A 72,089-nucleotide genomic window follows, 5' to 3' on the forward strand; every position below is an offset into this window, starting at 1 on the left:
TGAGGATTTCTGCTCTCATTATTTTCCAGTTTTCCTGTTTACCCCAGCAGTGTCGTTGAGTAATCTGCGCCTCTCGGCACCACTGCATCACGTTTCCTCCACACCCTGACGCAATTCATCAACCCGCCACAGGCGTGAGAAAGATGTCTCGTTAAGTACCATGCAGTTGTGAGAAGTCCATTGTATGGTCTTTGGTATCTTTGGTATTAGCAGAAGCCCACAACACTAATTCATACGACTGCGTCGTTCTGTGATTGTTATCCCACTGTGACACTTTAATACAATACTTGTGTTCCAACACTGGTAGCGCTATCAGTCTATAAGTGATGAGACCACATTACATTCGTAGCTAACACGAGCATTTTCATCTTAAATCAGTGAGTCAAGTCCATTTAAAATATTCTCCTGATCCTTCCTGCCTTTGCAATCCCACACTCTGCCGTTCCAAAAGGAATCTTGAGCTATTCTGTTTCGTACAGCACTGTACGTGGCCCTCCTTTAATTTCCTCGAATGTAAGTACATTCCTTAGACCCTTGTGTTACCTAACAAATGCTTTATCTTCTACAGTTAAACAGAACCTGGTCATCTACAATATCTGCTCATTCGTCTAGAAACCCAGCCTTGCGGATGTCACTGGTTCATCTATAAATGACAACACGTCCTCCAATGACTTGCCCAACGGGGCGGTAACCAAATTGGCACCAGCTGAATCTAACGGAGGAGTGGTTCAAACTGGATGAGGTTCTATCCTCTCTCATGGCGACTAGATGCCTTTTTATAGTTTTAATGATGTCCAGTTTAATTTTTAATGTGTAAGTTAAATCTGTATCCAAATCATCTGATTCTTTTTCCAGCGAGTAATTTAATAAATACAAAGGAGATATATTCTCTAATTGTAATTCATGCAGGATTTCCATGTACAGCTCACATTTAACGAAATGTATGCCAATTAAACGTAGTTATTCATCAGTTTTAAACTCCGCTAATGGCTGTTCTGTTGCTAGTTGCACAATGTGCACCACCTTTAGATACGCTGTAACCATCCTTCTAAGTAGATCCAAATGGGAATTAATTTTTATAAACAGAAATTTGCTGCATCCTTCATTTTATTTATTAATTAGAATAATCCTTTCCAAGGGTAGAATAAATCCACTTTGGTTTTGCTTCTTTGTGTTTAATTTTCCTTGCTGCCAGACTTCCTTCAATCCTTTTCTTGCTGGGTACACTTCCTTCCATTTGTCGACTTTTTCTTTCCTAAAATCCTGCCATTTGTGTTGCTTCTATAAGATTTATTCTGTTATCTATCATGTCCATCATTATGCCCGGTTTTTCATATCTTTTCCAGTTTCAGTGAACCATATGAGTTTGGATTTTGTAAGCTGAAGCTCTACTTCGTTAGCCCATTACTATCCATCTGTTTTATTTTCCTTAGAATTCTTCTTCCAACCTTTCCCAGTTTTTCACGACCACCAATTTTTTTTAGTGTAAGTGATCCTGCAGCATATAGTGTTTCGGGCCTTACGACTGCTTTATACTGCCTTAGTTTTGTATTAGAGAACAAATTTTTTGTTTTGTTTTTTGAAAGGCAGTAATCATTTTATATATTCCGCTTCCTATTGCTATATTTTCTCTCGTATTGTTTGTTATCCATTCTCTTGGTATTTAAAACAGCTTGTTTAAGATATTGTGGTGTTACAACTGTTAAGATTTTGGTGGTATAATTGATATTTGCTGTGAACTGTAGTTTCTCCGTAGTTGAACATTCTTAGTGTTGATAGATTTCCTCCATTCTCTCACTACATTCTCCACTGCGTAGCGGTGACAAACCATCCCACTGTCTTACCCCTGACTTTTTTTTATAAAAGGTTTTGACAGTTCCTCCCTAAATGTTCTGTTTGTTCAAGTTTCTTTATTTCTGTTGTTTTATTATCCGGTCTAAATTCCTTTATAATGTTGTTTATCAGGTGAGTCAATGTCTTTTCAAAACCTCAAAAGTTTTCATATATTTAAAAGTTCTGATTTTCACAATTTTGAGTATGTTCTTTAGATTTAGTATGTGCTTAACACAAGACCTTTCCTTCCTAAACCTCGCTTGATATTCTTGTAGATGTAGGTCATATATTCCTATAGCTCTCTTCAAAAATGCTATGAGAAGTTCCTTAGCAAGAAGGAGAGCCCTTTATTAGTGCTAGGATCCGTTTTTTTCTTTTTTAAGTAGTGAATTTATTAATGCCAGGTCCATTATGATGATAAGCTGTTTGCTGTCCAAATTTAAGTAATTATTTCTGTCATTCAGAATAATGTCACTGGAGTGTTTCCATAATTTAGCAAATATACTGTCCTCTCCTGATGGTTCGTTATTTTCAAGTATTTTAATGATTTCTCTGATTTCCTCTATTGTTGGTGGCTTTGATAATGGTTGTATTTCGATTATGTTATCAAATTTAAATGGTTCTTTGGGTGGATCGCAGTTGTGTAGGTCTTTGAAGAAGTTCACAAGTATTGTGCAGTTTTCAGTGTTATTGTACGCATCCTTCTGTGTTTTTGAGTTTATAAACTATAATCTTGGTGATGTGCGCTTTCGTAAAGTATTTTGAATGTTTTATAAACGTTGTTTTGCTTCAAACATGTCTCAGTTGAAGTCAGTAGACATTCTATATGTTGTATTCTGATCTTTTTGAGATCTCTTGATGCAAGTTTCCTGGCTTGTGTAAAGTTTTCTCTGTTCTTATCATTTTTATTTGCACTCCAAATATCCAAAGCTCATAGTGTCTTCACAACTGACTCATCACATTCATCATTCCACCAGTAAGTTCACAATTTTATTTTTAAGAGTAGTAGTTTCCTATGCAGTCTGAGTAATGTCATTTTTTAAAGTTGTTTCTAATTTGTTATAAATAATTCACTGCAGTTCAAAAGGAGCAATGACGTACGTAATTACAGTACTGGAAGCAGAAATGGAGTTTATTACTCCACATTAAGTTTGTTTTTAGAAGAAAAAATGGTTCACAATGCCGTAATTAAAATTTTTGATAACTTATCCAGTGACATGTAATCTCTCACAGACAGCATACTAAAATTTGAAAACTAACTGTAAAAGTTTCTCGAAACAAAACTAATTTCAACAACTGACAGATATCGACAGAAAATTCGTTGACTTCAATACAAAACTGACTCAATTCTACATAAAATTTGTTGATTCCACGAGAACATCGAAATAGCAGTGATGAGTGTATATATATATATATATGAATTGTCGACATCCATTCCCATTTTGATTTGCTTATAGAAAGGATGAATATACTGTATCAATATATGGTGGACTGTACGGCGCCTTGTTCTTCCACATGTCTTAAGAAAAATATGCCCTTAAGTATTACTACTGCTACAAATAATGTTATTCCAGAGGCCTTAAAAAAGTATCATCTTCTTTCAAATAGAATTAAGCCACTCCTTATTAAAGAAATTACTCCTTTAAGGACAGTTCTTGTGGAAAAATGGGAATCGAAGAGATCAAGGTCAAAAAACGAAAACTCTTGAATATCTCAATACTCTGAAACAAAATTTGCACAGAAGTGCAGAAAAGTGAGAACTTAGATATATATTCGTATTTTTCCAACATAATGACCCGGAGGACTCCTCATATCTTGTGAAACAATGGCCTCTTTATAAATTTCAGAATGTTTTTAGGACGCCGCCTTCACCATCGGACCTCACTCCATAGAAAATTTATGGGAGGTACTCGTTGGAATAGGCAAGAGGACTACAACCAACTAGAAAGAAGATCTGAAAAAATTAGCTAAATGAAGAATAGGAACTAGTGGGGCGTGTGTACACTGTAAAAATAGCTGATTAGAAGTAAAAACGACTGAATGCGATTGTAAAACAGAGGGAATACCAAACGGAGAATTTAGCGCCAATATTATTCCTCTATTCAGGAACCTTTATATTGTTACCCAACATTAAAGACCCTATATTGACATTCTTTGTAATATTATTTAAGAAAATAATTGATTGTTATGTTACCTAAGAAACTATGTCTCACATTCTATACTTATTAAGAAGTTATATAATGTATTTTTAATTGCATCTTTCACTTATTGAGATTTCATTTCTTTGGCAAGTATATGTGTAGAAACACATACTACTACAAATAGTGACGTAAGCGACTATTGTTGATAGGCTCTCAATATAAATCATGAGCTAGGACTGGAAAATACTACTGGAAAAACAGATCCGACTCTACTGACTCCTGCCGGCCAGTGTACCCGAGCGGTTCTAGGCGCTTCAGTCTGAAACCGCGCGGCCGCTACCGTTGCAGGTTCCAATCCTGCCTCGGGCATGGATGTGTGTGTGATGTCCTTAGGTTATTTAGGTTTAAGTAGTTCTAAGTTCTAGAGGACTGATGTCCTGAGATGTTAAGTCCTATGGTGCTCAGAGCCATTTGAACCATTTCTACTGACTCCAATCTTGGAGACGAAGGGTAAAGTGGGCTTTACTGTTGTCAACAATAAGTTCTGTCAGTGGATGAAATATTCCATGAACTGTGTACAAAGCCAGACCAACAGGCATTACATACATTGACCGAAAAACGATAGTGCATTGAGAGTGGCTAGTTGCTAGCCGAAATCTAGATATGCCAATAAAAATTCCAAAGGACGACTGATTGCTGAAATCTATTATTGTAAAACATTAAATTTTATACAAGAAAACTGAAACAACGCAAATATAAAACGCCCACAGATGTCGTAATATTATGGGAAACTAATAATATCTCAGAATGAGAATTAACATTAATAATATTTTATTCTTTACATTTCTCATTGCAAAAGTACTAACTGTTATATAAATGGCTCTGAGCACTATGGGACTTAACATCTGAGGTCATCCAGATTCTGAAAGAAAATCCATTCAAACTCATTATACAATAAAACATCCGATAGAAACAGCTTCTGTGCATGATAGCGGACTTATAACTAAAACGCAAAACTATTCAACAAATGTTGTTGTAACGGATGTAGAATGTAATACAACACGTATAACATTCAACTACATATTGTAATAAAAATTAAAATAATATGAATAGTTGTCGTGTAATGGAAGCCATACATGGTCCAAAGTATACTAACGCAAAGGATACATAGTACAAGCTGTACAAATGCTGTCCATATTCCATTACACTACATTATTATTTTTCAGTTCAACGTTAGGTCAAGAGTCTTGATTTTACATAGCAACTATTTACACCTAGAGTAACTCTGCAGTTTTTCAATTCGTAGATGTTATTTAGCGAAAGTTATGCATCTTGTATGAAGCTAATGTTAACATTTGTGCATTTCTTTATAACTGGCCTGCAGTGGCTATCTAAGACTACCGCACTTGAGGGTGGTTTGCATTATTCTTAGATTTTTATTTGCTTCTAAGTATAAGAACATAGACAAATCCTACATAAAATTAAATCAGGACAACCAGAATGTATCTTGAACATAAGTATATGTTGGGGCATTCATCACTCCCACTAACCGCTAATTATTCATGTTATTTTATTTTTTACTACAGTGTGTGGTTGAATTTTATATGTATTGTAATACATTTCTAACCCATACAACAACATTTCTTGAATAGTTCTACCTTACATTTATATGGACGCTATCGTACTTGGAGGTTGTTTCTCCTAGCTTTTGCACTGTACAGTGAGGTACAGCAGTTTCCATTCAGCATCTCGATATGTAATAGTTAGTATTTTTGGAATGAGGAACGTAAAGGATAAAATATTGTTAATGTTAATTCTCTCTCTGTGATATTATTAGTTTTCCATAATATTACGCCACCTGTAGGCGTCTTCTGTCTGTGCTGTTTCAGTTTTATTATACAAAATTTCATGTCTTTATAGTTAAAACCGTTAGTTACATCAGATATTTTTAAATTATTATTTTAGTATTTCAACCTTTTTTGATTATTGCATTACATTATATTCGAATTCATTATACTGTTCTGCCACCTTTTGGCATTTTCGCTGACCTGTAAGTCAATGTATACAGCGCCAGTGAGTCTCTTTGCTACGTTGGTCTAGTTAAGCTTTACTGGGCGTTACGACTTTATCTTACGTCGTATTCAAATTATTACAAAGATGTTTGCGCAATAGGCTTCACATACGTATACTGTAAATACGACTGTAAGGTATTTTCTCACTGTAATTCTGCTGCACATATCCTTGTTTCACTGACTCTGCGTCATATCCCAGTAATTTTATTCTATGTTGTTTTACAGCTGACATTTCCTTAAGAATGTTAACACTATAATGACAAAGTGTCTTACCTATTCTCTTGACTTGAGACCACATGTTTGTATCCTGGTGTGTAGCCCTACGTCTTTCCCAGATCTGAAGATGACAGTTTAAGTGGGTGAAACTAGTAGAGACTGTTTTTTACGTTGCAATCTCGGTCGAATAAAGTTTATAGTAAAATCCACAACATTAAAAAATCATATTTCCATAGACAACACACTCAGAAAAGACAGATCTATTCTTCTTACGTGAATTATTGTTTTACTATTTTTGTTACAATTTATTCGGATCGATGAGAATACAAAAAAGGCAGTAAATCTCCTAATGGAAACAGTAATAGTAGCATCTATCGTTTACTTTATTTGCGTGTTGTTTGTAGGAAGGTATATTGAAGTGTCCGATTTCAGAAATGAGACTGTCATTGAACTCGATGGTTCGTATCATTCGGCTCACTCTAGGTACAAGCGCGTCCTACATCTGTCCGTTGTAGCTCAGACGGGCAGACGAGGACTAAAGCGTTACTTCAGGCGGAATTCGTCGGCGGTCGAGTCGCTCTGCGCGTCCTGATCGTGGCGGCCGGACAGCTCGCGCTGGATCTGCTCCAGAGTCTTCCCCTTGGTCTCGATGACGAAGAAGAAGATCCAGACGGCGCCGGCGAAGCAAATGACGCCGTATATCCAGAAGGTGACGGCGACGCCGAAAGCCTCCACGAGGTTGGCGTACGACTTGGCTACGACGAAGACGAGGATGAGGTTGGTGGCGCCCACGATGGCCGTGGCGACGGGCTTCACCTCGTCGGGGAAGACCTCGCCGAGGATGGCCCAGGGCAGCGGCCCGGAGCCGATGGAGAAGAAGAAGAGGAAGGCGCACGTGGAGGTGACGGGCAGCCAGCCCAGCGCCGCCGCCGAGCCCGTGTCGCGCACGTGGAAGAAGGCGCCCACGCCCGCCATGCTGGCCGCCATGCCCACGTGGGACACCAGCAGCAGCGGACGGCGCCCCGCGCGGTCCACCACCAGTGCCGACGCCAGCGTCGACAGCACCTGTCAGCCGTACACAGACCGCATCACCACTGGAGCCTGCACCACCATTTCAAGTATTGCCAGCATCAGGGAAGTGGCGGTAGCGGATTTACGCTACTAGCCATTAAAATTGCTACACCACGAAGATGACGAGCTACAGACGCAAAATTTAATCGACAAGAAGAAGATGCTGTGATATGCAAATGATTAGCTTTTCAGAGCATTCACACAAGGTTGGTGCCGGTGGCGACACCTACGACGTGCTGACATCAGGAAAGTTTCACACAAACAGCAGTTGACGGGCGTTGCCTGGTGAAACGTTGTTGTGATGCCCCGTCTACGGAGCTGAAATGCGTACCATCACGTTTCCGACTTTGATAAAGTTGGGATTGTAGCCTATCGCTACTGCGGTTTACCGTATCGGGAAATTGCTGCTCGCGTTGGTCGAGATCCAATGACTGGTAGCAGGATATGGAATCGGTGGGTTCAGGAGGGTAATACGGAACACCGTGCTGGATCCCAACGGCCTCGTATCACTAGCAGACGCGATGACAGGCATTTTATCCGCATGGCTGTAACGGATCGTGCAGCCACGTCTCAATCCCTGAGTCAACAGCTGGGGACGTTCGCAAGACAACAACCATCTGCACGAACAGTTCATAAATGGTTCAAATGACTCTGAGCACTATGAGACTTAACATCTGAGGTCATCAGTCCCCTAGAACTTAGAACTACTTAAGTCTAACTAACCTAAGGACACCACACACATAGGATTCGAACCTGCGACCGTAGCGGTTGCGCGGTTCCAGACTGACGCACCTAGAACCGCTCGGCCACTCCGGCCGGCACGAACAATTCAACGACATTTGCAGCAGCATGGACTATCATCTAGGAGACTATGTCTGCGGTCACCCTTGACGCTGAATCGCAGACAGGAACGCCTGTGATGGTGTATTCAACGACGAACCTGGGTGCACGAATGGCAAAACTTCATTTTTTCGGATGAACCCAGGTTCTGTTTACAGCATCACGATAGTCGCATCCGTGTTTGCCGACATCGCGGTGAACGCACATTGGAAGCGTGTATTCGTCAACTCCATACTGGCGTATCACCCGGCGTGATGGTATGAGGTGCCATTGGTTACACATACACCTGTTGTTCGCATTGACGGCACTTTGAACACTGGACGTTACATTTCAGATATGTTACGACCCGTGGCTCTACCCTTCATTCGATCCCTGCAAAATCCTACATTTCAGCAAGATAATGCACGACCGCATCTTGCAGGTCCTGTTCAGGCCTTTTTGGAAACAGAAAATGTTCGACTGCTGCCCTGGCCAGCACATTCTCCAGATCTCTCACCAATTTAAAACGTCTGGTCAATGGTGACCGAGCAACTGGCTCGTCACAATACGCCGTCACTACTCTTGATGAACTGTGGTATCGTGTTGAAGTTGCATGGGCAGCTGTTCCTGTACACGCCATCCAAGCTCTGTTTGACTCAATGCCCAGGCGTATCAAGGCCGTTATTACGGCCAGAGGTGGTTGTTCTGGGTACTGATTTCTCAGGATCTATGCACCCAAACTGCGTGAAAATGTAATCACATATCAGTTCTAGTATAATATATTTGTCCAATGAATAGCCTTTTATCGTCTGCATTTCTTCTTGTTGTAGCAATGTTAATGGCCAGTAGTGTATTAGAACTGACGTCGGAGACGGATGCTATCGAAATGATTGGCCAACATCGAAATCAAATTCATACTTGGAAGAGATATTTACGTAATCATCATTTCTACCTAACAACATCAACTGTAAGGTTCATAAGAGGGGTGTGCAACGGGCGTTCAATAAGCAAAGCAACCCTTTTTTTACTCCGCCAATTTTGGTTGAAAACATGCATAATTTGTCATGCGACATCGTGGAACATTACCGTTTTATGAAGGTCCTATAGGTAACAGTGTTATATACTGACCTTCCGACCCAGCAGTATTAGTGGCAGAACAACTGAGATAAAATTTGGAATACATTTCACATAAATTTTCTCAGCATGTTATAGTCTTAGGTGGAGATTTCAATTTACCAGATATAGACTGGGACACACAGATGTTTAGGACGGGTGGTAGGGACAGAGCATCGAGTGACATTATATTGAGTGCACTATCCGAAAATTACCTCGAGCAATTAAACAGAGAACCGACTCGTGGAGATAACATCTTGGACCTACTGATAACAAACAGACCCGAACTTTTCGACTCTGTATGTGCAGAACAGGGAATCAGTGATCATAAGGCCGTTGCTGCATCCCTGAATATGGAGGTTAATAGGAATATAAAAAAGGGAGGAAGGTTTATCTGTTTAGCAAGAGTAATAGAAGGCAGATTTAAGACTACCTAACAGATCAAAACGAAAATTTCTGTTCCGACACTGACAATGTTGAGTGTTTATGGAAAAAGTTCAAGGCAATCGTAAAATGCGTTTTAGACAGGTATGTGCCGAGTAAAACTGTGAGGGACGGGAAAAACCCACCGTGGTACAACAACAAAGTTAGGAAACTACTGCGAAAGCAAAGAGAGCTTCACTCCAAGTTTAAAAGCAGGCAAAACCTCTCAGACAAACAGAAGCTAAACGATGTCAAAGTCAGCGTAAGGAGGGCATTGCGTGAAGCGTTCAGTGAATTCGAAAGTAAAATTCTATGTACCGACTTGACAGAAAATCCTAGGAAGTTCTGGTCTTACGTTAAATCAATAAGTGGCTCGAAACAGCATATCCAGACACTCCGGGATGATGAAGGCATTGAAACAGAGGATGACACGCGTAAAGCTGAAATACTAAACACCTTTTTCCAAAGCTGTTGCACAGAGGAAGACCGCACAGCAGTTCCTTTTCTAAATCCTCGCACAAACGCAAAAATGGCTGACATGGAAATAAGTGTCCAAGGAATAGAAAAGCAACTGGAATCACTCAACAGAGGAAAGTCCACTGGACCTGACGGGATACCAATTCGATTCTACACAGAGTACGCGAAAGAACTTGCCCCCCTTCTAACAGCCGTGTACCGCAAGTCTCTAGAGGAACGGAAGGTTCCAAATGATTGGAAAAGAGCACAGGTAGTACCAGTCTTCAAGAAGGGTCGTCGAGCAGATGCGCAAAACTATAGACCTGTATCTCTGACGTCGATCTGTTGTAGAATTTTAGAACATGTTTTTTGCTCGAGTATCATGTCGTTTTTTGAAACCCAGAATCTGCTATGTAGGAATCAACATGGATTCCGGAAACAGCGATCGTGTGAGACCCAACTCGCTTTATTTGTTCATGAGACCCAGAAAATATTAGATACAGGCTCCCAGGTAGATGCTATTTTCCTTGACTTCCGGAAGGCGTTCGATACAGTTCCGCGCTGTCGCCTGATAAACAAAGTAAGAGCCTACGGAATATCAGACCAGCTGTGTGGCTGGATTGAAGAGTTTTTAGCAAACAGAACACAGCATGTTGTTATCAATGGAGAGACGTCTACAGACGTTAAAGTAACCTCTGGCGTGCCACAGGGGAGTATTATGGGACCATTGCTTTTCACAATATATATAAATGACCTAGTAGATAGTGTCGGAAGTTCCATGCGGCTTTTCGCGGATGATGCTGTAGTATACAGAGAAGTTGCAGCATTAGAAAATTGTAGCGAAATGCAGGAAGATCTGCAGCGGAGAGGCACTTGGTGCAGGGAGTGGCAACTGACCCTTAACATAGACAAATGTAATGTATTGCGAATACATAGAAAGAAGGATCCTTTATTGTATCATATCGTGGTACTCAAGGGCTCCATGGGTATTCTCCAAGATCGTATTACTGCCAAGGAATGTGTGACCTTTTTTGCTGGCCAGGTCTATCCCATGGTGTAATGTTTCTTCCCCAATGGTGACGCGGTGTTGCAAGACGATAGGGACCCTGTTCACACAACTCGCACAGTCAACAACTGGTTTCGAGAGCACGAGGGCGAATTGTCGAATCCCTCCTGGCTACCACAGTCACCATATCTCAATAACATTGAGCCTTTGTGGTCTGCTTTGGAGAGAAGGGTCTGTGATAGCTCTCTACCTCCATCATCGTTACCTTGCCATTATTTTTGCAGGAAGAATGCTATAAGATTCCCATGACACACATTCAGGACCTGTCTTCAGTTATCCAGTTCTACTGAAGCTGTACGTGGTGCATCAGTATTTATCCATTATGAGATGATTGGAATCTGTTTTGAATACCAACGAGTTTCGTACACTGTATTAGGCACTGTAATATGTTGCATGTTTGGTGTTTCCATATTTTTGACCATTCCCTGCATGTCAATACTCTGCAAGCCACATAAAGGTGCTTCGAGAAGGGTACTTAGTGTACCACTGCCACTTCCTCCTCATTCCTGTTGAGTCGTGGATGATGCCGAGGAAGCCGACGCATGACCCAAATTAGGGCATTGCATCGCTGCCCCGTAGGGCCTCGGCTACGGAGGGGCACTCATCATCTCGCTTGCGGGCAGAAGTAGCTTGGATAGGCTACTCGCCAGGTGGCTAGCCATATTCTCGCCATCTGCTCATGCTCCAGCCACTTGACCATTCCTGTCCACAGTCACCAGCAGTATTGCCAAATCAGCTTTTTAGAGCTACCTCTGGCTTCTTTTTACCTTTTCGCTGACAAATGAGTGACATAGCTGGGGTCCGGAAGTATGGCCTTTTTCACAATCACTTGGCCTTTTCTTGCTTTCTTTATAGGAAAGCATTAAAATGCACGTCGCTACTAAGATTTCAAAACACACTTTAATTTCCAAGGAAAATTCAGTATTAGACTGAAAAATCACAACAAAGCAAATTAAAACTACATTGCTGTATGTTGTGGGCTCGTCAGAATACACAAACACAAGAACAAAACAAAACAAAAAAACTGCGAAATATAAACAGTTGATAGTGTTACTGGAGACACTATTGCAGCATAGTTGACAGCAGAAGAGTATCACAACTTCACACTAATGAAGGTGTTCCAAGCAACGCTAACTTTGATTTATGCGAGTTGACTCAGAAGTCATACGCTTCACTGTTGCTGTCAACGATATGCTAGCGACTGAACTGAGGAGAGAAACAGCGAACTCCTATTCAGGCAGTAGTATGCTAAGGTGTCAACCTCACTGCAATGCACTGATGATTTGAATGAAGCAGACTAAATATTCTTTTCATGGGTACAAATTAATGTTTAAATTAACACGTATAGTGATGCGTATCATCCGTTTTGAACTTTTAAAATGCAGGTTCTATTGTTTCCGTACCATCAAGGATATAAAGTTCAAATAATTTTATATATTCACAGTTAATTGTTTGTATTGCTATAATGTCCAGCAGATTCCAAATTAATAAAATAAATAATAATTCATGCTAGTCCGTTACACATTATAATTATCGTAAAAATAAGACTACGGGTATTTTATTTCAGATTTTTCTGGCTTGTTTATGTAGACACATTTAGCTTATTTCGCTTTGGAGAGTTTGCAACACTGGGCACTCGGCCGCTATAAAAACTATGATCGTGTACGCATGGCCCGTCTACAAGACTTTTGCGCATCAGCTGTTTGTCCACCTCTACCGACAAGTGCCAGTGTATACCAGGCTATCCGCCAGTGGACACGTGACCTGGAGTGGCATAAACTAGATTCTCTCTAATTTTGCCTTCTTGATCCATCAGTAAAAAATTCGTAGGATGGGGCAAACAAAACCTAGGCTCAGTAAACGACGTCATAAAGCATAACATTACTCTTGTAGCATCTGCCACTGTAGTTGGGTGAGCATCTCTGTGTCACTTTCGTGCCCTCCAACCGAACCTGTGTCGTAACAGGCTGCACTCCAAGAATCTTTCATATTTTAACTGTCAATCCTCTCTGGTATGGGTCCCAAAGTCACAAGCGATACTAAAGTACCAGTCCAACGCAGTTTTTGTAAGCTATTATAACTACTTCTTCCAAATACGAAGGCCACGTTCAGAGATTATTTGTAGTATCTGTCACTTAAATTTTGAAGATTCAACGGTTGATTAAGAACAGAAAGACTGTGATACAACTAGATTTGCTATATTGATTAATGCTTTTTCGTCACACAGTTTCGTATCGTGTGCCAGTAAACAACTGGTTAATAGCAAAGCAACTTTCCTACGAATATTTATACTGGATACGCTACAGATAGTGATTCAGAGATTAAAACAAGAGCATACAAGGCCAAGAGTCCGCGAAAGAGTTCGAGTAGAAGTGCCGCTAGCACACAGCACACCAGCATTTTCCTACATTTTTGATAAAAATGCATGTACTCTCCTGTGCAGTAATATTATTATAGAGATCAAGCTATGCATACCTTTGTTGTTGTCGTTGTTGTGGTCTTCAGTCCAGAGACTGTTTTGATGCAGCTCTCATGCTCCTGTATCCTCTGCAATGTTCTTCATCTCCCAGTACCTATTGCAACCTACATCCTTCTGAATCTGTTTCGTGTATTCATCTCTTGATCTCCCTCTACAATTTTTACCCTCCACGCTGCCCTCCAATACTAAATTCGTGATCCCTTAATGCCTCAGAATATGCCCTATCAACCGATCCCTTCTTCTAGTCAAGTTGTGCCACAACTATCTCTTCTCTCCAGTTCTATTCAATACCTACTCATTAGTTATATGATCTACCCATCTACTCTTCAGCATTCTTCTGTAGCACCACATTTCGAACACTTCTATTCTCTTCTTGTCCAAACTATTTATCGTCCACGTTTCACTTCCATACATGGCTACACTCCATACAAATACTTTCAGAAATGACTTCCTGACACTTAAAGCTATACTCGATGTTAACAAATTTCTCTTCTTCAGAAACGCTTTCCTTGCCATTGCCAGTCTACATTTTATATCCTCTCTACTTCGACCATCATCAGTTATTTGCTCCCTAAATAGCAACACTTCTTTACTATTTTAAGTGTCTCATTTCCTAATCTAATTCCCCCAGCATCACCCTACTTAATTCGACTACATTCCATTATCCTCGTTTTGCTTTTGTTGATGTTCACCTTATATTCTCCTTTCAAGACACTGTCCATTCCGTTCAACTGCTCTTCCAGGTCCTTTGCTGTCTCTGACAGAACTACAATGTCATCGGTGAACCTCAAAGTTTTTATTTCTTCTCCATGGATTTTAATTCCTACTCCGAATTTTTCTCTTGTTTCCTTCACTGCTTGCTCAATATACCGATTGAATAACATAGGGGAGAGGCTACAACCCTGTGTCACTCCCTTCCCAACCACTGCTTCCCTTTCATGCCCCTTGACTCTGATAACTGCCGTCTGGTTTCCGTACAAATTGTAAATAGCCTTTCGCTCCCTGTATTTTACCCCTGCCACCTTCAGAATTTGAAAGAAAGTATTGCAGTCAATATTGTCAAAAGCTTTGTCTAAGTCTACAAGTGCTAGAAATGTAGGTTTTCCTTTATTTAATCTATCTTCTAAGATAAGTCGTAGGGTCAGTATTGCCTCACGTGTTCCAACAATCCAAACTGATCTTCCCCGAGTTCGGCTTCTACCAGTTCTTCCATTCGTCTGTAAAGAATTCGCGTTAGCATTTTGCAGCTGTGACTTATTAAACTGATAGTTCGGTAATTTTCACATCTGTCAACACCTGCTTTCTTTGGGATTGGAATTATTATATTCTTCTTGAAGTCTGAGGGTATTTCGCCTGTCTCATACATCTTGCTCACCAGATGGTAGAGTTTTGTCAGGACTGGCTCTCCCAAGGCTATCAGTAGTTCTAATGGAATGTTGTCTACTCCCGGGACCTTGTTTCGACTTACGTCTTTCAGTGCTCTGTCGAAGTCTTCACGCAGTATCGTATCTCTCATTTCATCTTCATCTACATCCCCTTCCATTTCCATAATATTTACCTCAAGTACATCGCCCTTGTATTGACCCTTTATATACACCTTCCACCTTTCTGCTTTCCCTTCTTTGCTTAGAACTGGGTTTCCATCTGAGCTCTTGATGTTCATACAAGTGGTTCTCTTATCTCCAAAGGTCTCTTTAATTTTCCTGTAGGCAATATCTATCTTACCCCTAGTGAAATAAGCCTCTACATCCTTACATTTGTCCTCTAGCCATCGCTGCTTAGCCATTTTGCACTTACTTTCATTTTTGAGACTTTTGTATTCCTTTTCGCCTGCTTCATTTTATAATGCTTCATTTTATAATGTAATATAATATATAATGCATGTATATAATACATAATGTATATCTTACATGTTCGCAAAGTACTAAATTTATTTTTAATAGTTCGTCGGTATAAAGATACTTTAAAAATTATATGGAACGACGATCTACAAGTAATGCAACACATTTTTTTTACCAGTTTCGGTTGAAAAAACACAGAATTTGTTGTGAAACATCGTCGATATTTCCGTTTCAGCACCATAGTCCTATGGAATTTCTATAGGTCGCGGCGCTACACGTAGCCTTCAAAATGGCCTCTGTAACGGAGGTGCGTTCCGAGCAGAGAGCTACCATTGAGTTTCTTTTGGCGGAAAACCTAAGCATAGCTGGTATTCATAGGTGCCTGCAGAACGTCTATAGGGACCTGGCTGTGAAAAAAAGCACTGTGAGTCGTTGGGCGAGGCATCTGTCATTGTCGCAACAAGGTCGCCCAAACGTGTCCGTTGCCATGCGTGCCGACCAGCCGCCCACAGCTGTGACTTTTGAAATACTGGAACGTGCGGACACTCTCATTTGAGAATCTCAACCCAACACCACGCTGCACAACTGGACAACTGGACGTCGTTGTTGGAAGTGCTGTGGTAATCAAAGGTGTTTGCCAGTTGGCTTCCTCGCCGCCTAACAAAAGACCGTAAAAGAACATTAAGGACCATCTGTGATGAGTTCCATGGGTTTGGCGCAATGAAGGGTTCATTTCGCGGGAAGTATTACGTGAATGATGGGGACGTAATTCATGCAGCAGGATGTTGGCTCCGACATCGCCAAGTAGAGTGATACCACGCGGCCTTCTCAGTACGGTGGCATAAGGCCATTGCATTGAACCGAGATTATTTTTGACAAATAGGGTTTTGTAGCCAAAAGAGTAGGTAATAATATTGTGTATTTTAATCCGAATAAAACAAGCTTGCTTTCAGAAAAAAAATTATGTTGCCTTACTTATTGAACACCCCCTTGTACATATTAGACAACGTCCTTCGTGGATGGACTACAGTTCCTGAAGAGTCTTCCAATGTACGTGTCTGGCAACTGCGTTTCCCGCGGTTAGTTTTATGTGTCACCGCACGGGATTAGCGGAGCGGTCTGAGGCGCTGCAGTCATGGACTGTGCGGCTGATACCGGCGGAGGTTCGAGTCCTCCCTCGGGCATGGGTGTGTGTGTTTGTCCTTAGGATAATTTAGGTTAAGTAGTGTGTAAGCTTAGGGACTGACGACCTTAGCAGTTAGGTCCCATAATATTTCACACACATATGAACATAGATTATGTAGTCGTTCAGCTTGAAACTGCTCCATACGCGTACTCTCAGATATTTAAAGAATGCGACTGTTTCCAATTATCTATAGGCTATTATTTAACAACGCAATAACAGTTCTTTCTGCTTGTTTATGCAAAATATGTTAGATTTGTTTATGTTATACCTCAGGAGATCTTGCTTCATTCCGTTCAAGCGCTGCGACTTCTCTACATATGACAGCGTCATCAGCCAGTAGCCTCTTGGAGCTTTCAACGCCATCCACTACATCATTTAATATTGTAAAAAGTATGGTCCTATAAAACATCCTTGGGATACGCCCGAAATTATTTTTATGTCGTTTTGGAAAGAAAGGCGCACGTTTTTCCCGTTTTCAACAAGGGTCGTCTAACAATACTTCTTATAACTACATGTCTATGTCGCTGACGTCAGTCTTACCTGCAATTAGGGAACACTTTGGGTGCATGCAGTATGACCTTCTTGAAATTAATTCTCGAGGGAAAACCAATAAACGAAAGAAAGCTTTCTATATTGATAGATGCTGACACTGACGAAAGCCAGAACTCACGTTACAAATGGTTCAAATGGCTCTGAGCACTATGGGACTTAACATCTGAGGTCATCAGTCCCCTATACTTAGAACTACTTAAACGTGACTAACCTAAGGACATCACACACATCCATGCCCGAGGCAGGATTCGAGCCTGCGACCGGAGCAGCGTTGCGGTTCCGGACTGAAGGGCCTAGAACCGCTCGGCCACAGCAGCCGGCACTCACGTTACAGATCATTTCTAGACCTGAGCACTGCAACTTCTGCATTACGCATAATAATAGACTTTGAAGATAAAAATGTCCTAAACCTTCGTTATTTTTCCTATTTTCATTCCATAATGTCTTACGGCATCACATTCTCGGGCAACTCTTTGTTTAGGACAGAAGTGTTTCTTGCACAGAAGCATGCAACAAGACTAAATAATATGAGGTTACCATATTAGAACTTCCTGTGTACAGTTTCCCACTACGTTTATTCACTTATAAGCTTCGTTGTCAACAATCAATCGTAGTTCGAAAACAACAGTAACACCCTTTGAAATAATTGCGAGCGGTGAATGACTGAACACTGTTCATCACTAGCGATACTGTGGTGCGGAACGCAGGTAGGTGTGTCTTCATAAAGAGCATTGACCACTTACAAAGTAGTGCCAATTATATTATATTTGACGAAAATGACTTAGAACCCAAGCTGAAGTCATACCTTCATAACAATACCTACTCCACAGAAGAATTCTTGAATATATAATAATGTAATGTACACTGAAGCGCCAAATAAACTGGTACAGGCATGTGTATTCAAATACAGAGATACGTAAACAGGCAAAATACGGCGATGTGATCGGCAACGCCTATATAAGACAAGTTTCTGATGCAGTTCTTAGATCGGTTACTGCTGCTACAATGGCAGGTTATCAATATTTAAGTGAGTTTGAACGTAATGTTATACTCGGCGCACGAGCAATGGGACACAGCATCTCCGAGGTGGCGATGAAGTGGCGATTCTTCCATACGACCATTTCACGAGTGTAGCTTGAATGTCAGGAATCCGGTAAAATATCATATCTCTGACATCGCTGCGGCCGGGAAAAGATCCTGTTAGAAGGGGACCAACGACGACGGAAGAGAATCGTTCACCGTGACGGAAGTGCAACCATTCCGCAAATTGCTGCGTATTTCAATGCTGGGCCATCAACAAGTGTCAGCGTGCGAACCATTCAACGAACCATCATCGATATAGGCTTTCGGAGCTGAAGGCCTACTCGTGTACCCTTGTTGACTGCACAACACAAAGCTTTACGCCTCGCCTGGACCCGTCAGTACCGACATTGGACTGTTGATGACTGGAAACATATTGCCTGATCGGAAGAGTCTCGTTTCAAAGTCTGTCGAACGGATGGACGCGTACAGGTATGGAGACAATCTCGTGAATCCACGGTACCTGCATTTCAGCAGGGGAATATTCAAACTGGTGGAGGTTCTGTAACGGTGTGGGGCGTGTGCAGTTGGAGTGATATGGGTGGGGCGTGTGCAGTTGGAGTGATATGGGACCCTTGATACGTCTAGACACGACTCTGACTGGCGACACGTACGTAAGTAACCTGACTGATTCATGTCCATTATGCATTCCGACGTACTTGGGCAATTAGAGCTGGACAATGCGACACCCCACATGTCGAGAACTGCTATAGAGTGGCTCCAAGAACACTATTCTGTATTTAAATACTTCCTCTGGCCATCGAACTGCCCAGACATGAACATTATTTAGCATATCTGGGATTCCTTGCAAAGTGATGTTCAGAAGAGACCTCAAACCCTCCCGTACCCTTGCGGATTGTGGACAGCCCTGCAGGATTCATTGTGTCAAATCCCTCCAGCACTACTTCAGACATTAGTCGTGTCCATGCCACGTCGTGTTGTGGCACTTCTGCGTTCTCGCGGGGGGGGGGGGGGGGGGGCTACACAATATTAGGCAGGTGTACCAGTTTCCTTTGCTTTTCAACGTATGTACTGGGAGACAACAGAGCTCATGAGAAGGTGGCGGTTGGAGCTGTCGGACCGGCGGGCGACATACCAAGCTCTGCTATGTGCAGAATATGCGGGGCACAAAACAGGCGGTTTGTTGTAAGGACAGTAGGTAGTCTGGACTATAGTGAGTAGGTTTCATCGGGCGAGTGCCCGTTGCTGTCCCATGCGCTGTGTGACAGTGCCGTCACAGAGTAGACTCAGAATTCGGAAATCATTATACGACTGCTACATAACTAAAATCCATATTAATGAAAACATATATTAGAAATTGGCACCACGTGAAAGAGAGAAATGAGGCTGGGAAAAACGTCAAAGCATCCACTCTGTAGATATAATAGTACACTGTTTGTACTAATGGATGAAAAGTCATAGCGTAAAATAGAAGTAATATCTGGCGTTCCCCAAGTAGTGTTGTAGGCCCTCTGCTTTTCCTGATCTACATAAACAGTTTAGGAGACAACCCGAGGAAACCTCTCTGATTGCTTCCGGATGATACGTCATTTACCGACTAGTAAAGTCATCGGATGATCAAAACGAACTGCAAAACTATTTAGGCCAGAGATCCGTATGCAGCGCAGAGTTGCAATTGACTCTCAATAATGAAAAGTGTGAAATCATTCACATGCGTACTATACAGAAACCCCTAAATTTCGGGGATATTTATGCCAGATATCCTTATGCTGCGCAAAGTGGCAATTGACTCTCAATAATGAAAAGTGTGAAGTCATTCACATGAGTACTATAAGGAATCCCCTAAATTTCGGTTACAGAATAAAACGCACAAATATAAACGCTGCAAATTCAACTAAATACTTAGGGATTGTACCTACGAGTAACGTAATTGTACGATCACATGGATAATTTTGTGGGGAAAGCAAACCAAAGATTGCGATTTATTGGTAAAACACTTATAAAGTGCAACAGGCCTACTAAAGAGACTTCTTACACTATGCTTGTCCGCCCTCTTCTGAACTATTGCTGTGCTGTGTGAGACCCGCATGAGGTAGGATTGACGGCGGACATCGAAAAAGTCCAAGAAGGGTAAGTCTTTTTTTATTATCACGAAACAGAGGAGAAAGTGCCAGAGATAAGTTATGCGAGTTGGCGTGGCAGTCATTAAAACGAAGGCATTTTTCCTTGCGGCAGTATCTAGTCATGAAACTCCGGTCACCAACTTCTTCCTCAGAGTGTGAAAATTTTTTGTTGGCGCCTACCTACAAAGGAGGAATGATCATCAAAATGAAATAAGAGAAATCGTAGTTCTCACGGAAAGGTATGAGTGTTCGATTTTTCCGCGCCGTGTTAGAGAGTGGAACAAAAGAGAAACAGACTGAAGGTGGCTCGATGTAATCTCTGCCAGGAACTCAGTTACGAACTGCAGAGTAATCATGTAGATGTAGATGTAGTTTAAATGTTGACTTTGAATTACTCATTACTTTAAAAATTAGTAAATTCGTAACACTTTAAACGAACTTAACGAACCAAGCGTCAACTGATGGCGCTTGAACAGCCCTTTTAGAAAATAGCTTCGGAATTTCTATTACAGCAGTACAGTCGGAGTTATAATCTGGAACATTGATTCTGAGAGTTAAAAAGGATTTTTGTATAAAATAGACTGCAAAACAATAATTGTAGCGACAATATTCTCGTTAGCTTTAATAAGGATAACAGCAAATAATGCTAGCTAATATTCATAGTTCATTGAATAAGATGGAAAAACCCAAAATCTATGGTCTCAGCAATAACCTAACGTCATCACCGAAAATCTTTTGCAATTCTCGACCCAGTTCATGTACAATACTTACGCTAGCGGTAATGTTTGTGTAGTTTCATTCGTTCCAAGTTTTATGTGCAACCAAAGGTAGATTTCCTGAAGGCAATGAAAGTGGTATTTTTTACAGCGCGAAGGAATCAGTGGAAAAGCGCGAATCATGTAGAGTGTTCATACCTATTGTTTTTGTAGCATTATGTAAATACGTGTAGTATTGTGGGTTTTGCCGGGCGAGCGGTGTGTCAGTCACAACTATAGTGTTCAAAATTTTTCTGGCGACAAATCCAGAAGCTTGTAGACTTGTCATTTATCAACAATGAGAATCCATCGAATAGATCAAGAGAATATCTTCTTTTGTAGCTGCATTATTTCGATAGGATCATCCACAAAAGCTTCTAATTGAGTTCTGCCGATACGTAACATCTCTAATCGTCGTACTGTGTCTGACTGGCAAGTTACTTAATACGAATGCAAATCTATAATTTGAAGCTTAAAGCCGGCCGGAGTGGTCGAGCGATTCTAGGCGCTACAGTCTGAAACCGCGAGACCGCTACGGTCGCAGGTTCGAATCCTGCCTCGGGCATGGATGTGTGTGATGTCCTTAGGTTAGTTAGGTTTAAGTAGTTCTAAGTTCTAGGGGACTGATGACCTCAAAAGTTGAGTCCCATAGGCCTCAGAGCCATTTGAACAATTTTTTTTTAAGTTTAAATTTCTCCCGACGTACAAAATGTTTAAATAACTTATGGGACTGCAGTATGGTGACGATTTCAACAACTGCTAACATTTAGAATGGTGCAAACCCTGTCATTTTCAAGGCAGAAATTCAAGCAGGGAGCACTATGCCTGGAAAGTGGAAACATCGGTACGCAGACCATATGCCGGAAAATAACAAAGCACAATCAAATGTCAGCAACGTCAAGAGTTATCGATACTCATCGATAGCTGAATTTTGTTTCGAAGGAATTATTTCAGCTTCATTTAATGACTGATTCGAAAATTTCGGCATTACCCAGGGATCGGCTGGACAGTGTTTTCTGGTCGCAGTCTGACAAGGAATTTCGTTCTGCAACTGCCCAGCTTTCGACGAAGTTTGAACGTTTCCGTGGCTTGAAGTCTAATTTTACGTCTCAACGCTCTGTGATCAGTCTCGGGGAGAAAGCTTTGCACGAAGAATTGTTTAAATTTTGAACCTACGCCAAAGTATTTACTTGTTATTTATTTTATAAGTTCTCAAGAAAAGTCTGTTTTTAAACTACAAAGTTAGGAGAGACGCATGTTAAGTGTTGACTGGACTATGTTCGCCCAAAAGTAATATACGTTAATAATAGCTCAGACGGCTGCCCTGCTTTCACTGAGGGTGGATCCAGATATTTATTGTTCTCTCACTCGCGGACATGGGCTCTGTGACAGTTGTATTAAGCAAGCATAACTACGTTCAAAAGATTCAGTGTTTACTACCTGATTCAACGTATCGTAACATCGGTGTTGACCCAGCGAAAAGTGTTGAGAGAAAGGATAACACACTCCCGAAGAAGAGTTTCTTATCGCAAGATATTACATCAAGTGTTTTATTTCTTGTTGTTCTGTGGCGTCTAGATTAAATGGCCTTCCGAAGATTCACAAAGAAAGAGGTCATATTTTATCTACTGTAACATTAGTACTCTGACATACCGTACACCAAACATGTCGCTATTCCGTTGAGCTCATTAGGACTCGGAGGATTTCTTACGTCGACAAGGGGGGTTGCGTTTGAATGAGTCTGATCTCAGCCACTCGCTTTTCTTTGATTCATTAAGGTTGATTGACGTTTGGTTTGGTGTTCAATTAACGAATCTACTTCACATGTGCTGACTACCACATGCTTTTTCTTCAGTGACCAGTTCTGTGAGCAGGCAAATGGAGATGCGATAGGGGGTCAGATGTCATCTGTTATAGGCAGCCTGTTTGTGGAAGATTTCGAGGAAAGTTCCCTGAAGTCGGCTACTTTGAAACCTGAGTGGTTTTTTTTCTTCTCAAATATGTATTAGGAACTTTTATTGTGTGGCCTGATAGGACATCTGAATTGAATCCATCCGAATATTCACTTCACGATGGAGGTGGAGAAGAATGGCTGCGTCCCCTTCTTTGGTGTATTACGATGTTGCACTTGTAAATGGACGTACTGCTGCCAGCAAAAAGCCAGTGAAAAGAGACTACTGACCTGAACGCAGCCGAGTATGATGGAGCAAGTGTTGGCGTCGAGGGCGATGCCGGCGCTGGCGAAGATGCTGACGGAGAAGAAGATGATGACGTTGACGCCGGACAGCTGCTCGCAGATCATGAGCCCCACCCCTGTGGCCAGGCCCTTCACCGCAGCGCGGGACCTCACCAGGGACAACACGCCGTCCTTCCGCTGCTTCGCCGACGTTATCACCTGCCAAAGATCCAAGCAGCACCTCGTAACTAGAAGCGACCGTAGAATAACTAAGCGCACCAGACGAAAAAGAATTAGTCACCCATAGAGGAATCTTTACAATTATCTTTTAATATGGTGTAATTCCAAACCTTGGATTTGATAACCGCCTGGATTCGACTAGGAAATGAGTCCACAAGGTGGTGCAGATACGTCACGTCCAGGTTAAATCACTCGCTGAGGATTTGATCGCGCAATTCCACCAAATTGCGGGGACGCGGGTGTCCGCCTTTTTCCACTGTTCCATGTTCCTCTGAGTTCCTAAGGGTTCAAGTCAGGAGACTTTGCAGGCCAGTCGAGATGTAATAGGGTGAGCGAGTATTCAGAAAAGTTCCCGATAATCTTTGCTGTTGTCGTCATGAAAAACAGGAATGAGCATAGTTGTAAAACTACCGTAGGCTATCATAGCTAAGGGTAGACTACAGAAGTTTTCCAAGTAGGTTTGGTCTGTTAGATCATAACCGCGTTACCTGCGAGTTAGGCGTATTGTAAACCTATTGCACCTTGCTCATTTCGATCGCTTTGTTTGCGTTTGTGATCAGTGTCTTACTAGTTTCCCCTATAAACCGGAAGCGGTGGACTGTCTCGATACCGACTGAGTATACACAAAGGGCCGTGTAATCCAGGGAACGTTTCTGCTCTAAATACTTATCCTCCAATCTGTTACGTAGCAATAAACACTATTTATTGCAAAAATGAAATCGTGAATATTTGCTTCATGTTTTATTCGAAAATTGTTGATTTGTAACGCGGAACGGTGAAATTTTGTAGCAAAAGTAAAAGAAAGTGATAATACCTTACCATTTGGCGCTGGAAAATGCAATTTCCTCAAAAATAAGGTAAAATAAAAAACGAAAAAAACATGGCTTGAATACTTCGAGCTTATATAAAACATGTTTCTGTTATTCATAAACAGCTTTCACGTTTATTAATAATAACAGGGAAGTCTTGTCTTTGATCGTGTTGAAGAATGTTCGCCGCGCGGAGTGGCCACGCGGTTTGAGGCGCCATGTCACGGATTGTGCGGCCCCTCCCGCTGGAGGTTTGAGTCCTCCCTCGGGCATGGATGTGTGTGTTGTTCTTAGCATAAGATAGTTTAAGTAGCGTGTAAGTCTATGGACCGATGACCTCTGCAGTTTGGTCTCTTAGGAATTCACACACGCATTTGAACATATTTTTTAAGAATGTTCCATTGAGTACAAAATAACATTAATTACATGCATTTTTTATGTTTGCGCATGCGAAGTCTACTTGCACGAAACTTAATTGCTTCAATCACAAGAAAGCGCGGAAGTTACGCTATCTACTAACTTTTCTTACTTACAAAATGTAATTTATATTTTGAAAGGACACATAATAGGCAATGGACTAACACTAAACGATGTACAATTCTAATTACGTCTTAAACAAACAAACAAAAAACAAAGAGAAGTCGTCGGCTCCCAGTTGCTTCTTTCTCAGGCATTCATTTATGATTGTTTCCCTACCAATGCTACCGACACTACCTGTAATCCTACACTTACATCACTTACGTAGTGTACCAAAACTATCGAGCGGTAGTTTTGGCAGAGCGCAAATTCAGGTGTGAGCAGTGGTCTCTTACGCAGTGACTAGCTCCGAATGTTGATTGTGTACAAATCCAGTAGCAATATTCTCTCGATAGCAGGTTGGGATAAACCCTCACTGACTGCCTGCAGTAATTCTCGTCGGGTGTGGCAGCGATTTTGATTCAAAAGCCGTGGAACGTCTCTCCGGACGCTCTCAGTCAGGTTCTTTTCTGACCATAATTCTGACGCCTTGTTACACCACTGCTTGTAGACACAATGAATAGTCCGCCACGAAACACCAAAGAAAGCAGCAACTTCACACACCACCTGGCCTTGGGCCCGACCAAACTAGATTCCTCCCTTTTTGCAGCTCTGTCACGTCCTTACATTTACCCATATCTACGTACAACGACCACTTCAAACATTGTCTCAGTGATCGCTATTTCCTTATGCAGTGCACGTAGAGTTGAGCACGTCACTCGATCGCTGTGCCATCTGTAAAGTCTTAACGATTCATCTGTACATGCCCGCTGAAGTGACTAATTTTTTGTCTGGTGAGCTCACTAAATACTTCTAAACAGCGGTTAACTACTCTGTTAACTTAGGATTTTTCACAATATTCGATAAATACTTTCCTATATTTAGAACGCCACACAGCGCAAAGCTCTTGCCCCGCTGTAGATCTGCTCCCTATAAAAACTGGAAATAATTGCTCATTCGCAATATCAGTTTCCTAAGTAAAGAAATAACACAACTGCTATTTCATCTACAGTGAATAACACACTGCCTGACGAAAAATGTTAAGTACTCAGAAGACAAGGCAATGGAACTGTAGCTAAACACCATCGGCAGATAGGTGAGTCACTAAAATTCCTATTCCACCGATCTTGGTGGCGCAGTGGTTAGCACACTGATCGGGAGGACAATGGTTCAGACCTGCATCAGGCCATCATGACTTAGGTTTTCCGTGATTTCCCTAAATCGCTTCAGGCAATTGCCGGAATGCTTTCTTTGAAAGGGCACGGCCGACTTCCTTCCCCATCCTTCCCTATCCCGACGGAACCGACGACCTCGCTGTTTGGTCCCTTCCCCCAAACCAACCAACCAACCAACCAATTCTCTGTGGCAGATAGAACGACCAGCAGAGTGCACTGGTGTTGTTTGTGTTATCACGAGTTACAGTGGCGTTGGCAGCGTCACATGTTGAGCAATCACTACAAAGAACACGGAGATGCCGCGTACTCGTCTGAGACAACCTTATCAGCATCTGAAAGTACGAAAAGGGCCTGACTGTGGATCTCAATTTGGGTGGCTGATCGAATCGTGCCTCATCCAGATTTGTGGAGCACTAGGACGTCACAGTGGCCCGAACTGGACTGCACGGGAACGTCAGGGCCGGCATATTCGTCGTCACCACAAGGGAGGTTCGCCGTATTGTGCTCCAAGCACGTCGTAGCCCCTTCTAATCTACGCCTGTCGTCGGAGAACAAGTAATGAACTGCCAGCAACATTCTGTGTCATCACGTACCACTGGTTGGAGAGTTGCAACAGCCGTACTGTGAAATTACCGTCCCATGTGTAGGCTGCCGTTAGCATCACAACACAAACAACAACGTTTGGAGTGGTGCCGTCAGCGTAAAGTATGCACTGCTGATGAACGTCATCGCATTCCGTTCCGCGATGAATATTAGCTCTGCACTGAGAGGCATAGCGGTGTTTCTCCTGCTGTCATGTGGTGTTACTTGTCATCACGGTTGGTAGTGATTGAGGGAATTCTGACAGCACAACGGTACGCCACGGACATCTTGCGTTTCGCCTGTTACCTCTAATGCGCAGCGTTGTAGAGCTATTTTTCTACAGAACAATGCTCGCCTGCACATAGCCCATCTCTCCATGAACTGTCCGCAGCTCGTGGTCTTGCGGTAGCGTTCTCGCTTCCCGTGCACGGGGTCCCGGGTTCGATTCCCCGCGAGTCAGAGATTTTTCCTGCCTCGACATGACTGGGTGTCGTCTTCATGATCATCAATCATTACGACATTACGATCGGAGGAAAGCAATGGCAAACCACCTCCACTAGGACCTTGCCTAGTACAGCGGTGCGGGTCTCCCGCTTCGTCCCCTCTGCTCCTCAGAGTATGGGACCTCATCAACACCATGAACTGTTTGAGCGATATTGAGGTACTCCCGGGGACAGCAAGCTCCCAAATCTGTCCCCGACAGAAAACGTCTGTAATCAACTCGGACATCTGTCCGAGTGCCAACATCCAGTACACTAAGGACCAGTTTCAGCAGTTGTGGACCAACTTGCCTCTGGAGAGGATACAACGGTTTAATGACACCCTTCGCAAACCAATCAGTGCGTGCATCCAGGTCAGAGGAGCCTGACACACAATAATGATAAGTGTGTTCATACTGCGAAGTTCTTCGTAAATTTGCACGATTTTGTAATCGCGGAAATAACATCAAATGGCCTCTCAGCCTGTCAAGTTTCATATCATTTCCTCCTCCCCTCCTGGATACTTCTCTTTTTTCGTCATACGTTGTATTTTACACCAGAGTTTGTATCATAGCATGTTTTGACATTCTGTCCCATAACATTGTAAGGATGTTTGCCTTTTCTATGTCATTTAACAACTCAATGACATCTCTGCTTTGGATGTCTGCCTCTCCACCGAGACAACCTGTGCATATACGGGGCGATCTCTCATTAGTCAAGTGAACACTTCCTTTCAACGAGGTCACATTCGGCGTTCGATCATATCTCTACCTCACGTTAGAATTGTGAGAATTTCATATCTCTGTTAATTTTCAATCTCTCTTGTATGTTCCATACTCTGAAGTTTCTCAATGTCTGAAGTTTTATATCTCCCTACTGTCTAAACATACGCTCCTGGATGCAGTCTGTGCGAGAAGTTACGCTACAAATTTCGAACCAGTTATCGATTTCACCAGCTTACACAAAATAATACTCAAAAACGAATTAGTCTTCATATTTTGGTCTGGAATCTATTGTCCCAGGAATACATTAATAACAGATGTAATTTCCAGTTACGCTGAAGTTTTCTGGGATACCTCCATTGGTTGTAAGCAAAATCCAGAACCTGGAAATTCCCTCCGCAATGTTCCTCAATTGGACTCGCTCTGCAGCAATACCAGATCGCTTGCTATTTAGGTGGAAAGAGCAGGACTATAATAGATGGAATTTCGGACTGACTTCCTTACCCGCCTGGCGAAAGTATGAATGGCATTATTTTTTTAAATACAAGTCATTATTTTCTCAACTCTGTGTCTTTGTTACTTTCTCAGTCAAAAGATGACTGCCTTTTGACAAAGTACTAAGTTTCGGGGACGAAGCCCCATTATGAAAACAAATCATCAGTCGGTGATGTGCTTACCGCATCAATACGCCTCAGTATAAAATTTTCTCTGTATCCCTCTTAGCGCCGTGGTTGGCTTCACCAGACCTAATCTCTGGGCCCAGACACATAATCTATATATTAGCACAGGCGCTACTAAGATGTTTAGATACAATTTGATAACATTGGATGGGGAGTGGAACCTGCCTGCAACAGTACCGATAACATTGTAAAAGAGAGTGACTGTTGCTTGCTCGTTCAATGTAAGGACCACTGGTCCAGCTCTGAACAAGAGAGACACCTAAGTATCTGGTCTGAAATTGGCGCCTTATATTTTTTTTCATTTATCCTTGTAAGAGAAAGTAAAAATATGTCCGGATTCAAACTTAACGGTGTGACCAGCATTACACTTTTCGATATCGTTTAAAAAGCTTGTGGAATGTGTCATGGAAGAACTCTTCGGACTCGGTTAAGGTGTTGCTGCCACACGTCTTTCAGTGTCGAAAGAAATATCATGTAGACAGCTGTGCACAACAAATGTTATAGTCACCTAACCTTCTAAAAGTGTGGAACTGTAAAAAAACGTAAATGTGTGTGAAATCTTATGGGACTTAACTGCTAAGGTCATCAGTCCCTAAGCTTACACACTACTTAACCTAAATTATCCTAAGGACAAACACACACACCCAAGCCCAAGGGAGGACTCGAACCTCCGCCGGGATCAGTCGCACAGTCCATGACTGCAGCGCCCGAGACCGCTCGACTAATCCCGCGTGGCAGTGTGGAAATGGAAAATATTTGCTATATTGTAAGCAACAGTAAGAAAGGAACTGATAAAGGGAAAATGGAACTGAATTTCAATTTATTGTAAGCTTACAATTCTCAGTTTGTGGAAATTTTATTTATAAATTAAAATTCTGTTTATATGTCAGAAAACGAAGATTCCATTCTGACATACTAGTAACATGTACGAACACCGTGACTGTATTGGGATAAATCGTGGCAGTTCTTTTGTCTATGTCAATGTGGATACAGAGAGACAATATTTTTACGCATTAACAAGCCCTCACTGATTGTATGTGCATATTGCAATGATAGCGTGCACATTAACCCGAAACTGGCCAACTGTGGATATAGAATGAACAAAACTTGGGAGGTAACAAATAATCGAGGTGGAAGCGATGTCTTTGTTATTATGTGATTATCTAGAAATAGTGACTTTACCCTGGTAAGCCAAAATATTATGACCACCTGCAAAGTAACGCATGTGTCTGTGTTTAGAACGCAATACAGCAACGATTTTGCTTGACAGGCCGCAACTGCTTGGTATGTTTGCGGAGTTATGTGCTAACAGATGTCTACGCGCCGTCTGGGATGGCCGAGCGGTTCTAGGCGCTACAGCCTGGAACCGCGCGACCGCTACGGTCGCAGGTTCGAATCCTGCCTCGGGCATGGATGTGTGTGATGTCCTTAGGTTAGTTAGGTTTACGTAGTACTAAGTTCTAGGGGACTGAAGACCTTAGAAGTTAAGTCCCATAGTGCTCAGAGCCATTTGAACCATTTGATGTCCACGCAATGGTCAGGCTGTTCTCATTAATTATGGAGCGCTGACTTGTGGGCACGTTGCTCGTTCTCGATAGCGTCCAAGATGTGTATTCCATCACGTATTAGGTGAATTTAGTGGCCAAGTCATCAAACTAAGTTCACTATGACACTCCTCGAACTACTGTAAACGATTGCTGGTCTTGTGACGTGGATAGTTATCCTGCTGGAGGATGCCATCACTCTCGAGCAAGACATCAAGCAGGAAGGGATGCACGTGGTCTGTCATAACGTTCACGTAATCCACAGCTGTCATGGTACCTTCGATTTCTACCACAAGTTCCATGGAAACTCAGGTGGACGGTTACACACTGCCGACACTGACCTGTTTCCGTGGCACGTTGTATGTTTCGAGCAGCCATACACTTGGATGACAGATTATTCGGACACAACGATCAAACTGCAGTAGTCAGAAACATGATTCAGCTGAAAAGGCGACACTTTTCCAATGAGCGGTCCAATCTCTATAATACCGTGCTCACTGTAGTAGTAATTGACGACGTCATTGGGTCAACATGGAACATGTAGGGTCGTCTGACGTGCAGCCCCATGTTCATGTTCAACAATGTTCGCTGAACAGTATGATCAGAAACACTTGTGTCTACAGCAGCTTTGCCATGTGTCGTCAGATCTGTCACAGTTCGCCGCATATCGTGCTTTACAGAACCGGCAATACACTGATCTCTTTGGTCACAGACAAGGTACGGACGTCGAACTTCTTGTTGCTTACTGGTGGTTTCACTGTCCTTCAACTACTTTCTGCAGGCGATCAAGAAGTTGGAAATTAGTGGTAAGTTCTTATGGGACCAAACTGCTTAGGTAATCGGTCTCTAGGCTTACAGACAACCTAATCTAACTTAAACTAACTTACGCTAAGGATAACACACACCCATGCCCGAGAGAGGAATCGAACCTCCGACGGGGGGAGCCGGCGGAACCGTGGCAAGGCGCCATAAACCACGCGGCGACGATCAAGACAATAGCAACCGAACAGCCGAAAAGCTTCGCCGTTTCCGACATACTTGTTCCCAGACGCCGGACAATAGCAATGTGCCGTTTGTGAAAGTTGCTTAAGTCAGTATGTTCACCGTTTGCAGTGTTGCAGTAGTAACAGCAATCATCTCGGGAGGATAAACTAAATCGAATAAACCATTCCATGTAATAAGTGTCCAGTTGTTATTGGTTACAGAAAAATAGCAATCGGAATGTAACCAAACGAATACTCACAGTAAGTCTTGAGTAAAACCAAAGGATTAAGATCAAAGTTATTATTCGTAAATTACCCCTCCGAGTTCAGAACACTTACGAATTTTCTCTACAATACCACGTGTAACTCCTCTGATTTTATCTTGGCATTCTTTTATAGGGGCAGCGTCATTCATATTCCGAATTATAAGTTCCTCTTTTCTGTGTACTGGTTTGTAGATTTCGTCTTTCAACCACCCCACAGGTAAAACTCCAAATCGATAAGATATAGGGAATTCGATGGTGAAGAAACGACAATTTCTATCTTACGGAGAATGTTAGGTTTTCATGGTGCGTCACCTGGCGACTAGAATGCGTAGAGCCCCATCATGCTGGAAGAACATACTCTACGTCGGAGTCACAGAAACCGCTGTCAATAATGCTAGAGGCTCATTTTCAAGAAATTCTAGACGACGCGTTAAAGTGAGGTGTTGTGGTAACTCAGCAGGCACATTCAGCAGATTGTCTATCATCCTACACCAGACGTTTACGAAGAACCGTTCTTGCACATATCTTGCACATACACTATGTGATCAATGTATCCGGACACCTGGCTGAAAATGTCTTAAAAGATCGTGGCGCCCTCAATCGGTCATGCTGGAATTCAACTTGGTGTTGGCGCAGCCTGAGCCTTGATGACCACTTCCACTCTCGCAGGCATACGTTCAATCAGGTGCTGGAAGATTTCTTGGGGAATGGCAGCCCTTTCTTCACGGAGTGCTGCACTGAGGAGAGGTATCGATGTTGGTCGGTGAGGCCTGGCACGAAGTCGGTGTTCCAAAACATCCCAAAGGTATTCTGTAGGATTCAGGTCAGGACTCTGTGCAGGCCACTCCATTACAGGAATGTTATTGTCATGTAACCACTCCGCTACAGGCCGTGCATTATGAACAGGTGTTCGATCGTGTTGAAAGATGCAATCGGCATCCCCGAATTGCTCTTCAACAGTGGGAAGCAAGAAGGTTCTTAAAACATCAGTATAGGCCTGTGCTGTGCTAGTGCCACACAAAACAATGAGGGGTGCAAGCCCTCTCCATGGAAAACACGACCACACCATAATACCGTTGCTCCGAATTTTAGTGTTGGCACTACACACGCTGGTAGATGACGTTCACCGGGCATTCGCCATACCCACACCCTGCCATCGGATCGTCACATTGTGTCCCGTGATTCGTCAGTCCACACAACGTTCTTCCACCGTTCAATCGTCCAATGTTTACGCTCCTTACACCAAGCGAGGCGTCGTTTGGCTTCTACCGGTGTGATGTGTGGCTTATGAGCAGCTGCTCGACGATGAGATTCAAGTTTTCTCAACTCCCACGTAACTGTCACATTACTTGCAGTGGACCCTGATGTAGTTTGGAATTCCTGTGTGATGGCTGGATAGCTGTCTGCCTATTACACATTACGACCCTCTTCAAATGTCGGCGGTCTCTGTCAGTCAAGAGACGAGGTCGGCCTGGACGCTTTTGTGCTGTACGTGTCCCTACACGTTTCCACTTCACTATCACATCGGAAACAGTGGACCTAGGAATGTTTATGAGTGTGGAAATCTCGCGACAGACGTATGACACAAGTGACACCCAATCACCTGACCACGTTCAAAGTCCGTGAGTTCTGCAGAGAGCCTCATTCTGCTCTATCAAGATGTCTAATGATTACTGAGTTCGCTAATATGGAGTACCTGGCAGTAGGTGGCAACACAATGCACCTAATATGAAAAACGTATGTTTTTGAGGGAGTCCGGATACTTTTGATCACATAGTTTGTGTCTCCACAAAGCCATGTAGGAATTCGTTCGATCACCAATTTCAGTTACGAGTGTTATCGGTTCCATCACCAGTGAAAGTGGCTTCATCAGTAAACAGAATTAATGGGTTTACCCGGTAATTTTGAAATAGACAACGACAAAATTCCACTCGTTTACCTCATCTCTTTCTTGAAGTTGTTGAATCCACTGTAAATGACAACAATAAGAGAAAGTATATACGTAATGTTCACTATATTCTTGTAACTGCAGCACCGTTACGTGATGAAATTGTGTGTGTGCTTGTTGGGAGACTACTTTCTGTGAACTGAATAAGACAATCTGAGACAAAAACACTACACACCACGAAAGAATTATCCGAATGGGATGGAAATCGGTAGATGTGATACACATAAAGAGACAAACAAGTGATTACAATTTCAGACAAATTGAATGATTTGTTCAAGAGAAGGGCTTCACAAATTGAGCAAGTCAATAACTCGTCGATCCACGTCGTGCCCTTATGCTAGCAGTTATTCGGACTGGCATTGACTGATAGAGTTGTTGGATGTCCTCCCCAGGGATATCGTTCCATATTCTGTCCAATTACCGAGTTACATCGTCAAAATCTCGAGATGATTGGAGTGCCTTGCTCATAATTCCCCAAACGTTCTCAGTTGGGGAGAGATCTAATGACCTCACTGGCCGAGGTAGGATTTGACAAGTACGAAGACAAACAGTAGAAACTCTCGCCTTATGTGGGCTGGCATGGTATTGCTGAAATGTAAGCCCACGATGGCCTGCTATCAAGAGCAACAAAACAGGGTGTAGAATATCGTCGAAGTACCGCTGTGGTGTTATGTGCCGCGGATGACAACCGAATGGGTTGTGTTATGAAATGGATATGGCAGCGCAGATCATCACTCGTGGTTGTCGGGCCGTATGGCGGGCACCGAACGTGTTGGCGCAGTGGTTAGCACACTGGATTCGCATTCGGGAAGACGATGGTTCAATCCCGCGTCCAGCCACCCTGACTTGGTTTTCCGTGATTTCCCTAAATCGCTCCAGGCAAATGCCGGGATGGTTCCTTTGAAAGGGCACGGCCGACTTTCTTCCTCGTCCTTCCCTAATCCGATGAGACCGATGACCTCGCTGTTTGGTCTTTTCCCCCAAACAACCCAACCCCAACCCCGTATGGCGGGCGACAGTCAAATTGGTAGCCCACCACTGTCCGCGGTGTCTTTAGACAAGTCTTCGGCCTGGAATGTCACTGAATGGAGTAGAACTGTCTCCAGTGATGAGTCTCACTTCGAACTGAGCGCTGACGACCAACGGAGACGTGTCTCGGGACGCCCCAGACAGTAGAGGGATACCAACCCATCTATCGACCACCATAAGGACCGGCAACCAGGAGTGATGGTGTGGGGTCCCATTTCTTTTCACAAGAGGATCCCTTGGGTTGTCATCCAAGGAATCGTTACAGCATAGCGGTACGTTGACGATCTTGTATATCCCGCTTTGTTAGTGTTCATGACAAGCCATCGTCTGTTTACCTTTCAGCAAGATAATGCCCTCCCGCACACAGTGGAATTTCTACTGCATCTCTTCGTGCTTGCGAAACCCTACCTTGGCCAGCAAGGTCGTTGGATCTGTCCCCTGCTGAGAACGTTTGGAACATCTGGATCAGCTCGATATTTTGACGATCTAACGCGCCAATTACACTGAATGTAGCAGAATGTCTCTGCAGAGGACATCCAACAACCCTGTCACTCAATAACAAGAATAAGTGCTTGCATAAGTGCCGGAGAAGGACTAACACGTTATTGACTTGCTGCATTTGTGGAACTCTCTCTCTTTGATAATTCATCCAACTTTTCTGAAATTGTAATCATTGTTTCTCTCTATATGTACATCGATCCTCGTCCCATTTGGATAATTTGTTCGTGATGCATATTTTTTTCTGTCCATTTGCAGGTTCAGGTGAGGTATGATAGCTGGTCACTACAGCAGCCTAATTCAGTTTAGGAAAAACACGAGTCAACGCTCCTAATATGGTGCTCTGCACTTAGGAACTTTTATACCGTTTTCTCTAGAAGCAGCAGCAGCTTTTCCATTACAAAACCCGACCACAAGTAATATATCGTTTGAAATACTTGCGGCATGCTTAAACAATTCAGTAGAAATGCCGACAAACCTCACCCACAATAAAAAAATCTGTTATCTTAACGTATGCTGAACTTCAGAACTAGAGATTGATAGTTGAAGCTTTGAAGGGTTGTAGCTGCCAAACCAAAAATGATAGGAATGTAATTTAAATTGATGTATACACAGCTGGTGTTACTGATTCCATTGCATGATAGAAACAACTATTGTTCCACTTAAAAAATTGTATCCTTTTGCTGTAACTCTTCGGATAATAAAACAATAAACTATGTTCATAGCTCCGCAGAGAGTGTAACGTTTCTTATGGTGACCTACCGCAATAAATATTTACGTCCCCTATTACTTCGTAATTTACAGAGGCAAACACATTTAGTGAAACACCCTGTATGTGCCTATCGCTATCAAACGAATTTTGTCGCCTCATTGTATAAGAGTCGAGGGGCATGAAAGGGAAGCAGTGGTTGGGAAGGGAGTGAGACAGGGTTGTAGCCTCTCCCCGATGTTATTCAATCTGTATATTGAGCAAGCAGTAAAGGAAACGAAAGAAAAACTCGGAGTAGGTATTAAAATCCATGGAGAAGAAAGAAAAACATTGAGGATCGCCGATGACATTGTAATTCTGTCAGAGACAGCAAAGGACTTGGAAGAGCAGTTGAACGGAATTGACAGTGGCTTGAAAGGAGGATATAAGGTGAACATCAACAAAAGCAAAACGAGGATAATGGAATGTTGTCGAATTAAATCGTGTGATGCTGAGGGAATTAGATTAGGAAATGAGACACTTAAAGTAGTAAAGGAGTTTTGCTATTTGAGTAGCAAAATAACTGATGATGGTCGAAGTAGAGAAGATATAAAATGTAGACTGGCAATGGCAAGGAAAGCGTTTCTGAATAAGAGAAATTTGTTAACATCGAGTATAGATTTAAGTGTCAGGAAGTCGTTTCTGAAAGTATTTGTATGGAGTGTAGCCATATATGGAAGTGAAACATGGACGATAAATAGTTTGGACATGAAGAGAATAGAAGCTTTCGAATGTGGTGCTTCAGAAGAATGCTGAAGATTAGATAGGTAGATCACATAACTAATGAGGAGGTATTGAATAGAACTGGGGAGAAGAGGAGTTTGTGGCACAACTTGACAAGAAGAAGGGACCGGTTGGTAGGACATGTTCTGAGGCATCAAGGGATCACAAATTTAGTATTGGAGGGCAGCGTGGAGGGTAAAAATCGTAGAGGGAGACCAGGAGAAGAACACACTAAGCACATTCAGGAGGATGTAGGTTGCAGTAAGTACTGGGAGATGAAGAAGCTTGCACAGGATAGAGTAGCATTGAGAGCTGCATCAAACCAGTCTCAGGACTGAAGACCACAACAACAACAACATTGTATAAGTGACAATGTACTGGTGTAGGTTACAGTAGAATCTGCAGCGCCCACCTCGTCCATCTCGGCGAGGTCCCCCGAGATGTCTGCGGCCGGCCCCCGCAGCCAACGCAGCGCCGCGATGGCGTCCTCGCGGCGGCCGCGGCCCAGCAGGTAGAGCGGCGTCTCGGGCGCGAAGAAGAAGAGCACCGTGAAGGCGACGGGCACCGCGCCGCACGCCAGGCCCAGCGTCTGCAGCGACACCGCCTTCCCCACCACGTACACGTACAGTATACCTGTCGCAGCACACGTGGTGCCTCAGCCAGCTCCTCCGTCCACCCTCCACTTTGCACAAGAAATTAAGCACACCGAAGAAAAAATTAATCTTTCCCGGGGTATATCACCCTCTAGTGTTGACAATGGCTTCAATTCGGTGGGGAAGAGGGGTCATAAATTATCTCAAGTATGCGATATCTCACTGATGGTTTATCATAAACCACATGGGAAAAATAATACTATCACTCGTTAGTTTTGACCAACAATGTGATATCGAATCCTAAAATCCTACACGAACACGATTTGCCACGAAAATATAAACATCAGATACAGAATCGTAAAAATACTTAAAAATAAATATTGAAGCTAACTGGACAAACATGAGTAATCGGGGACTTATACTACTGGCCATTAAAATTGCTACACCAAGAAGAAATGCAGATGATAAACGGGTATTCATTGGACAAATATATTATACTAGAACTGACATGTGGTTACATTCTCACGCAATTAGGGTGCGTAGATCTTGAGAAATCAGTACTCAGAACAACCACCTCTGGCCGTAATAACGGCCTTGATACGCCTGAGCATTGTCAAACAGAGTTTGGATGGCGTGTTCTGGTACAGCTGCCCATGCAGTTTCAACACGATACTACAGTTCATCAAGAGTAGTGATTGGCGTATTGTGACGAGCCAGTTGCTCGGCCACCATTGACCAGACGTTTTCAATTGGTGAGAGATCTGGGGAATGTGCTGGCCAGGGCAGCAACCGAAAATTTTCTGTATCCAGAAAGGCCCGTACAGGACCTGCAACATGCGGTCGTGCATTATCCTGCTGAAATGTAGGGTTTCGCAAAGATCGAATGAAGGATATAGCCACGGGTCGTAACTCATCTCAAATGCAACGTCCACTGTTCATAGTGCCGTCAATGTGAACAAGAGGTGTCAGAGACATGTAACCAATGGCACCCCATACCATCACGCCAGGTGATACGTCAGTATGGCGATGACGAATACACACTGCCAATGTGCGTTCATCGCGATGTCAGAAAACACGGACGCGACCACCGTGATGCGGTAAACAGAACCTGGATTCATCCGAAAAAATGACGTTTTCCCATTCGTGCACCCAGGTTCGTCGCTGAGTACACCATCGTAGGTCCTACAGTCTGAGATGCAGCGTCAAGGGTAACCACAGCTCTGGTCTCCGAGTTGATAGTCCCTGCTGCTGCAAACGTCGTCGAACTGTTCGAGCAGACGGTTGTTGTCTTGCAAACGTCCCCATCTGTTGACTCAGGGATCGAGACGTGGCTGCACGATCCGTTACAGCCATGAGGATAAGATGCCTGTCATCTTGACTGCTAGTGATACGAGGCCGTTGGGATCCGGCACGGCGTTAAGTATTATCCTCCTGAACCCACCGACTCCATGTTCTGCTAACAGTCATTGGATCTCGACCAACGAGAGCAGCAATGTCGCGATAGGCTACAATCCGACCTTTATCAAAGTCGGAAACGTGATGGTACGCATTTCTCCTCCTTACACGAGGCATCACAACAACGTTTCGCCAGGCAACGTCGGTCAACTGCTGTTTGTGTATGAGAAATCGGTTGGAAACTTTCCCCATGTCAGCACGTTGTAGGTGTCGCAACCGGCGCCAACCTTGTGTGAATGCTCTGAAAAGCTAATCATTTGCATATCACAGCATCTTCTTCCTGTCCGTTAAATTTCGCACGTCATCTTCGTGGTGTAGCAATTTTAATGGCCAGTAGTGTAGAACGGGGACAAACTAAAATCTAGGATACCTAGCAGTACTGGTGAAATATCAAGAACGAAAGAGCCGGAAAAACACGATATAACACGTTTCAAAAATGCAAAAAACTACCAAATGAGCGCAAAGCAGTCTAACTGCTATCGAAAACTTCATTTGCCTTTACAACTCAACTGAGAAGACCAGTACCGATGCATAGTCAAGCGCCGTGCCGAGTGATACACAGTCAGATCACCACAGTTAAACATCAATGCGCGTAGCCCCTATTTGGATGGGTGACCATATGCGCTTTAATATGTTCCTATTTGCCTTTACGGTAGAGGGTAGAGGAGAGATGTGGAATGGAGTCCCTGATAACCACTCTTTGCGCCAAACGCCCTGGGTTCAGTTCCAAACCTCTCTGCAGTGTCTCATGAAGTGAGGGCATGCGACACTGTTGATGGGATTCGTCCGTCGTATGGAAACGTTAAGCTCTGCGGCCCCCTTTGTGCTCTTCGAGACGAATAGACTACGTACCGGCAACGGGTTTCACCCTCTCCCTTCCCTCATCATGTCCAACGTGAACATGACACCACCCATCACAGTCACCTATACTATACGTACACAGTGCTCACACTGCGCGAGGATAAGGTGCCTACGGCGCGAAAGATAGGGAAAACCTTTCCTATTCGGCGACTGAACCTACCCTTCGGGGTCTCCCAGCTATTCATAGGGTACGACTTTACTTTAGCGATACAGAAATCCAAAAACAGATAGCAGTTGGTTGGGTGATTTATTTGGGGGAAGGGACCAAACAGTGAGTTCATCAGTTCAAAATGGTTCGAATGGATTTGAGCACTATGGGACTTAACATCTGTGGTCATCAGTCCTCTAGAACTTAGAACTACTTAAACCTAACTAACCTAAGGACATCACACACATCCATGCCCGAGGCAGGATTCGAACCTGCGACCGTAGCAGTCGAGTTCATCAGTCCCATCGGATTAGGGAAGGGTGGAGGAGGAAGTCGGCCGTGCGCTGTCAAAGGAACAATCCCGGCATTTGCCTCAAGCGATTTAGGGAAACCACAGAAAACCTAAATCAGGACGCCCGGCCGAGGGTTTGAACCGTAGTCCTCCTGAATGCGAGTCCAGTGTGCTAACCACTGCGCCACCTCGCTCTGTCATATAGCAGAACAGAAAGCCAAAGGAATTACCAAAGCAGGCAAAAATTTCATTTTCGAAAAGGAAATTCATTTTTATATAATTCATAGTTCACATAAATTGCAATCAAAGTATTCACTTGTTACTAGGACTACCAAAGTAGTGTATAATCTCTGGACGCTTCGAAATTCCATCTCGTTAGCAAACGACGTCACATAGCACATCCTGGCTCAAAGCTGACGTGTGATGACGAACATTCAAGTTCACCCATCCCACGGACCACGCGCTGTCACGGGTCAGGGACATTGCGGAGGCAGGATCAGTTCTTCGAGAAAAAATTAACCGTCAATAGTTTTATTAAGAACAAGCATGTCAAGGAAGCAGTAAAGAAAGAAGGAAAAGCTGAAAGGATGAAGGATTATATAGAAGGGCTAGGGAAGAGAAAGTACTGTGTACGAAGATGAGGTGGAGGGCATGATACTGTGAGAAGAATTTGACAGACCACTGAAAGACGTAATTCGAGTCTAAGCCCTTGGAGAAGACAATATCTCTCAGACTTATTGACATCCGCGCAAGAGCCAGCCAGTGCTAAATTATTCTAGCTGGCGTGCTAGATATATGACACACTTAGAGAAAAATGTAACAGTTCCAATCCTAGAAGAGGCAGGAGTAAATATTAGGACACTACATGGCTTGGACGAAAATTAGTCACAACACTGCTATAAAATATACCATACGTTCATGACAGATGTTCATCCTATTACATGCCCTCAATATAATTGCCTCGCATCTTCACCACGTTCCCCAAGACAGATGGAAGGCGTCGTATACCGTCAGTGCATCTACGTCTGTCGATGCCTCGCAAGGAACGCCTATGGCGCGAATAATGTCTTCTCTTGTGTTGTAGCACGGGTACGAAGAGATTCCTTCATTTTGGTGAACAGGTCACAGTGTCATAGACTCAGCTCGTAATCTCAGAGACTCATATCGGGTCAAAACGGTGGATTTTCCAGTACCTCCCACCCCCATGCACGCAGGATCTCCAACACGGGGTTCACCGTGTAGCATCGTGCATTTACATGAAGGACGATGGGATGCAGTGTCAGAATGTAAGTCACTTTCTTCTCAGCCTGGGACGAGTGTCATATCGCGAGATATTGCAGTAGCAGGCTGGAGTGTAGTGTCTTGTAAGACGCTTGAACTGTCCTCTCGCACTTTCAGACAGTACACACTCCAACTGACTCACAGAGCCGCCGCCGCTCACTGCACGACTTTAACTGACTAACCTTCTGCTACCAGATACAGACAGCATGCATGCCATTTGACGTACATCCATCACGTTACGGCAGTGGTGCACTTTTATCCAACCATAGTATCAGAGTAAAAACTCATGGCTGCAATATGGTGACACGAAATATTTACAAAAAAAATGGTTCAAATCTCTCTGAGCACTATGAGACTTAACATCTGAGGTCATCAGTCCCCTAGAACTTAGAACTACTTACACCTAACTAACCTAAGGACATCACACCCATCCACGCCCGAGGCAGGATTCGAACCTGCGACCGTAGCGGTCGCGCGGTTCCAGACTGAAGCGTCTAGAACCGCTCGGCCACACAGGTCGGCAAATATTTGCAGAAGAATGAAAAAATGCCAGAGGCCGACCTCGGGAAAGGTCAGTTTGGTACTGAAGCACAACATAGTGGTGCTCGTTCCTGATCAACGTTAGACGAGACTGAGCGAAGGTGCACGTAACTGACGACTCCAGCGAAATGATAGCACATATCAATATCGCTGGCCAGGGACCCCGAGCCGGCAAGCTAGCACTGACAAAACACGCGCCGGGTGAGTGCGTTCGTGCAATTCCTGAAGTTTGCTGTCCAAGACTGTACCTGATGGCTAACGCTGGGTTCTGACAATATACAGGCATTTTAATATCCTATCAACATAAATTTGTAATACTTTCACCATTATACAAGGGTCGTTCAATAAGTAATAAAACTCCTTTTTTCTGAAAGCAGGTTGATTTTATTCAGGATTCCAGTACACCATATTATTCCCCATCTTTTGGCTACAACGCCCTATTTTTAAACATATTTTCCGTTCAGTGCGACGGCCTTATGGTACCTTGAGGGCGTGTATGCCCTCATGGTACCACTCTACTGGTCGACGTCAGACACAACGTCATGCTGCATGAAGCCGGCCGCTCTGGCCGAGCCGTTCTAGGCTCTTCAGTCCGGAACCGCGCTGCTGCTGCGGTCGCAGGTTCGAATCCTGCCTCGGGCATGGATGTGTGAGATGTCCTTAGGTTAGTTAGGTTTAATTGGTTCTAAGTCTAGGGGACTGATGACCTCAGATGTTTAAGTCCCATAGTGCTTAGAGCCATTTGAACCATTTCTTACTGCATGAATAACCTCCCCATCATCAACGTTCTGCTTCCCGCGAAGCGCATCCTTTATTGGGCCAAACAGATTAAGTCTAAAACTGCGACGTCCAGTCTGTACCGTGGATGACGAAGAACAGTCAGTAAAGTTTCGTGAGCTCTTCGCGGGTGCGCAGACTAGCGTGAGACCTGGCGTTGTCATGGATAAGGAGAAGTTCGTTTGCGTTTTGTGGCGACGAACACGCTGAAATCGTTCCTCCAATTCCCTGAGAGTGGCACAATACACTTCGGAGTTGATGGCGCACCATGACGGAGGACATCAAACAGAATAACCACTTCAGAGTCCCAGAAGACCGTGGCCGTGACTTTACCGCCTGAGTGTACGGCTCTGAACTTTTACTTCGGCAGAGAGGTGGCGTGGCGCCATTCCGTGGATTACCGGTCTGTTTCCGGTTCGAAGTTATGAACCCATGTTTCATCGCCTGTGACGATGTTCTACAGAAATTTGTCACGATCATCCACGTAATACGCAATCAATTCCGTACAGGTCGTCCTTCGTTGTTTTTATCGTCTTCTGTTAGGTGGCGAGGCAACCAGCGGGCACACAGTTTTGGGTACCCCGACTGGTCAGCTTGTATCCCAGCAACACCAACAGGGACGTCCTACTTACAAGGGAACCTCCCCATCGCACCCCAGTCAGATTTAGTTATAAGTTCGCACAGTGGATAGGCCCTGAAAAACTGAACACAGATCAATCGAGAAAACAGGAAGAAGTTGTGTGGAACTATGAAAAAATAAGCAAAATATACAAACTGAGTAGTCCATGCGCAAGATAGGCAATATTTAGGATAATGTGAGATCAGGAGCGCCGTGGTCCCGTGGTTAGCGTGAGCAGCTGCGGAACGAGAGGTATTGGATTCAAGTCTTCCCTCGAGTGAAAATTTTTATTTTCAGACAATTATCAGAGTTCAGGCACTCACACATAATCAACTTCGCTCTCCAAAATTCCAGGACATGTTCATATTTAATTACTATTAAAGACAGACTTGATCACGATTTATTTAACAAGGTGACCGGTTTCGCCCACTACTATGGTCATCTTCAGACCATTGATCATCTTCAGACCATTGAGTAGGAACCTCTTTCTGTTGTTGAGTAGTGATTCTCCAACAGAAAGAGGTTCCTACTCAATGGTCTGAAGATGACCACAGTAGTGGTCGAAACCGGTCACCTTGTTAAATAAATCGTGATCAAGACTGTTTTTAACAGTAATTATTTATAAGACATTGATCACTGCTGTTCCCGTAATGCATTCAAAAGTAATGTTCATATTTGCTTGGACATATACAGGATTTGACGGTCTACACACGGAAAAACTTGGAAACGTTAAAAACATATGTTTTGACAGAGCACAGAGGAAACTGTGCGACTGTGAAACTGTTGCATTCATTTGTTGCAGTTTATGTGACACACTCTTATGTTTTCATCACTTTTTTGGGAGTGATTATCACATCCACAAGAAAACCTAAATCGGGCAAGGTAGAAGAATCTTTTTACCCATTCGCTAAGTGTGCAAGTTAGGTGGGTCGACAACATATTCCTGTCATGTGACGCACATGCCGTCACCAGTGTCGTGTAGAATATATAAGACGTGTTTTACTGGATCAAATGTTTTCCGTTCCCATTGGAGAGCCACGTCCATTCGTCTACTAATCGCACGGTTTTGCGGTGGGGTCGCAAAACACAAACACTAAACTTATTACAGTGAACAGAGACGTCAATGAACGAACGGACAGATCATAACTTTTCAAAAATAAAGTAAGTAAACTTTCCGCTCGAGCGAAGACTTGAACCAGAAACGTCAATGTACGAACGGACAGATCATAACTTTTCAAAAATAAAGTAAGTAAACTTTCCGCTCGAGCGAAGACTTGAACCAACGACCTCTCGCTCCGCAGCTGCTCACGCTAACCACGGGACCACGGCGCTCCTATGCTTACATCCTCCATGATATTGCCTGTGTTGCCGATGGACGACTCAGTTTGTATATTTTGCTTATTTTTTCATAGTTCCACACAACTTCTTCCTGTTTTCTCCATTGATCTGTGTTCAGTTTTTCAAGGCCTATCCACTGTGCCAAATTATAACTACATCTGAGGAGGGTGCGATAGGGAGGTTCCCTTGTTAGGAGCGAGATGTTTCATTGTCATCCGTCCATCACCTCCAATGAGTGTCCGCAAGTTCCAACATTGCAGAAGTCACAGCTGTGTGCGGCCATCCGGCAAGAGTGGCGTCAGACATGTTTGAGCGACCTTGTTGCGATGATGACAGATGCCTCGTTCAACGACTCGCAGTACTTTTGTTCACTGCCAGGTCGCCGTACACATTCTGCAAGCGCCTATGAATATCTGCGATGCTCTGGTTTTCCGCCAAAAAATCGGTAACATCTCTCTACTTGGAACGCACCTCCATTACAAACGCGATTTTGAAGACTACGTACAGCGCCACCACCTATCGGGACTTCATGAAAGTACGGGGGCTGAAGCAGGAATATTCCACCATGTCCGACAACAAATCCCGAATTTTCTCAACTGAAATTGGCCGAGAAAAAATATACTGCATTACTTACTGAACGCTGCTTACAATTAGTTTTTTACAGCGTAAAACACAGTTCGGCTGAGAAAAAAGTATGCAAATTATTTAAAAGAGGAGCGCTTTTGACTGGATGAGAAATAATCTAGTCACGCCGAAAATGAACGGCGTATTTTAACATTTAAGTCGAACATTAATAAGGAATGATAAATGAAAAAGTTTAGTAATAAACAAAATTTCAGCGTTTATTTTGCATAATTGTTACTGTAGTTAACTAACTGATTTTCAAGTAAACTACTAACATACGAACTCATAGAATCGTGGCGATATATAATAAAAACAATTTCTGACAACATTCTCATAAAGACGGCGGCCGGGTGCTACGCACAGGTTGGATACCCGAAGGCTGAAGTGGGTGCAGCAAACGCGCAACGAAAATATTACCACACATGGCGCTGGAGCAAATACCAGTAACGTCACTGGAGTCAGCGCTGCTATATAAGGACGGCTGTAGCAATCATTCGACCCCCCCCCCCCCCCCGAGTCCTTTTGTACTTCCCTCCTCTGCCTTCCCCAACCCCTGGCCCGTCTGCTCAGCACCCCCCACCCCTCTTATGGATCCTCCTCTTCCATAGGCTCCTTTCCCCCCTCCCCCTTCACTTTTCCTCTCCTCCCCCCCCCCTTTTTCCCGTCATCTGACCAGTTTCCCCCCACCTGCTCTCGGGTGTGGTATGTCGTATTTGTGCCAACTTTTAGCGCAGTGTTTAAGTGAGTGTTCGGTGTTGTGCGTCCTTCCACAGTGTTGCGAACAGAAATCCTGCTGTCGCTGGGTATGCTTTTTTATATCTCTTGCGAACAGAACCCAGACTGTCGCCGTGTTTTTTTAATTGTCTGTCTATTGTTTTTCTGCTTCCTGTGTGTTTTATTAGCTTCATCGACCCTGTGTTTTATGTTTTATGCTCCAGAATTTTCTGCCATTTTTACCTTTAAGTCACCGATTTTATCGCCAACTGTTATTATTTTTTATTATCTTCATCCTTTTAAAACAAATTCTGTAGGCTGAAGAGCGGCGTAATAAGCTGCTGCCAGCCCGCCCCCTTTAGGGGGAATCGAAACCCAATAAGGGAAAAAAAAAAAAATCATTCGACAGTCACCGCAAGAAACTGGCTAAGGAGCACTTGGCCGAAAACTCGTGGATAATAAACCACCTGAAGCGACTGGAAGCCCAATTTTACCAATAACCTAATAACGAATCACAACAGAAATTTAAAGAACACTGTCGAGTATAGTAATACTAATCATTGTGCATCTGTCAAAAGAAAGATTGGGTGATACCTACTTCCTCGAATTAACTACATTTTCAGTCTTAGATACAATTAATATGTCTATTCAGCAAGAACTGTTAAAGTTAAGGGCAGTTGGTCATATTCAGAGGAAAGGTCGTGAATAATCCTTTTAATTATGTCATTAAAACTGATCATAGTGACCTGTGACGGAGAAATTTAATAAATGGTTGCTGAAGCCGAACAATAAACGCAAATAACACCGCGTCTGTTGTCGGAGGATGCGGTTTTGAAACCACACACTGTGATCGCAACAGTTTTAATGTAGGTTATAAAATGTAGTTCTTATCTTTATTTTTGCGTGTTTAGATAGCAAAAGTAAGGGATTTGGAGGCAGAGTGGGAGCACCGATGTATGGGGAACGGCCGCGCCGGGTGAGGGATGGTGTGTGAACCTGAGAGAGATTCGCGTGTAACACGAGTCGGAAAGTTTAGTGGAAATTACGGGAATACGTTCTGAGCGTCTGTAATGTCGCAGCGTTGAACTATGTACAATTCGGTGCAGACGCGCAAGTTTTAGACCTAGTAAGATTCAGCGTGCAGTGGCACGGAACTCTGAATTATTCACGCGGCATATCACGTCGGACTTAGCAGAATCTTCGTACAGTGGCAACGGACTTGAGCAGTTTAGGGTCAACACTAGCAAGTCTGAAGTACACAAGTCAGATGGTGACAGTCTTCAGCTTAGTTCACACTGCTGAAATTTGCAAAATTATTTGGCAAACGTGTGCAGCTTACACCCAGACCTCCAGATGTCAGACACTCATATCGCTTCCAAAGGTTATAAATCGAAAGACTGTCAACCAAACCTCCGATTTAGTCCGTACTGTGTGCTGTCGTCCAGCAGAGCGGGCGTAAACGTTAATTAAAAGCAACGCCAGAACTACGGAGCCCATCAAAGCCTAAGACTTCTCAGCCTCTGTCGTCAATTCTTCTGCGTAGTAATCCAAGCGAACGAGACGCTTTCGACCATTGCTCTGTCTTAATATTATATGGCTATTTAACTTTTTGCTACGTCAGGAACACAGGTATTTACGCAAAAATGTTATCGTACGGAAAGTATTTATTAACTGTTAATAAGATAAAAGTAAAAAAAAAGTATTTCTCATTTGTAGTTAGAATCCTGAACTCCCATCGTAGTTAATAATATGTGCTTTCTGTTTAAAGATTGTTTACTCGTATGTTTGTTGTGTGGCCTTCCGCGTATTTTTCAGCGAAGCAGCTGCGACAGATGATAGGTAACGTTGTATGGATGAAATTCGATATATTCGCAGCCTATCTGGATTGTTTGTTACTAACTGTATCTGCTATGAAAACCGTCGAAGTTTAACTATGCATCATTGAAAGTAATTAAACGATACAGAGTTTACAATTATCGATATCGTTTTTATACATATTATCTCTCATGGATGTAACTTTTTTGCTCAAGAGGTGAATAAACAAATTCATATAGCTTTTCATTCGTCATCATGATTATTTATTTATGTATTCTCTCTGACGCCGTAAGTAAAAAATTCTGGTTATTGTGGCACAGCAGTTTTTTCTACTGCGTGAGTGAGTGAAAAAGAGAATGTACTACTGCGTCACTGCGCTCTTCCTGGTATCATCTTGTAGACTTTCCCAGTGATGTGTTGAGATGTTGAATAATTGTGTCTTCTACCAGTTGTTCGCGACGTTCTCGCATTATGTTTCGATGGTGTGATTCGCTATTTTCTTCAGGTGTTCCGTGAGACTGGTCCTTGTTTTTTTTTTTTTTTTTTTTCTTCTTTCACCTCAAGGGGGATAGCAGGTCTTACTGGAGCATCGTGTTTGCACTTTCTCAGTACAATAAATATGTTGTCTGCATTAATGCCATTCTTTCATTTTGAGAAAAAGAATTTTTACAATCATAATGGTTTAACAAATGAAAGAAAATTGAGGAATTTTTTTGTTATATGATTTGGTTTTAACATAGATAAAATAAATAAAGTAATAATAAAACAATAATAATAATAATAATAAGTAATAGCGGTTGTTATCTGAGGTTGGTAAGTTTACGTTTTGGTGTATTTGTTGTAGATATAAGATGTTGGAAAACAATTCAGGAGCATTAAACATACAAAGTGGAAGGGTAACGTTGTTAAATACGTATTAGAAATAATGCGCTAACAAAATATAACTGAGTAACCAAGTAATGTCTGGTTGTTCGTTTGCTATTGGGTAACAATGGTATATTGATAGTAAATGTTGGTGAAAACGATATAAAATACCATAATATTGCTGTGGAATCAGTGGTCAGGTATATGAGGAATAGATAGTGGCACTCTGGGTAGCAGAGTGGTCTCAGAGTGCAGGCTGTGTTTTTGCGTTTTCGTTTCGTGTGTGTGTGTGTGTGTGTGTGTGTGTGTGTGTGTGTGTGTGTGTGTGTGTGCGTGAGTGAGTGGATGCATGGCTGAGAGGCGTAACTGCCTGGCATCGAGGTGGGTTGGCATGGGGTCATTGTTGATTAGTAGGGTCATGGTGGGAGCGAGTTCTAGGAAGTTTCCAGAGGTATTTTGTGTAACTGCACGCGCTGGGTGCTTGTATTTATACTTGGGCCTCGTTTTTTTGATAGCCTGGTTGTCACTAAGTCCTACACGTCCGGCCTTTTGTTACAATGACTACCGTAATTGGTGCGTAATTTCGTCAGCCAAGTTGGCAAGGGATCTATGATTGTGATGTCGTAAACGTCGTTGCTTGGTGTCGATGGCGGTGGGAGGGAGAGAAGTATGGCAATGCTGCATTGTAATCGTCGTTCAGCTCTGTAAAGTCCTTCTGAGGAGTGTATCGTCAGACTATCCCATCCAGAGGGGCGGTTGCATACTGTAAGAATAGTTTGATGAAGGTCTTGTATGTACACTGTTGCAAAAAATATTAGTACAGCACTTTACAGGTTTCCAATTCACCTACTATGTATTGTTGTAGCAGTGAATACAGAGCAAATGAAATTATTACATTTGCAAATCAATAGCACAAGCAGTTGTGAGGTAAGATATATCGACCCATGCTGAAACACCCATATTAGTACATGGTGCAGATTCCACTGGCAGCAATGCAGGTGCTGATTCTACCATCCATTCGACAGTACAAGTGGTGTATACTGTCCTGGGATACGTTACGGCTCACTCTCTCGAATAGTTCACATAGTTCTATAACAGCTGTTGGTGACGAATCACTTCTCTTCCCATCATATTCCGCACTTGCTCAACTGGAGGCAAGTCCAGAGATCATCCTGGCCAGGAAAATTGCTGCACGTGTTGCAGAGCTTGTTGGGTTTCACGAGCAGTGTGTGGGCATGCATTATACTGTTGGAACATCACCTTCATGTTGCAGCAGTTGCAAAAAACGCTGGTCTAACAACGTTCTGCACTTACCGAGCGTTGGTTAGCGTCCTCTCCAGAAACACCAAAGGTGAACAAGAATTGTAGCTTATCACACTTCAGACCATAGACTGGGATGAAGCCAGTGTGTCTTGGACGAATGAAATGCATGAGACAGCTTTTGGAAATTTTGGAACTTTCTGGTAAGATCTTGTATGACCTAACTTAAACTGACTTACGCTAAGGACAACACACACATCCATCCCCAAGGGAGAACTGGAACCTCCGACGTGGGGAGCCGCGCGAGCCGTGAAAAGACGCCACAGACAGCACGGCTACCCCACGCAGCGAGACAGCGGTCAGCAGGTCTACATTCCACCTTCCAAGTGATCCTCCGATGGCACCTATCTAAAAGTGCACGTCGATGCGTGAGCGTAATACGAGCTAGATCTGTGAGTGGCCGTAGTCCCACTGCAAATAACCAGTTTGCAACAGTTCATGTTGACATGTCTGGGCTCACAAGCCCTCTTATCTCTGCTGCGTTAGCTGTACGATCTACCACTGCTGCCCTTACGAGGTGCATTCAAGTTCTAAGGCCTCCGATTCTTTTCTCCGGACTGGAAAGAGATAGAAACATGCGCATTGTTTTAAAACGAGGCGGCGTTCATTGTCAATACGTCCCAGAGATGGCAGCACCGTACGGCAGATGGAATTTTACCGCCAGTGGCGAGAATGAGAACTGTTTTAATACCTAAAATGGCGACGTTTTCCTTACTTGAACAGCGTGCAATCATTCGTTTTCTGAATTTGCGTGGTGTGAAACCAATTGAAATTCATCGACAGTTGAAGGAGACATGTGGTGATGGAGTTATGGATGTGTCGAAAGTGCGTTCGTGGGTGCGACAGTTTAATGAAGGCAGAACATCGTGTCACAACAAACCGAAACAACCTCGGGCTCGCACAAGCCGGCCTGACGACATGGTCGAGAAAGTGGAGAGAATTGTTTTGGGGGATCGCTGAATGACTGTTGGACAGATCGCCTCCAGAGTTGGCATTTCTGTGGGTTCTGTGCACATAATCCTGCATGACGACCTGAAAATGTGAAAAGTGTGATCCAGGTGGGTGCCACGAATGCTGATGGACGACCACATGGCTGCCCGTGTGGCATGTTGCCAAGCAATGTTGATGCGCAACGACAGCATGAATGGGACTTTCTTTTCGTCGGTTGTGACAATGGATGAGACGTGGATTCCATTTTTCAATCCAGATACAAAGCGCCAGTCAGCTCAATGGAAGCACACAGATTCACCGCCTCCAAAAAAATTTCGGGTAACCGCCAGTGCTGAAAAAATGATGGTGTCCATGTTCTGGGACAGCGAGGGCGTAATCCTTACCCATTGCGTTCCAAAGGGCACTACGGTAACAGGTGCATCCTACGAAAATGTTTTGAAGAACAAATTCCTTCCTGCACTGCAAAAAAAAAAAAAGTCCGGGAAGGGCTGCGCGTGTGCTGTTTCACCAAGACAACGCACCCGCACATCGAGCTAACGTTATGCAACAGTTTCTTCGCGATAACAACTTTGAAGTGATTCCTCATGCTCCCTACTCAGCTGACCTGGCTCCTAGTGACTTTTGGCTTTTTCCAACAATGAAAGACACTCTCCGTGGCCGCACATTCACCAGCCGTGCTGCTATTGCCTCAGCGATTTTCCAGTGGTCAAAACAGACTCCTAAAGAAGCCTTCGCCGCTGCCATGGAATCATGGCGTCAGCGTTGTGAAAAATGTGTACGTCTGCAGGGCGATTACGTCGAGAAGTAACACCAGTTTCATCGATTTCGGGTTAGCAGTTAATTAGAAAAAAAAAATACATTGGAGGCCTTAGAACTTGAATGCACCTCGTACAATACGACGATCCTGGCGCAGGCGTCCAGAAACTCGTCTACTGATCTGAGAATGTTCACGTGACCACTAATACCAGTATCGTTGCACAACAGATGTAGCACGTCCAACTTGTTTGGAAATTCTCCGAAAGGATCGTCCCGCCACTCGGAAGGCCGTAATTTGACCCTTTTCGAAGTCGCTTAATTGGCCGTAGGAAGAACGACTGGGCCCCCATGGTAAGGCTGCCTCCTTGTTTCACGCGATCACTCCACAATTAATGTTCTGGCTGTAAGTATTCACTATTAAAGGCTAGATACAGATAACCCCTCTCCCCACAGGTGGAATATGTCCCGTCATCGGTACAAAATCGACGCCGTGTTTGCAGGTGTACTGATTTTTCTTCTGGCACTCTATATTCGGCTGTTCCTAGGTTGCAGTTGTAGAGGCGTCCTTGCACTTATTGAATTGGTCCTTGTCTCTTACGTTTCTTATTGAGCAGGTAGTTAACAAGCGTTTGTGTTGGTCCATGAACACGCCAAGCTACATTGCGGTGTCTGTAAGAGTCAGTGGCCTGTTCCACAGAGTGAGTAGCATGTGTGTCACTCTGCTGTCTTCTCCTGGTCAGATTTCTGTGGTGGAAAAGTAGCGTCTGTGTTTTGGTTGGATTAGATCTAATCCATCATTTTGTCGTCCGTGTCTGCAGTTTGTGGAGGTATGTAGTGGTCTTACGTTGTATGTCTTTGTGTTGGGAACATTGTACCAGTACGCGATATCGTCCGCGTAATGCGCGACTGTTTCGTCAAGTGTCATCGTGGTGGTATGTCTGCTGTATACAGCGCATACAGTGACGGGGAGAGGAGGCCTCCTTGTGGGTCGTCGCCGCGCGGGATTATCCGAGCGGTCCGAGGAGCTGCAGTCATGGGCTATGCGGCTAGTCCCGGCGGAGGTTCGAGTCCTCTCTCGGGCATGGGTGTGTGTGTTTGTCCCTAGGGTGACTCAAGTTAAGTAGTGTGTACGCTTAGGGACTGATGACCTTAGAAGTTTAGTCCCATAAGATTTCACACACATTTTTGTGAGTCATCGGGTGGGTAGGGTCCAGCATTTATGCCTGGATGGTGCCAGGCTTAAATACTAGACCCGATCCGCCCAAGGACCTGTCTCAGGGAGCTCATGAAGGAGACAGCGAGTCACGCCGGCGAAGTATCGTGCGAGAACGTCGTGAACAGCCGGCCCGTTGAAGACCGTCTAACGTAGGCTATTGTACTCACCACAGGTGAGGAGGAGCTGGAAGAAGACCCCGAGCGCGCCTCGGATCTGCTTCTCGGCGATCTCTCCCGTGTAGATGGGCACGGCCCCGCAGAAGGCGCCGCCGCAGAAGCCGGTGAGGACGCGGCCGGCGAGCAGCAGGGGCAGCGCGCGGCCGAAGGCGACGAGCGCCCAGCCGACAGCGCAGGGTGGGCCCAGCGCCAGCATGACGGGCCGCCGCCCCCAGCGGCCCACCGTCAGCGCCGTCACCAGCATGGCCGGCACGGCCGCCAGCGGTGTCACCCCCGCCACCCACGACACCTCCTCCAGCGCCAGGCCCAGCTCGCCGCTCAGGTGCTCCGACGCCGGCGACGACCAGCCCAGCGCCGAGCCGAACGTCCACGGGCCCAGCGCCGCTGGCCGCAGAGAAAGGATTCATTCCAGTGCTTCTGGAGAGCGTCAACTGTGATACGGAAGCATGAAAGCATGATAGAAAAGGAAGCACAGTTATAACTTCACAGCTTGGCCAATTAACCATTCCGCTGTTGTGGACACCTGTACACGCCATTCCCCAGGCGTTGTAAAGCTGTACACGCGCGCGCCGTTTTTCTTACCCCACGATGCTACACTGAAGCGTCAAAGAAACTGGCATAGGCAAGCGTATTCAAATACGGAGACACACTACTGGCCATTAAAATTGCTATACCACGAAGGTGACGTGCTACAGACGCGAAATTTGACCGACAGGAAGAAGATGCTGTGATATGCAAATATAAGCTTTTCATTCTTGTCATAATGGATTGAAGGATAGGAGGAACTAATCCAACATATCAGCCCTTAGCATCTTGCCTTAAAACACATGCAGCTGGCACTGAAAATTGTCTATGTAGCAGACATACTCTACTAATATGTAGGAATGCAAATACCATACTTCTGGTCAGAGAATAAAACACCAGTAATGGAATCTGTTAGGCTGGTCTCTCAGAGTAAAATTTGAAAATTTTTATTTGGAACACTAAAGTAAAAGGACTGTTTCCTCAAAGACCAGTTGCTAAAAATGTTATGTAATAATGCCAATGAGTCCAGTTTAATTAGTGTAATTTGACTATTGCAGGTAATTAACACGTAATGTAAAAAGGCAACATTGTGATCGAAGTTTTTAAATTAGATGCTATCTGATGTCTTGTCTTGGTGACAGTTATAATGAAGTGCTGTGTATGGTTGTTCGGAATCTGGTGTTTGGGAAAGAGGCCACTAGCACCTAAGTTTCTAACACTTGGGCTGCCCATTTCCCCCAGCTTGTATATTCTCTGCACACATTTAATTTTCATGTAAGCACAGATTATTAACTAGCAAATTCTTTACTGTGCATATTGAACCATTCAGAGTGAGGCGGATTGTCCATGAAAATGCTGTACTGATTGAGACGATCAAGGGAAAACAATCTCGTGGGCTTCATCACATTTCTAACATCAAATTATGGAAAAGTTAAGGATAGATCTAAAGTAGGCAATTTATGGTAGCTAGTCAGTGTATTTATTTGTGGTGTGTAACGTTGTGCAGGGTCAAATCGAACATAAGAATTTTCAGGCGGGGTCAGGAAGTATGACGGAATAGACTGGTCGAATGAGTCATGAACAGGAGTCGACAGAGTGGTGTATGTACGTATTTTTTGTCATATGAATAAGGATCAAGCAGAAACGACGTGATGATTAATGAGTGGATAAAGATGGTAGATAGAGAAGCGACGTGATAAATAGTAGTGGATAAAGGTGATATTTAAGGAAAGAAGCGACGTGAAGCAGTGTGATTAATAAAAAGAGATTCGACGTGATGAAACAGTGGTAAATAAAGGTGAGTAGAATAATGTCGAGATGTCTTAGATGTATGTTACAGAGAGGCCTGTGTATGCTGCAATAGAGATTGATGCCAATGGCGAAGGAAGACCAGGAAATGATGGAGTAATGGACGGGCGGAGAGTCGAAATACGAATGAAGAGACGAAGACAACTGCACAATGTGAAGGGACATGAAGGGAGTATGAGATCCAGATGGTGAACGTTGTGGAATACTGACGTAAGATGTAATATAAGTGTAAATCTAACTCTTACCATAACATTTGCAATATTGCAAAAATAATATTTTTGTTGTTGTTGTTGAAGCCTAGTACCAGTATAACTAATCAAAACGGTACCAAGAATGTGTACAGTTATTTTGCAGGATGAATAATTTGTGTATTTTTTGTTCTTAGATGAAATGTCGCAATTCTAAGTGATATTTAGCAGGAGGAATGCAGAGGTAAGCCGATGGAGAGAGGTGCCAGAGTGAAAGGACGAATTTGGAGACTGGAAAGCTATCTCCGATACAGCTTCATGTGTTATGTGTTGAGTATAAGGGAGCGAAGGTATGGTATGTTGTCGTGAGTGTGGTGGTGTTATGAGTATAAGGGAGCAAAGGTATGGTATGTTGTCGTGAGTGTGGTGGTGTTAAGGTTAGCTGACTTCTAGACCTATTCTGTTAGTGTATTAATGGATTGAATGAGAAGGAAAATGTGATGTCTGGTGAGTGAGAGTCGTAGAGTAGTGTGACCAATGCGCACACTCCTGTAAAGGGGATGCTACCGATCTGTAACTAAAACATTATTGTGTATTGTTTGATTTGGATGAACCTCGATGGCAGGTCAGGATCTGACATCATGTGGATGGTTCATACATGTCCTATAAATGTTGTTATGTATAATAAAATGTAAAATATATAAAGAGATACTAATTTCAGTCTGTCACATGCACAAAGGTACATTGTATGCTGGAGATTTAGAGTCATCAGTTTCTAAAATGTTTATTGTGTTAGGATGTTAAAGTAGTTTAATGTTTAATAACATGTGGTAGGTAATTGCGAGCTGTGTAGATTATTTCTTATTTTTTTTATTAGAACACTTTCAAGGGGTATTAATTTCAGTCTATCACAAGCACAAAGGTTAACTGTATATTGTAGTTTTAGAATAAACAGTTTCTAATATTTTCACTGTGACAGGATGTTAAAGTAGTCTACAATTTGATATTGTAATTATGAGCTGTATAGATTGCTTATTATTCCTTTTTTTTAACACTTTCATGTTTTGTATGAGGGACGACAGGTACAATCAATAGCACAAGTGTGGGCTGTATATGGAAAAGGGATAAATGTTGATGTTGTATGTGTAGGAAACTAGGGGGTATGATTTTATGTTTTTAGAACGAAGATTCTTTTATTACCAATGTATCTAATAGATCATACATGTAATCAATGAGTATTTAAATACTGTAAGAATATCCTTTTGTCTGTAATGTTGCGAGATGCACGGAAGAGTCTGACTGATTGGGTGTCGTGGCGCTGAGGGCTATGCCGAACGCGCCCGTACCACATAGGCCAAGGAGACGTCGGCAACAGAGCCGGTGCACTCCCCACTCCACTGCCGGTCGAGGTACGCTCCACGCGCTCGCTACAGCAGGTCAACGGCCTGGGGCGACACGCACGTACCACTGGCCATTCATAAGTTACGCCACCCTTACGACTGGGGAAAGTATCCTGCGGAGACAACAGTGGGTGGTTTCTTCTGCTCAACGGGGCGCGCGGCAGCGCCACGGCAGAATGAACGACGCGGGGCAGAGTCCGGCGGGCATTTGTTACCAGCAACTATTAACTGGTACTGGACTGTGGAGCCATGAAACAAGACGACTGCTCGTATGTCTCCATAAGGTGGAAAGTGAAGGACTGGTGTTTCCACGTTGTGAGTGGTGGAAAAGATTTTGTCTTTAGCAGACAGGACGATCGTTTTGTTTTGTCTTGACCACTGAACGGTGGGATCCATAAACTTTCGGCAGTGACTTGTTAAGTGTGCGTTGTGAATTGCATGTGGGACGCTTGGTATTCTTGAAGAGGACAGTTGTCGTTTGGTGATTAATTATTGTATGAACGTAAGAAACTAAAGTGGGACATTGACATTTGCATTTGTACTAGGAGACATTTCTTGAATTGGTGCGGGAGTAAGTGCTGTTTGTTGGAACTTACGACTTTTAATTACACCATGAACTGAAAGGACAGAACTGTGGGTAATAGTAGTTGTAGGGCCATTTCTGGACGTCCAGATTCGTGTGGATGGTGCGCTGAGAATGACTATGACATTTGTGTTTAATGTGAGATACAGTTTACTGTTCATTGAGTGTTCAAAATGCCAATTTGAGTGACTCACTATGTTTCCTACTTATTTCTAATTGTGCCTCTTTAAACTGTAATGGTGATTGTATCTCCTCCTGATCGGCATAAACCTCTCGCTGCGTACTGTCAGAACCTGTCTCGCCTCTTGTACTGATCTTTTCTGCATCTGCACTAATCGTATTCATTCTGACCACTACCTCTTTGATTCGCTCATCCGGCAACACGTCCCTACGTTCAGTAGTATCACTCTCTATTGCAAATACTTGTACCTCCAAATTATTAGTTTTTTCTTCCACGGCGTCACATACTTCCTTCAACGCACCCAGATTCTTCTCCCCCTCATCTAACCGATTATTAACTGCGGGCAGATGCTCATCGATAACTGTGTGTAGCTTCCCCATTGCCTCTTGATTTCCCTTATTCAATGCCTCCATACTTTCCTTACTATCTTTATCCATTGCTTCCCATCTTTCCTTATAACCTTTATCCATGACTTCCAATATTTCCTTAATCACCCTATCTCTCAACCTATCATCTCTATCCATCCTCTGTAAAAACTGCCGTAGCTCATCGTAAATTGCTACTTTCGACGCGCTCACCTCGTGCGCCTGAGAAACCGTAGCTCCGCTAAGGGTAGCTGCACTTTCACTGCATACCTGACCTAGTCCCGGCTCGCCCGCATCGTCGGGAAAAGCCCCCGGTTGCGGACAAAGCACGCCGCATAAAGGATCACCTTGCCGCGGTCCACTGAACAATTCAGCCCCTTCAGAGTGTTTGCCGTCCCTGCTCATTAACAGATGGTCAACAGCTACATCCTGCTGCACTGCTACGTTCACCCCAGAATCGCTATTCTCCATGGTGGCTACACTTTTCGACTGCGACCTAGTTACTATGGACATTACGCAAAAAAAATTATACCACGATCTTCCAGCCTAGGACGATATAGCAATTAATTACATAAAAAATAAAAGATCCTCACCAATCCAGAAAGAAATCGCAAACAGCAAAAAAAAATTTACTTCTTAGCGCTATCACCATATCAAAAAAAATCTTAACAGCAAACCCAAACAGCAAAATATACTGGCAAAAAATATCCTGGCAGGGTCGAAATTATGAGAGGCACCCACATGCCTTGCTCATACTGTGGCATCAAGCAGTCAGGCCTGCAAGATGAGTGGTCTGCCAAGCGAGTGGATTCATTCTTAGTTATCGAGTAATATTAGCTCTAGTACTCTCACTTAAGTTACAAGTTATCCTCCTATATGATTACTACGCAACGGAAACGCATATCTGACTATCAGTGATTTACAGAACTCTGACTGTACACTACGCACTGGCAGTACCACATTTTCTTTTTGTCTTTTATTTGACGGCTTTTATTAACACGTGGCCATCCCACTGAATATGAATGGCGCACACATTATAAATTCGGGACATTATGACAACATACAATTTGAAGGAATAGTCTACCAATCTCTTTCTTTTCACTATCTGATTTATTCCGATAAATTCCCTAACCTAAACACACAAATTCTATAACCTACAACAATAACATATGAGAAATTCCGCCCAGTGGGCATGGCTTTACATTAGTGAATCTCTATATTATGGTCTCGTAATTTATTTAACGCTACAGTGCACTTTCTGGATAGGTTGGTGGATCTTTTTATTATACCTCACACTTCGACTCTCACAATCATCATCACGAAACTTTCCTCCAGACCAAGCGGTACAGAAGGAACAAGCATAACCCACTAATCTTTTGAAACTACTTCGCTACACACCCATGGAAACCACACATACCCAAATTACATGACATACACCACACAACAATACGAAATACTACACAGAGAATGGTTACAACATTATCACTTTCAGCTTTCCCACTTCAATTAGTATTGATCCCAGTTTCACACGACACTGCCCCACTTTGTAATTCTACTTTCCTACTGTGAACTCTGGAGATAAATGCACGTCTTCCTGTGCAATGCAAGCCATGTGGCGTTGCTGGATAGACGGCCGACTCACCTTGCTTCTCCCTCAGAGTTTGAATCTAGCGTCACACGCAAAGTAATATTAATGTATTCATCACACACGTGAGTCCTCAACTGACACCATGGACGAGTACTTCTCTTTATCCTTTGTCTCATACACAGATTGAGACTCACACAGTACTCACCACGTGGAAGTACTCGTCTCTAATTTCAAGTCCTGCACACGCCATTTCTTAAATATTTCAACTTATGGTACACACGCTATTTCTTAAATATTTCAACTTATTGTACACACGCTAGTAATTCAGCTTAGCTTAAGCACACGGAAGTATTTCAACTTATTGCTACACGTGGTTTCTTTGTGACCATTGGTCACTTCCGAAGATTACTACAATCCCATTAATATTACCTGCCTGACATTTAATTCTCCCCACAAAAGTTCCTGAAATAGAGAAATTATTATTTCAAACTACTCTTAAATATTCCACATGCATACCATGCCTCCATTCTTTCGTCATTACGTAGCACAACTAAAACAGGTGTTAACAGCACAGGATCCAGCGGCAGAGTGCCTAAAACATGGCCGTTTTCGAGGTACTCTCCACCTCTGCTGAAGTGGGGGAGCACCTTACTACCCTATTGGCCAGCTACATTTCAGGCGCTCAAAGCTCTGGTAAATTTCATCTCTTTGGTTCCACCAAAGGTGGCCAAAGGATCGACTCAAAGATGATCATATATTCACATTCACTATCTGTGGTTAGCAGACGACCATACATTCATTCATTTCAAAAGATCTCACCAAACTGGATGTAGGTATTTATTTTGTGGGAGTGCACATACGATAAATTAAATAAATAAATTGTCATTCATTTCTACACTGGTATCCGGCTTCGCTGTATTAATTGAAATTGAGTTATTTTACAAACAAAATGTGTTGTTCTGACAAAAATAATGAAGTATGTTGTACCTATTTTCAATGTCGGGCGGTACTGTACCCTTTCAATTTGTCCAATGAATATCCGTTTATCATCTGCATTTCTTCTTGGTGTAGCAATTTTAATGGCCAGTAGTGTATGTAAAAAGGCAGAATACGGCGCTGCGGCCGGCAACGCCTACAGAAGACAAGTGTCTGGCGCAGGTGTTAGATCACTTACGGCTGCTTCAATGGCAGATTATCAATATTTAAGTGAGTTTGAACGTGGTGTTACAGTCGGTGCACGAGCGACGGGACACAGCACCTCCGAGGTAGTGATGAAGCGGGGGTTTTCCCGTACGACCATTTCACGCGTGTTCCGTGAATATCAGTTTCCGGTAAAAAATCAAATCTCTGACATAGCAGCGGCCCGAAAAAGATCAGGCAAGAACGGGACCAACGACCACTGAAGAGAATTGCTGCTGATTTCAAAGCCGGGCCAGTGTCCGTGTGGGAACCATTCAACTAAAAATCATCGATATTGGCTTGGTAGCTTTACTGTATGATTAAATGATGATGGCGTCCTCTTGAGTAAAATATTCCGGAGGTAAAATAGTCCCCCATTCGGATCTCCGGGCGGGGACTATTCAGGGGTTCTACGGATCGGAGCGTGGAATGTCAGATCCCTTAATCGGGCAGGTAGGTTAGAAAATTTAAAAAGAGAAATGGATAGGTTAAAGTTAGATATAGTGGGAATTAGTGAAGTTCGGTGGCAGGAGGAACAAGACTTCTGATCAGGTGACTACAGGGTTATAGACACAAAACCAAATAGGGGTAATGCAGCAGTTTGTTTAATAATGAATAGGAAAATAGGAATACGGGTAAGCTACTACAAACAGCACAGTGAACGCATTATTGTGGCCAAGATAGATACGAGGCCCACACCTACTACAGTAGTACACGTTTATATGCCAACTAGCTCTGCAGATGACGAAGATATTGAAGAAATGTATGATGAAATAAAAGAAATTATTCAGATTGTGAAGGGAGACGAAAATTTAATAGTCATGGGTGACTGGAGTTCGGCTGTAGGAAAAGGGGCTAAGAAATGAAAGAGGAAGTCGCCTGGTAGAATTTTGCACAGAGCACAACTTAATCATAGCTAACACTTGGTTTAAGAATCATGATAGAAGGTTGTATACATGGAAGAAGCCTGGAGATACTGACAGGTTTCAGATATATTATTTAATGGTAAGACAGAGATTTAGGAACCAGGTTTTAAATTGTAAGACATTTCCAGGGGCAGATGTGGACTCTGACCACAATCTATTGGTTATGACCTGTAGATTAAAACTGAAGAAACTGCAAAAAGGTGGGAATTTAAGGAGAAGTGACCTGGGTAAACTGAAAGAACCAAAGGTTGTACAGAGTTTCAGGGAGAGCATAAGGGAACAATTGACAGGAATGGGGGAAAGAAATACAGTAGAAGAAGAATGAGTAGCTTTGAGGGATGAAGTAGTGAAGGCAGCAGAGGATCAAGTAGGTAAAAAGAGAGGGCTAGTAGAAATCCTTGGGTAACAGAAGAAATATTGAATTTAATTGATGAAAGGAGAAAATATAAAAATGCAGTAAATGAAGCAGGCAAAAAGGAATACAAACGTCTCAAAAATGAGATCGACAGGAAGTGCAAAATGGCTAAGCAGGAATGTCCAGAGGACAAATGTAAGGATGTAGAGGCTTATCTCACTAGGGATAAGATAGATACTGCCTACAGGAAAATTAAAGAGACCTTTGGAGATAAGAGAACCACTTGTATGAACATCAAGAGCTCATATGGAAACCCAGTTCTAAGCAAAGAAGGGACAGCAGAAAGGTGGAAGGAGTATATAGAGGGTCTATACAAGGGCAATGTACTTGAGGACAATATTATGGAAATGGAAGAGGATGTAGATGAAGATGAAACGGGAGATACGATACTGCGTGAAGAGTTTGACAGAGCACTGAAAGACCTGAGTCGAAACAAGTCCCCCAGAGTAGACAACATTCCATTGGAACTACTGACGGCCTGGGGAGAGCCAGTCCTGACAAAACTCTACCATCTGGTGAGCAAGATGTATAAAACAGGCAAAATACCCTCAGACTTCAAGAAGAATATAATAATTCCAATCCCAAAGATAGCAGGTGTTGACAGATGTGAAAATTACCGAACTATCAGTTTAATAAGTCACAGCTGCAAAATACTAACGCGAATACTTTACAGACGGATGGAAAAACTAGTAGAAGCCGACCTCGGGGAAGATCACTTTGGATTCCGTAGAAATGTTGGAACACGTGAGGCAATATTGACCCTACGACTTATCTTAGAAGTTAGATTAAGGAAAGCAAACCTACGTTTCTAGCATTTGTAGACTTTGAGAAAGCTTTTGACAATGTTGACTGGAATACTCTCTTTCAAATTCTGAAGGTGGCAGGGGTAAAATATAGGGAGCGAAAGACTATTTACAATTTGTACAGAAACCAGGTGGCAGTTATAAGAGGGAATTAGATTAGGAAATGAGACACTTAAAGTAGTAAAGGAGTTTTGCTATTTGGGGAGCAAAATAACTGATGATGGTCGAAGTAGAGAGGATATAAAATGTAGACTGGCAATGGCAAGGAAAGCGATTCTGAAGAAGAGAAATTTGTTAACATCGAGTATAGATTTAAGTGTCAGGAAGTCATTTCTGAAAGTATTTGTATGGAGTGTAGCCATGTACGGAAGTGAAACATGGACGATAAATAGTTTGGACAAGAAGAGAATAGAAGCTTTCGAAATGTGGTGCTACAGAAGAATGCTGAAGATTAGATGGGTAGATCACATAACTAATCAGGAGGTATTGAATAGGATTGGGGAGAAGACAAGTTTGTGGCACAACTCGACCAGAAGAAGGGATCGGTTGGTAGGACATGTTCTGAGGCATCAAGGGATCACCAATTTAGTATTGGAGGTCAGCGTGGAGGGTAAAAATCGTAGAGGGTAACCAAGAGATGAATACACTACGCAGATTCAGAAGGATGTGGGTTGCAGTAGGTACTGGGAGATGAAGAATCTTGCACAGGATAGAGTAGCATGGAGAGCTGCATCAAACCAGTCTCAGGACTGAAGACCACAACAACAACAACACTGGCTGTTGGAGGCGACGTCCCACTCGTATACTCTTGATGACTTCACGACACAAAGCTTTACGTCTAGGCTGGGCCCGTCAACACCGACAACTTAATGTTGATGACTGGAAACATGTTGCCTGCTCGGAGTCTCGTGTCAGATTGTATCGAGCGGATCAACGTGTACAGGTATGGAGACGACCTTATCCATGGGCCCTGCACGTTAGCAGGGGACTGTTCAACGGGACCGATGATGGTTCAAATGGCTCTAAGCACTATGGTATTAACAGCTTAGGCCATCAGTCCCCTAGACTTACAACTACTTAAACCTAACTAATCTATCACACACATCCATGACCGAGGCAGCATTCGAACCCTCGACCGTAGCAGCAGCGCGGTTGCGGACTGAAGCGTCTAGAACCGTTCGGCCACATCTGCTGGCGGGACCGATGACCTCAGCAGTTTGGTCCCTTAGGAACTCACACACATTTGAACATTTCACTGTTCAAGCTGGTGGCGGCTCTATAATGGCGTGGGGCGTGTGCAGTTGGAGTGATATGATACGCCTAGATACGACTCTGACAGATGACACGTACGTAAGCATCCTGTCTGATCACCTGCATCCATTCGTGTCCGTCGTGTTACGGCACTTCTGCGTGCTCGCGGTGGCCCTAACGATATTAGGCAGGTGTACCAGTTTCTTGGGCTGATAAAAAGCAGAGTACGGTTAACACATCTCAGCGTGGCTATTAACCTTTCCGCTATTATGGATACGCCATTCCACGGGTGGTGTGAACGTGCTTATGTGCGCCGTTTGGGTTTTCCCACAGTGCTATGAACGTCTGAATACATCCTGAGCCGACGAGCTCTCACTGCTGCAGACGAGTTACTTCCCTATCTCGGTGAATAAAAGAGTTTCGAATATTTATCATACAACAAATGTGCCTCATTACATGCTGTCATATGCAGGAAACTTCGTTTTCGGTATCTCGAACCGTTGGTGAGGTATGACGACTGTTATGACCACATGATTCGCGATGCGTAAGGCCGTGAATGACATGTCGTGTGCGACCATTCTTCAGATATAAAACCAAATAAATAAGATATGCTTCTGCTCTTAATTTTAAATAAAATGTCTATATCTTAACTACATTTCACTCACTGCAATGTATAAATCAGTGATACGCAAGGTTTTCACAACGTGTTTTTATGTCTGCGAACTGTTTAAAATTTCGTGCAATGTTTTTCTTAATTTATTTCAGTGCAGTATGACGGATAACGAAAATAAATACAGTTCTTTATCGAATCAAGATATCAGACTGTAAGACGTGCAAAAACGAACCTTTTCATTTAATAGTTTTTCAAAAGTGAAATGATAAGTATTTCATATGAGCCGGAATGGAATCCCTCAGCACAGCCCATGTTCCACTTAATTTGATTCACCGCACTAAATATGACGGATAATGAAAATAAATTCGATTCTTTATCGAGTGAAGATGTAATAATTTTCGAAAAATCGGATAATATCATATCTGTCGTAAAGCCATCCCTCAGCACATGCACCAGCATTTGGCGAGCAGTACGGCCATAACAAAAGCACGTAATGCAAAGAGCTTGTCCGTATCGGTGAAAGGGTTAACATACAATTGAGGAAACGGGAAGTATTACACCTGAACATCTTCACCAAATGCTACCAAACTGGTATTCCAGTACTTCCAGATCTTTGGTAAGATCTACCAATGTTTCCTCGTTTGGTCTATAATATGCGAGGCCTCCATTAGCCGAGTCTCACATCCACTACATCTCAGGATATACAGTGGGGACGGCCAGGCTCTCAGCTCGCGTGTAGTGCTCGTGCACACGTGCCCATCTCTCTCACCCACTTGTGCACTTCCTCCTCTACCATGCCACTCTATCTGACAGTGGAACCGTACGAACTTCCCCTCAGAGATTTGATTCATATTGAAAAGGAGTGTAGGGCACGAATAATACTTCAACAGATGTAAACAAGAAAACGCAACTTTCAACCGTTTTTCGAGAAAATCGAATCTGAAAGTTTTAGACGTGCTTACATATTTTGCATAATCGGTAACATTCAAGCAGTCCCTTGTCGAGTCAGAACCTACGTTCAGAACGATGTCACAGTCACCCGCCCTCCCCGTCGGAGGACTTTGATCATTTGTTTACATCGTTTACCCCTTGCAACCACACGGAGGTACAGCGCTGCTAGAACGTCACACACCAATAAATCGACGGGCAATGGAACGTTCCTCCCAGAAAGGGACCCCAAGACACCACCTCATGGACGCTGTGAAAGAGGTTCCCCCCCAACTCATTCTTCGTGGGAGTCAGTGACTGAAAGGCCACCTCTTGCATCTCGTCAGTCTGGCCCGTTTCTCGTGCCTCATTCCCCAATGAATTGATGGGGACGCTCGCTGTTGACAGGCGTTCGTCTCTACCACTGACAGATAGGATGCCATCCTGTTGCATAGTCGTCTCCATCGCTTCTCCTTGAGGTTGTGCCCCCCCTCCCCCATCGTCTGTAGCGCAGGTGCTGTGGGTGTGACTTATCCTTGCAGTCGATGTAAACGAATTGTAATCATTCCCATTATCTTGTTCGTCACCACGTTTGAGCTGCTCGTCGTCTATTGACACATGTGGCTCCTTCCGCTTCCTTTGCGACCATTGATTTCATAGCCACGTTTCCACGTCTGCAGAGGGATGCACTTCAGTGCGATCCTCTTGCGGACCCACTTCCACATTCCACATCTACATTCCCGTCAACGTGCGAAAACGATAACCGTCGGGGGAACGACGAATGAGTCTTTTGCAAGCCGCTCCTTCTATAAGTTTGACGTATACGACGCTGGACGCTATGGACAGGCTCCCGTGGATGTAGATTCACCACATCACGCATTAACCGTTGGATTTCGTGAGATTTCGGTCTTGTGTATTGTGCGTGGAATGTTAAGATTGTCGCCTTCTGGCAGGAAAGAGTCATCTTGATCTGTGATAAATCAATACACCGTTTACGCGACGCCTCACGGATGTAAACAAAGATCGCGCTAACGGAGTGCGGTCGTAGTGCTAGGCACGTCCCAGAACGCCGAAGACGTACTGTATTTACTCAGTCATGGTCTTCTTGGTTGCTAGCGATCGCACACAGTACGCAAGCACTCCTAAAAATTTCAAACTCGATTTTCTCGAAAACTGTTGACAGTTGCGTCTTCCTGTTTTCATATCTTGAGGTTCTATTAATTCTTTACAGACCCTGTCAGTATGAATCAGATCGGTGATGGGAAGTTTATACTCAGCCCTTGTGAGCGGGAAGAGGATGAAAGGGCAGGGGGGAGGGGACTGTGAAAGTGCTGCATGCTTTATTTCAAACTTTGTACTCTCCAACAACATAGAGCACAAACAAAGTAAACCTTCAGTATTATTTAATTAGATCTGGACCGTTGAAGACACAACAAAATTTATGTCTGTGATAGACTGTCGTCATACAGACATACAGACTCTCGCAGATATTTGTCACTCAGGTTGTCATGCAGTCATGACTTACTTAGTTTAATAATCGAAAAAGCCTTTCACGCACATATGTTGATCGAAACACGGCATCACGTTCACAAACCCATTTGTGGAGACTTGGAACCTCTTCCCAGGGAAACCACTTAGAACTCCTGGACAGTTATAACCTAAAGTATTTTGTCTTTTAAACAGCAAGTACACAGTAAAGTGCAGATACACATAAAACTGAAGTGAAAAATCATCTCGGAAACACGTCACAGACAGATGTATGATTAGCAATGTCCTCAAACATTTACAAAGCTATTCCCAAAATTCTTTCAGTGCCACAATGGAGTGTTCAGAATTCACATTTTCTTTAACGCCAGTGAACTCAGTGAAAAGGATGGTGTTCCCTGTCAGAAGTGGACTCTTCCACAAAGAGGATTTTTTAATGCACCTACGTTCCCCATGAAATCAGAAATAAGTTGCTTCTCGTCCTGCAATATCTTACTAAGGGCACTCTGCAATCAATTCTATTCAAAATTCTAGCTCTGCAAAACATTCTGGAACTTCAAATTTTGGTTTTTGCTTTCCTTTTTCCTTCCTATATGTAACCGAAAATTTGTGCCATGCATCTCCTTTGACTTAGCCAACGTACTTTTCAGAAATATATATCATCCCCATATGCTTCACACATTTCCATCATAAACTGTTGCTACTGACATCCTAATAATTGGTGAGACTTCGAAAATAAATTAATTTCACTACCCAAGTAGTACAACAAAGCAGGTTCTAACCCACATTTGATATCAAATTGATAATAAATTAATGAGTTGATCAATAAATTACCCCAACACCTCAAAATTCATGTGTTTTCCCCAGCCAGTAAGTGGACCCTACATCCTCCCTCCCTCTCATTACCCACCCCCACTCCTGGAAGTGACTGAAAATAGAAATTTTGCCAAGAACGTCAAAATATGGCGGTAAATTCAAATTTATTGGCGGGAATATCAAAATTTATGTGATCGCCTTGATGTTCTGATACCAACTAACCTATTTCACAACAAAAACACCAGAGAGCACTATTGCCCCCCCCCCCCCCCACTGCACTCTTCCACACTACCCTACTCCCCCACTTCCCCTCTGCTCCACCACTTGTGAGGAAAATTCCAGTCCATGCTGAGCTGCCAGACGGGACCTACTGAGCAATGCTCAGCTCACATTGGTGTTGTTTGTCGGTTTCCGTCCTCTGTTGGAGGCCAGACTATATCGTTTAGTTGACGTGGTTGAGGTAATCATGGCGGTAATCAGGCATTTTTTCGTTGTGGTGAGATCTTTGAACAGAATTTAAGTCTCCCACCTACACAAGAAAAGATGATCATTGTAATAAAATGAGCTACATTATTGAATTTATGAAGTGATTCATACTATAAACCTGATATTTACAATTTCTCTGTGCTGTTACCTTGAGAGACTTTGTATGATAGGAGACACTTGTTTACTTTAAGAGTGTTCCAAAAGTAGGTACAATTCTGTGACAGAGGTAGAATATGCTCTTACCAGTCTGTCAGGAGCAAAAGATGAGTTTAATATTCTAGCCCTGTGATGTAGGATGTGGCAGGTATTATACTGATATGAACAGAATTATCTACCTGAGGAGAGAATACTTAGATGAAATACAGCCTATGCCATTGTGTTGTACAGGATTTTCACAATAAGTAACAATACTTTAGTGATGTGAAAATCGGTGTACGCTCAATTTTTATATCTTCAAAAATACATAGCTTCTACAAAAGGGAGGATTCTACATTTAGTGTCAGAAATTCGAAGTGTATTGAAAAACAACATTCAGTTTCATATTTTTTTAAACTGAGGAGTGTATGTCAGAGGTGGGACTACAGTTATTCCAAGTCATGCCGCATCCCGGCAGGTCTTGGTGGGAGTTGGGGTGTCAGATGTCAAGGTTTAAGAGGATAGTGAGCGGGGGTTTGTCGGCTCATTAGGTACACAATACACTCGTTGGATGGCGCTGGACTAGACTGGAGGTCACTGGTCAGTTTTCTTTTTTGTTTTGTGGTGCCATGTTCAAATAAGACAATGAGCACTATATTCGTAAAAAAATAATGGAACAACACATTTCCCATGATTCTGTTGACTAGGATGTGACTTGTGACTCATCAATAGGTAGAAGTGTGTTTCATTCTCAAATGTTATTGCTGCAGGAGTCCTGAGTATAGGGGTAGGATGTTACAGGTGCACTGGGACAGTGGGTAGCTGTTCTTATATCCATAAACATGTTTCTCCTGGCAGCTGATATTCATTTGTGGATCAGCAGGAGGTTACTCCCTTGCACTTCAGTGAGAGCTTGCTATCCTAATACCAATCCTTCCCATCTCGGGCTATTAGGTGGACTGGTAAGAGGAACTCTCTAGTGCTAGACTGATAGCGAAAGTATCCTCTCCACATCCAGCAGTCATTCACTTGCAGATTGGCAAGGACTACTCCCCTGTACTTCAGTGGTAACTTGCTGTCCTAGTATTATTACCAATCCTTCCAACACAGGGCTATTGGCTAGACTCGCTGGAGCAGGTCTCTAGTGCTAGACTAATAGCGAAAATATCCTCTCCACATGTAATGGCTATTGACAAAACTGGACAGTTGTACTGTGTAGTGCTCGACCAATAGCACCAACCCCTGTCCAACTCTAGTTGTTTAAATAAACAATATCCTGCACTACATATAAGAAACCTACCTTTACATTGGTCCTACCCAGGGGCTCAGCATGGACTGAAGCTTCCTCACAACTGGTAGAGAAGAGTGGAAGTGGGGGAGTAGGTTAGTGTGGGAGAGTGCAGTGGGGGGGGGGGGCAATAATGCTGTCTTGTGGTGGTGTTGTGAAATAGGTTAGTCAGTATCAGAGCCGGAAGGCGAACACATAAAGTTTGATATTGCCGCCAATAAATTTAAGTTTGCTGCCTAAATGTCAAATTCCCACGATTTCCAGGGATTGGGGAGGTAGAGGGGAGGTGAGGGATGGCAGAAGGGACCCACGTGTCAGCTGGAGAAAATGCTTCACATCATCAGGGGTGGCTTCAATTAATTGATCAATTAATTAATTTGCATAATTAATTTGATATCAAAATTGCACCAGAACCTACTTTGCCCTACTACTTGCACATTTAATCACGCGTTTCATGAGTGCATATTTAACAGAAATTGTTTCTTAATATGCAAAACAATGAACCCATACAAATCGTCTTTCGATCGTTAAAATATTTAGCTTTTTAGTCATAAACCTTCTTTAAATTATTTTGCATCATGGTGAAATGCTGCGTCATAGGAAATAAGTGGTTTTCATGCTTTGTGATTCCCCTTCATTTTTAAATGATTGCGACTATAGATATCTAGAGTGTCTCTGTTGGCACAAACAGCCACTGGATCTGTGTACTTCCTTTACAACTAGAACAAACTGCGAAGGATAATGAGTGCTTACACCATGATTCTGCCGAACTGAAAAACGTCATGCTGACCACAATAAGGAGCACCAAATGTTGGAAGAAAGTGTCGCATCATACAGCTGAATGAAATGTGCTATACCGCAAAGGACCGAGGAAAACCAAGACGTACCGAGTTGTACCGAGACAGGCCGAGCCAATGCCCGCACGCGGGCTGCACATTTTGCTCGTGTGAAGTTTTTCACGCCGTGGCAGACCCTGATGTACAAGACGGTTCCGAATCGGATGATAGATTTCAGATAATGGATTATGAAGCAGAAACTGTTAAGATCAAGTGAAACAGTCTTTAAATACTCTGAAGTATGTAATTCAATACTCGAATTTTATTTCTTGAAAATTGTGCAACAAATATGTTCTTTTAAATCAAAGCACTGTTGTAAGCGCTTCCAGAAGTTTTCGTCTATGTGTCCGTGTAGATCGCCGTCAATAGTCCCAATTTCATCAGCAATGGCTTGTTTCAGTTCTTGAACGTTCATTACATTTCTCCAGAACACTCCTATAGGGAAAAAGATCTTGGACAGTAAGATCAGGTGACCAAGGACACCAAAAACTGTCTCAGAAATGAGAGAACACTGCCGAACATTCCACTGACAATCGCCATGCTGTTTCGTATAAAGTGAGCTGTTACCCCATCTTGCTGAAAGTAAAGGGCTTTTGGGCAATGCCAAATCGTCCTAAGCAAGACTGAACTAAGTTTTCCAACATAGTAACACAACGTTCTGAATTAACAGTCACTGTTTCTCCACCTTCGTTCCCAAAAACAAATGCAGGACCACACCGAACTCATACCACACTGTCACTTTGGGAGAGCGGAATGGCTTTTCATGTAGCTCTTTATGCTTCACTGGAGACCGTTTGTTGACGGAGCCCAAAAGATGGAAATGGGGTTCGTTGGATACGAATAACTATTCAAGAAGTCTGGGTTTTAGCTTAGCAAATGTATCATGGCACGGTTCTAGGCGCTTCAGTCTGGAACCGCGTGACCGCTACGGTCGCAGGTTCGAAACCTGCCTCGGGCATGGATGTGTGTGATTTCCGTAGGTTAGTTAGGTTTAAGTAGTTCTAAGTTCTAGGGGACTGATGACCATAGATGTTAAGTCCCATAGTGCTCAGAGTCTTTTTTTTTTTTTTTTTTGTATCGTGGCAGCGCGGAAAGTATGTCGTGCTTTTTGTAATCTGGAATGAAGTTTCTAAACAATTTGCGACATGTAAGGATGGAAATTATTATCACTAACCATTCACCGTAAACTTCTTCGACTTCTCCCTAAGACGCGAGATTGCTCGCTCCAAGCGTCGACGACTACATTCGAAATCTTCCCTCACACTCTGAAAATTTTCGGGTACTTACACTGCAGCCGGAGATCCATACTCCACGTCGAACCTTTAAACTTCTTCTAGGGTGAAGTACATTGTATTCTGAGCATCTGAATATGGAAACTAACATTAAAGTTATCGTCTAAAAAAACGTTGCACTTCTGTCACAGACTTAGTGTCCTAATAACGACGAACTATGGTAACATGGTGTTTTACGCTACAACTCTCCATTCTTACTGACATATGAAAAGGCATGTTCTCTTTCATCCTTCACCTCTTGGCCACCCAATACAAGCCACTGTACATACATAGTATTCAAGGTCGAAATGTGTCGGACAGCTACGTACCACCCTATAATTATCTCATTGTCATTGGTTGTCCAGGGTTACATGTCCATGGACTCATTTTATCACTGCGTTGATATTGGGTTTACAGATAACAAACAAAAAATTTTAGTAATGTTATTAATCGGTTAAAAAACAAAGACATCTTCCACCTGCGTTAGTCACTGTTATTTAACAAAAATCTAAAAATCAGAATCACTAGCCTAAATCAGCGGTCTTCAAAACTGTCCACATAACCACCCACCTTTAGCTGATGGTGCTTCTTTTAATCTAGTGGCTTGCGACGTCATTCTCATGGCGTTAAACAAGCCCTAAGTCCGAATTACGACGCGTCTTGTGATCAAATTAACTTTCATATAACTTTAATTTATGCTTTTGGCCAAATAATAAAAAAATATATAAATGTCATTCGGAAACTCTCACAAATTTCCCGTTCCGTTTGCATGCAAATTATGTTAATAATATAGCGATTGAACTGGGTTCGTATTAAAGTAGGCCTAAAAGCAAACAAAAACAAAAATCATTAGAGAAACGTTGAAATAAAAATCA

The 72,089-nt window shown here is 43.2% G+C and overlaps 1 protein-coding gene across 1 annotated transcript; it reads right to left on the bottom strand.

Moving 5' to 3' along the window:
* Nucleotides 1-6,661: 6,661 nt before the first annotated feature.
* Nucleotides 6,662-57,666, bottom strand: LOC126176503 (facilitated trehalose transporter Tret1-like). The gene is made up of 5 exons (XM_049923658.1): nt 57,042-57,666; nt 52,637-53,029; nt 36,718-36,938; nt 23,370-23,582; nt 6,662-7,327 (listed from the first exon to the last, which is right to left on the bottom strand). The coding sequence occupies exons 1-5, from the start codon at nt 57,664-57,666 to the stop codon at nt 6,806-6,808; spliced, it is 1,974 nt and encodes a 657-aa protein (XP_049779615.1). The 3' UTR covers nt 6,662-6,805.
* Between the last annotated feature and the right edge of the window lie 14,423 nt (nt 57,667-72,089).

Source organism: Schistocerca cancellata, chromosome 3 (genome assembly GCF_023864275.1).
Source record: "Schistocerca cancellata isolate TAMUIC-IGC-003103 chromosome 3, iqSchCanc2.1, whole genome shotgun sequence".
Lineage (NCBI taxonomy): Eukaryota > Metazoa > Arthropoda > Insecta > Orthoptera > Acrididae > Schistocerca > Schistocerca cancellata.

What these genes read in the sequence shown, in the direction of transcription:
- LOC126176503 (XM_049923658.1), bottom strand. Translation starts at nt 57,666, where the DNA reads ATGGAGAATAGCGATTCTGGGGTGAACGTAGCAGTGCAGCAGGATGTA. An exon ending in CCAGCTCCTCCTCACCTGTG is followed by an intron (nt 36,939 to 52,636) that starts GTGAGTACAATA and finishes GTGCTGCGACAG; the next exon opens with GTATACTGTACGTGTACGTG. An exon ending in TCATACTCGGCTGCGTTCAG is followed by an intron (nt 7,328 to 23,369) that starts GTCAGTAGTCTC and finishes TACGGCTGACAG; the next exon opens with GTGCTGTCGACGCTGGCGTC.